This window comes from Microtus pennsylvanicus, chromosome 21 (genome assembly GCF_037038515.1).
Source record: "Microtus pennsylvanicus isolate mMicPen1 chromosome 21, mMicPen1.hap1, whole genome shotgun sequence".
Classification (NCBI taxonomy): Eukaryota; Metazoa; Chordata; class Mammalia; order Rodentia; family Cricetidae; genus Microtus; species Microtus pennsylvanicus.
In genome coordinates this window covers 27,709,652-27,781,444 of record NC_134599.1, presented here as the reverse complement: position 1 = coordinate 27,781,444, position 71,793 = coordinate 27,709,652, and the positions used below count along the sequence as shown (strand labels likewise).

The following is a 71,793-nucleotide window of genomic DNA, read 5'->3' as shown; positions in this document are numbered from 1 at the left end:
TCAAGCAGGTAAAAAATATAAATCAACAGGTAAAGTATACAATAATCAACAAATACAGTATATTAATTATAATTCAGCTATGACAAATGTGTATATTAAATATAAAACTTATTCTACAACAGTTTTATAAAAAAATGCTGTTTATGGCTAAACCTTCACAGTTTTGCTAGTTAAGATATTAAACTCTTAATTTAAAACAGTGGCCTGTCTCATACAAAAGGGCAGGATAAATGCTAGAAAATGGCTTTACAAAATATTGACTATGATCAATGTTTCTTATACTAAATAATAGATTCATTGATAATTTTAAGATTGATTCCTGGACAACTGTCTTTGCTCAATTCAAAGGCAAAAACAATAATCTTTTCCAAGATCATTGCTACAATTCACACAACTGTATTTTGCTAATGTTATAGCAAAAAAAATCCCTTAAAGGATTTTCTGCTAAATTTTACAAATGGCTTTTCCAATGGAAGAGATGCATATATGGCTAAAAAAAAAAAAAAAAAAAAAAAATTCTGGAGCGTAACAAGGCTCCTTGAAAGCAACTCATAAAAAGTTGCAAGCAGATCCTGACGCAAACGGATCTGGCGTGATAACACCAAGCTGACCTTTGCTAAGGCAAGGTGGAAAAGCCCTTACAATGCATTATGAAAAAACCCGACCTATTTATATTTGGGGTCGAGGATATGTTTATGCTTTTTTCACAGAAAGAAAAGAAAAGCTGGATCTGATGCTGTCGAGGCTGAGGACATCCCACAGAGGAGTTCCAGAGGCAACTGGGGAGAAGTCCTTGGTCCAGCCTTTCCTGCCCCCAAGGAGAGGAGTGCCTGATAACACAACCTGCTAACCACTCTGCAGGGTGTCAATTCTGCCCCTAGAGAGTCCAGGGAGACCCGCCTGAGATAAGTGCTAGGATGTGCTTCAAGTTGCTGACTCCAGCTCACCTCACTCAGGAATCCCACCTGCCCTAAAGCACAAATGCTGAGCTGCTTCTGATGCGTACTAAACATCAGACAGTTTTAATCTTTGGGACACAAAACTCATTTTAATTAAAATATTAATGCTTCTTCACTTAAGAAGGGGGAAGATTAGGGTTCCTGTCACTGTTGCTCAGGGACTGGAACTGGTGGTATTTGATGACAACAATGTATGTCATTGTGCTCTTACTACAATTGACCTGATACTTATAACTGCTTATAGATGTTGGGAAAAGGATTGACACACGCTGTAAAATGTTTGGGTTTAATGCATATGTTAAAAAATTTTAGATTTAGATCCCTTTTACACTGCCCTAATTGTTGGCAGGCAGCACTCATAATCTTATTGTGGAGTAGGCATTTAGGAAGGAGGATACCTAAGGCCAGATTAAAAGGTGAATACTGGGTTTGGAAAACGCCCTTTCTTCTTGTCTGGAAGATGGAGTTATTGGTGCCCAAAATTATATCATTATATTTTGTTTGAGGAGCTCCTCACAGTCTTTTCATTAATGATAGACGCAGGGGCCCAATGACGGGAGTTAGTGTGGATCCTCGCCTGAACAGCACACCATACAGAGGTTGTAGAAACCGGCTCAACAATGGCATGGTGCCAGGCACGAGGAATGCCCTCCACATAGCCCAAGACAGGGTGACCTGTGATCTGTTTACTTTAAATCTCGCTAGATACCTTTCATTTGAGGAGCTCCAAGGATGGGTGACTTGTGGCAGGAAATCCCCCAACCTAAGACAGGATACTGGGAATCCTAAGACGGGTAAGGGGGATAAAGACCTGGTCCCCACTCGACCTAAGAATCATAAGGCACCCCTCTGTTCCCAGGAGAGGTAAATTGCTTCACCATTTGAGAGGAGGGTCTCTCCTTGCCCCAGTCCCTTCTCCTTTAGATCTGACACCATGGTTGGACTCTGACCTGATGCCCTTCACTTAATAGCTGCCTGTCTTTATAAAAGAAAGGGGGATCTGTCAGGAGCCAATTTCCTCCTAAAATCATTACAGGAACCATCACCCTGGGGAGTCTGCAGAGAACCCCACACCCCTAATTGTGTTAAGAATGGTTCTATTGACAGAGCCTACCCCACACCCAAATTGGTTGTTAATGAGAGCTATCTGTTAGCGGAACCCACCCCCCATTCCAAACTATCTAGAGAACTAGGTGTGTCATCTCCTAGTTGTGACTTCCAGGCCTACTGTGACTTGACTGAAGATAACCTGCTGCCTACGTGACCAACGAGGACCATGTGACCAACGTGAACCACGCGGCAAGAGCCCAGAACCCTGTGCCCATCCCCCAACTCTTTACTCTATATAAAGCTGTACCCCATCTGTAATAAACGGAGGCTCTGACAAACTTTGCATAGCCTTCTTCCTGTCTCCTAGCCCATATCTTCCAGGTAGTGCCTCTCCGTGACCCTGGAATAACTGACCTGCCAGGCGGGCTACTAACCCTAGACTAAGTGGCCCGCCCAAGGCAATCTACAGTTCTGCTACCAAAGTTCTTCAGAGTTAATTACATTTGGGTTGGAGAGAGGAAGATTTGGCTGTTCTTGCAGTTGTGAAGTATCTTGGTTATAATATATGAATGCAGATCTCTGTCAATGATAAGAGACATAGATCTGTAGTTCCCTGTGAAGTCTGAGTTTCCCACCAACTTCAAAGGCATTCCCTAGGCAGACTGGCTGTGGGAATAGGTTAGGTATGCCAGCAGGGTAGTCTGAAGTAGAGACCTTTCAGTCTCCTGTTCTCATAGGAGTTGAGAGCCCACGACAATGTTCACTTCATGCCTCAAGCACCATATTCTTTGTTATGGTGGCTATTTCCACTCGTTTGTTATTTTTAAAAAAAGTGTTATGGAGTATGATACAGTTCCTAAAAGGTCCTGGCAGCAATATTTTGTATAAAGACCATGATTTAAAAGCCATTCTGGTATGTACTCTTCAGAAATACTCAAGTGTGTCTAATGGATGGATTTGGAGTTTTGATGTTATCTCTACTAAACTTTATACTTAAAGATGTAAAACATTAATTATGTGTTGTGTGTCCCATGGTACACACGTGCAGGTCAGCAACAACTTTTGAGAGTTGGTTCTCTCCTCTCTTTTACCATGGGTTTGGGGGACTGAATCTGAGTATTCAGGTTTGTGTGGCAAGTGCTTTTACCCGCTTGAGCATCCTGCTGGTCTAAATTGCAACACTAGTAACTGCGAGATCCTTTAGGAGTCTACAGAAGTGGATGCTCCCCATTCCACCCAGGAGAGTGCTTCCCATGAATGCCTTCAGTTTGGACTTCATTTGCTCCAGCTGTCTGAAACGGTCTGGTAGGCATCCAGAACCCATGCAGCCAGCTGTCTAGGGCCCTGAATGAATGGCTCTTATGAGTATAGACTTTGTAGTCCGTGTTATTCAGAGGTCATAACATGTTTAAAGACACGGGCAATCCAAACAGACAGAAACAGTTGGCAACTCAGCTCCTCAGCTTACTACTTGAACACGGTGTGCAGCCTTTTAAGCTTCAATGTCCTCCTTCGTCAAAGGCTGAGTATGATGCCCATAGTTCTGTAGGAAAAAATAACCCTGATGGTTCTCATGTAATGACATGTGTCAACCCTGGGCCAAATGCTTTATTTACATTACCTGTGATGACAATAAAAGCTGCTGGGTAGAGGCCTTCAGGGCAGAGGAACTGAAAGAGGTTAATTATCTTTTCAAGTGCATAAGCCAAGGGGCAGAGCTGGAGTTCTTTTCGCTATGTTGAGTGACTAGATTCCCATTTACTTATGTGAAACGTGTGTCTCAGTTTAAGGCATTGCCCCTCAAGAGGAATATGGGTTAGAGGAATCATTGACTGCCTCTTGCATTTATGAAGGACAGTGCTCCCTCGTTCTGGACAAAAATGGACTCCCACGTCTTAGAAGCAGCGGGTGGAAAACACTCTATTCATAGTGTCTGTAAATCCTAGTCTCCGGCCTCCATTTTTGGAGGCCCCGGTCCTGTGCCCCTTGAACCTTGAACTCTCCTCGAGGAGGGTCAAGGTAGCCCACCAAACCTTGACCCCTCCCCAGAAAAGGTCAAGACCACTCCTCCAGGCTATTTAAATTGCTCCCCCCCAAATAAAAACGTATGTCCCCAACCTTCACCATGTCACCTTGGCCGGTTCCCTTGGGGCTACCCGAGAGCGCAGAAGTCCAATTAAACCTGGATATCTTTTAATTTGGTTTGGTTTTATTTGATTTGATTGGGATTGTTTTGCATCAGCAGAGAGCTCATGTTAGAAAATATTCCTAACAGTGTCCTGATACCCACAATTCTTGGCCCGACGAATGCATGTAGAGCTTTCCATCCCTAGAAAGATCCGCCTCAAGAAACCCTTCATGCAGCCCGGCTGTGGTGGTGCACGCCTTTAATCCCAGTACTCGGGAGGCAGAGGCAGGTGGAGCTCTGCGAGTTCGAGGCCAGCCTGATCTACAAGAGCTAGTTCCAGGACAGGCTCCAAAGCTACAGAGAGACCCTGTCCCCCCCCCCCCAAAAAAAAGAAAAAAAAAGAAACCCTTCACGCTCTAGAATGAATCCCCAGGGTGGTGCTACTGAGAGGTGAGAGCCTTTAAGAGATGGGGCTTGGTGTATGTGTGTGTGTGTGTGGGGGAATTAATTAAAGATCCCTAAAGAGGCCACGGGGCTGGGCCCTTAGGGGATGTGGAATTCTGATCCTCTCCTCTCTGTGTTTACTCTTGGATTATGATGAAGAGAGCGGTCTTGCTCACTCACACACTCCTTGAAGTTGCCATTGGCCACAGCACCAGATACCTAGAAACAGTGAGTCAGCCTGATCTTGGGCTAGAATCTCCAAATCCTTGAGCCCAAATGACCCTTTGTCTTTATCCATAGTTTACTTCAGCTATTTGTTATAGTAACAAAATGCTAAGAAACACGAAGGCTTGGTTTTCATCCACATCTACTCCAGCAGGAACTGCAATTTCCCTCTGCACCTATGGAAAATTTCCTGCCTGGCCACTCCACGGAAAGTTCAGTCCCCAAAGAAGCCTTTTGTGAGGCCAATCAGCTTACTAGAAACAGTTATCGTTCGGTTTCTGGGATTAATCAGTAATCATCTGGGCGCTGAGGTCAAGGGAAGTCCCTTGGAGTCCTTTGTGAGAAAGCCAGTGATTAGGCCAAGTGTGTGGTTTCCCATGCTCTGAATGCTACCTGTCCCCAAGGTCGTGCCCTAGCAGCCTGGTTCTGCTTTTCATCTTCTGGGCTGTGAAGTGGCTCTGCTGATGTGCAGAGCTCCACGTGTCCCAGGGAAGCAGCGGCTTCACTTCCTATATGCCATTCTTGCACGCGTCTCCGGGAGCCACAGCTTGCAAACATGGGCGGCTGCAGTTCCTCCAGAAACCCCATCCTAGCAAAGGTCCCCAGGTCTCCTGAGAATCCAGTTGCCCCTAACACAGAGAGAGAGCAAGTCAACTTATTTGAATAATGGCAATATCTAATACTTTTACTATCCTGGCCATTTGTTTATATTTTTCTGCTGATTCTCCTAGCCCAACCCTACCTCATCTATCTGATAGACTCCATATCAAAGGAACATTTTCCACGAACACTATCCAAATTTCTACATCCTACAAGGAGAATCTTTCCCTTTTTCGTTTCCCCACCTTTCCCTTTTCTTCTTCCTTCAGTTCCTCCCTCACCTCCTCTTTCTTTCTGCAAGGTCTTCTGCAACCAAAGCCAGCCTTATGTATGTGGTAATTACCTCGTCTGACCCCCTGCCTCATCACCCTGAGTACTGGGATTGCAGATGTGAGCCACCAGGCTTGGTTTATGTGGTGCTGGGTTTGGAACCTAGGGCTGTGTTCCCTATTCAGGAAGAGTCTTCCTGTCTTACATCATCTTCTGAAGGTCAACAAGATGTTAGGGCAAGACCTAATAGGTCCTTTACTCTCATCTTCCTCAGAAGTGGCAGGAGAAGGTTTTCTTTAGGAATAATGGCCCCTTTTGGTGGACAGTCCATATATAAACAATAATATAGGTTTATTATTTAGAGATTGGGTCTATCATGTGGTCCAGGCTGACCTTGAACTACTGTTCTTCTTCCAAGTGTTAGGATTATATATTACAGACAGGAGTCCCATGCCTAGCTTCTCTCTCTCTCTCTCTCTCTCTCTCTCTCTCTCTCTCTCTCTCTCTCACACACACACACACACACACACACACATATTCAAAAATACTTATTTTTATTTTATGCTTATGTGTGTGTGTGCCTGAGTGTATGTACGAGCACCGTACATGTGTAGGTGCCTGCAGAGGTTAGAAGAGGACACTGGATCCCCTCGAACTGGAGCTACAGGCAGTTGTGATGGGAGAGCAGGGATCTGAACCTGGGTCCTCTGTGAAACAGCAAACACTCTTAATCACCGAGCCATCTCTCTAGTCCCCTATATATGTATATTTTTAAAAATGAAAGTTTGAATTATCTTGATTCAGGTGTAGTGACCACAGAATGTAAAGGGAGTAGGTTTGGGGTTCAAGATAAGTGGGGTAGCAAAAAGAGATTTCTTAAACAGAATAGGGAAAGAGAAAAAACAAACCCAGAGAGATGCAGGGAGTGGTATGGAGGGGTAAAAGGGACAAGGGGAGAGAGAGGGAGGGGAGGAAAACACAAGGTGTCACAGAAGCCAGGATTAACAGAATTGGATTCCTTAGTTAACAGTGAGGAGAAACTCATGCAGGCTCTTATTATACTGGATGTCTGTATCAGTCAAGAAAATTTACCCTGAACGGCAGAGGGTGAGCTGACATGGGTGAGATTCCAGGTTAGAACGTACTCCGATAGCTTAGTGTTGCTAACTGTATCAACTTTAATTTAGCAAAAGCTATGCCTTTATTTTGACATTAAAAATACTTCCTAAAAGTCTGAATTTTTAACTGTCCTGTGAATGAGCACCTTCTTTATTATGAGCGCCTCTCATCTACCCAGTAATTGACAGTAGATAGACCATTTTGGAACCATCCTTTCAAGGCTCCTCTCCCTCTCCCATTTTCTTTGTCTTCTTTTTTGAAGAGCATCATGTTCTTGGGGATAATAACATCCCATTAAAGGGAGCTCTCCAAACTGTACTTCACAAAGACAGAGTAACGCAGCTTCACAAGTCAGTGAAGAGCCTGCCACAAAGGAGAGGGAATGTTAATTGCCCTTTGGATTATGTTGGTTCTGATTTCAGAATATATACCTATTCACAGTTATACTTTTATGTATATTAGAAATCTGGAATCCATATCAACACCTGAAATTAAATCCACTTCATAGGAGTCACCTAGCCTTCCCTGTTTGTAAGGTGTAAAAGGTTGAGAGACATTAAAAGATAATTTGACAATGCAAAATAAAATAGAAAGTGAATTAGGTACAACATTTTGGACTCATCAAGATAGGATATAGAGTATTTTCTCTGAATTTGTCAAATGCAAATGGACTAGACATGGTTAATGTATTTATTGCCTGTGTAAACTGTACATAGTTATTGTACTTATTGTATAGATTTTTTCTTATATTAGTTATAATTTTTTATTTTAGACAAGAAGGAGAAATGTATTGGTATATTGTGTTTTAATAAATAAAGCTTACCTGAAGGTCAGTGCAAAGCAGCCACACTAGTTAGTCACAGAGGCCAGGTGGTGGTGGTGGACACCTTTAATCCCAGCACTAGAGAGGAATATGAAGTGGGAGGAGACACGTCTCACCGTCAGTCTCCATCGGAGAACTCCTGGAGACAGGACTGCCTATTTCTGTCTGAGGTAGAGATAAGAGCCTATGGTCGGCTGCTTTGCTTTTCTGATCTTCAGTTCCAACTCCAGTATCTGTCTCTGAGTTTTAAGTTAATTGTGCTACAGATGTATGTGTATTTTGTTATTTCTGCTCTTCATACTGAGCATACTGAATATGTACGCTTTTCTGTAATCCCCCCCTTTTTCCCATGTAAGAATTTCTCCTGGAAGTCACTCCAGATCAATTCACAGAGATCTTCATTTTTTTTCATCTAAGAGCTTCAAAGTGATCATGATGATTATTTACTATAGTTTCTCTAGCTTGGACATCTAGTGTCCACTCTTGCAGCTGCAGGGCCATGGCAATGGGCCACCTTGGGCATAACATTACATGTTATTGGGCATTCCAATCTTAACAGCTGGTGATCAGAAATGGCATTGGTGCGCTGATGGGGAAGCCATACATTTTTTGTGGCTGCTGCAAATTCTTTTGCATAGGGTACCGCCGCTTTGCATTCATCAGCGATGTGCCGGAAGAGTGTTCTCCACGTGGGTGCCGGCAATGTGTAATCATAAGCTTTTGAAGTTGTGTGTGAAGTAGACTATTTGTCATTTTAATCTATTTCTCATATGAATAAAAGAGGACATTTTTATACATTTAAGGTCCACTTTTAGAAATTTTAAGGGACTTTATGGATGTCTTCTGTCCATTTTTTGTTATATTTGTTTGCTTGTTTGTTTTCCAGAGCTGAAGACCAAACCCAGGGCCCCGCACTTGCTAGGCAAGCTCTCTACCACTGAGCTAGATCCCCAACCTCCTTCTGCCCGTTTTTTTTTTTTTTTTAAATCCTATGGAATTAAAAAGATCCAGTTTGCCTATTTGGCAGTATATCTTTTTGATATGACATGCTAATTGAAGGCAGAACCACAGAATCCTTGTGGACTAGCCACGAGTTGCACCCTGTAGACACCCTCAGTCTGTAAGCAAGGCACTGGGGCAGTGGCAATGATCTTAGGAGGTGCCGGTGTGCTGCTCTTTACCTTCAATACTACACCTGCCTCCAAGGCAGCTCAGCTCACACCTGCTGCACTGCGGGGGCCACCTACCAGAACACAGTGGTGACAGCACTTACCTTTCAGGATTGTTGTCTGGATTCAATGACTTAATGCGTAAAGTACCTTAAACAGTGGCAGGAACGGAACGGCACGCTTCCCATAAATGTTCTGTTTATAGTCAATATCGTATTCTCAGTGTGTTGATTTGATCCCACGAGAGTGCCTTAACCTGGAATCGGTACGGGACTCAGAATTTTAATTCATTCTTTCGTTAATGAACTCATCCAATCACTCCACGAACAGCTATGGAGGATCGGCTACTGGCCACGCACTGGTCTAGACGCTGCAGACACCACAGAAAGACTGGCTTTGAACTCTTGGCGCTTACTCTTTGGTGGTAGAGGGGATGTGCATCTGTTTTATCACTTGCATCTTCAATATCCCAGAGCAAGATTAATGCCTGAAATCAAAGAATGGAGGAGCAGGGACTGATGGGAGAATGAGGCCGAGAAATGGGAAGGAAAATGGCGAGTCCAGACTGTAAGGACAGCCTATCAAGGACAACCTGGACTTCATTCCGAGTTGAGTAACTGTGAGATCTTCTTTGTGTATGAGAACTCTCAAGCCTGTGGCTGGGCGAATCCGCTGGAGGGGAAAAGCTCTGTGCTGGTGAGAGTAGGGGAGGATGAGGAGGGTGTGAGTGAACAACAGGCTGGCTGTGGTGCCGGAGAGGAACTGAGTTAGGGGGAGACTCAGGAGTCGCAACTGACGATAGAAGATGGGTCAGGAGGAAAGGGGAGGATACCCACAGAAGTGGATCCGTGCCACCTTGACTAAAGGTCAGAGTTCAGACCTAGCCTTGCTTCTTCAAGGTTACTGACAGGAGATTTGTGCTGTGGCTACTAACAGGATGTCTTGACCTCTGGTGTGGTTACTTGGTGTTTGGGGCATTAAGATGGTAATCACTTTGTTCTTTGTGTCATGGTAAAAAAAAAAAAAGTCTTGCTTTCTCCCCACCCCCCTTTTTTGAATTGGGGCATTTAAAGATCATAAGAAATAAGCATGGGCGGATTCAGTATTCACTGGGTCGCCCTTCTGACTCTATCCTATGTCTCTGTATTTTGTTAGTTTGTATTCTGCCTAACATTTCTAGTCCACACGCCCCTACCTTGGAATGTACGAACTCCTCGAGGCTGGACCCTGACATATAAGAGCAGGGGTGAAGTCTGGAATGCATCTCTCTTGGGTTTGAAGTTGAAGAGAGATAGCTAAATGGAAGGTGGCTTTTAAAACTTGAATTCCAGGTGACCATTAGGTTTCTCTATGTTTACTGGAGTTAGAAGGTGTGGGTCTATCTAGGGCGCTGCAGATTTCAGTGTCTGATGTTAGGACTCCCTTGCCGACCAATCGGCAAGCAGTGTAGCTTTGGGGCTGCCTAACTTTCCTAGGACATCTGATAGGGCACACTTAGTGCCATGTAATCGTCAGCAGTAAACGGGAGCTTAGTCTTTGAAGGCATAAGTACTCATCTTGGCATCTTCCAAGCCCACACTGTTAAAATAGATATCAGAAAGGGAGAATTATGAAAGCAAATCCAAAGCTGGGTGTGGTGGCAAACGCCTTTAATCCCAGCACTGGTAGGAAGAGGCAGGTGGATTTCTACAAAGCAGGGTCCAGGACTGTTAGGGCTGTTACACAAAGAAACCCTGTCTCAAGAAAGCCAAACACACACACACACACACACACACACACACACACACACACACACACAGAGAGAGAGAGAGAGAGAGAGAGAGAGAGAGAGAGAGAGAGAGAGAGAGAAAGTAAATCTTCTTTAGGCTGCTCCTGGAACATGAACCAGGCCGCAGGGATTTAGTACAGAAAGTTTACAATCTGTTTCCCCAAAGACTGAGAACAGGTGATTTAATAATCTCCGGACAGCCAGGAGATGGTGGTTGCGCATGCCTTTAATCCCAGCACTCGGGAGGCAGGGGCAGGAGGATCTCTGAGTTTGAGGCCAGCCTGGTTTACAGAATGAGCTCCAGGACAGCCAGGGTTACCTTGCGGGAGTGAGGGGTGGGGGTGGGGAGGAATCCCCAGCAGTCTAATAAAAAGTCCTTGCAAATGTTGATGACAATTCGTGCTTTTTTATAGAGATCTCATGGGATTAAAGGTTGGGAAGTCTAGGCTTAAGAGATCCGGACAAGACAGCCATTTGGAAACCTGGGCTTCCTTCTTTACCATAGAAAAGGAATTTCTGATGTCACCGTGGATGTGGTAAAAATCCATGAGACTAGGAGCCATCTTCCACAGACGCCTCCACAGGTTGACATTGCCGTTATAAAGTTAATCGAACTTCCTACATGATGTCACTGGATTCCACAAGAAGGTTTATTTCAGTTAGAAAAGGACCTGTTGGAATCCATTCTCTCATCATCAGAGCGCTTTTTCCCCCCACCAGACATGTATAGTTGAGAGGGCAAAGTAGTCTCTCAGAAGCATATGTGCTAATGCAAACGAATTGTAGAATAGGGGTGGGAAGAGGAACGTTCTCTGTGCAGGGCAAAGAAAATATCAAGAGACGCCAGGCACTAGCGACAGTTGGCACGGGAGAGGGTTGGGGATAAGAAGGAGGGAAGGGAAAGCATGTGGAACGCAACCTCACGTGCAGGGCACGAGTCCACATCAGAGCTGTGAAGAGAACTGGGAAAGGAGGGACTTGGTTCTCCGAAGATGCCTTCTCCGCCCTGCGGCAAGGGGGTGTGGTACCGAGCCCGAGAAGGTGGGGGCGGGAGACAGTGGCGCAGGCCACAGCGGGTCCCCCACTTCTTCCTAAAGCTAGAGAGCAGCGGAGCGGGGGAGGAGGCTGGCCGGGCGGAGGCGGGGCGAGGGCGAGGATGGGCGTGGCGGGGGCGCGCAGGGCGGTGCAGGCCGAGGGCGGCGCTAGGACCCGCAGGCCGCCCCGCCGGCTCCCGGGAGGTTGATAAAGCGGCGGCGGCGTTTGACGTCAGTGGGGAGTTAATTTTAAATCGGTACAAGATGGCGGAGGGGGACGAGGCAGCGCGAAGGCAGCAGCAGCACCAGGGGCTGAGGCGCCGGCGGCAGACTAGCGACCCGAGCGTCGGGGTGAACCACGTCTCGTCCACGACCTCCCTAGGTACGGGCCGGTAGGGCCGAGGCCACGGGGGCCGGGTGTCCGGGAGGCCGCGGCCGCTCAGGCTGGCGAGCACCGCGCGCCCGGCGGGGTCGAAGTCAGCGGCTGGCCGGGCTCCGTTCTCGCCGCCGCGGTCGCTCGCAGGGCCTAGCCTCAGCCGTGCCCCGCGCCCGCCCGCCCGCTCTCGCGCGCGGCCTGAGAGGGCGGCCCACGGGCCTCAGCTCTCCCAGCTGGCGGGTGAACGGGCGGCCCGGCCCCCTGCCCGCCGCGTGGCTGCTGCCGCGTCCGCCCCGACCCAAGGGGGCGGCCTCGAGTCGGGGCCGCGGGGCCGGGACGCCCCGAGGTCGGTCACCCGGCGGGCACTCGCTGCCTTGGGTGCCACGCGCGGGCCGGGGAAGAGAGGGAAGAGCGGGACGCTTGGGCCCCCGCGGTGGTGGTGGCTGTGGTGGTGGCGGTGGCGGCGGAGGACGCGGGAACCGCTGGCACCTGGCTGCCAGGTCGCCGTGCTCGCCACACACACCCTTGCCGGTGGGAGCCGCAGTCCGCAGGCCAGGGCTGTGGCCCGGGCTCAGGTTCTCGAGCTCTTCGATCCTCCCTACCCATGCGCAGGAGTTGCGCTTGGCCGGGCTTCCAAGTGTTGGCTTAGGTTGTCAAACCGGGGTTAGGAACCCTGGGGCTGCTAGTCTTTGGCTTCTGGCTGGAAAGTGGCTGGTGTGAAGTCACCTGATCTGTCGCTCCCGGGTTTTGCTGAATGTGAGCTCCTACTGTACGTGTCCATGGCGCCCCTACCCCCTCGAAGACGCAGTTTCTGCTCTCACTCACAGCGCCCTTATTTTTAGGAGTTTAGCATTTGATCTTTCACCTTGGTGTGACTTGAACGCACGAAGTCCTTATTGAGAATTGTGATGGTGGGTAAAGGCATAAAGTTTTTAAAAGGCGTATCAATTAGTAAAGCTGACGATTAGAGACGTGAGGTCAAGATAAGCGTATAGTAAACACACTGAGTACGAGATTGCGTTCATATTTCCTTTTCCACGATCTGATAGAGGTTTTACTGGGTGAAACTTAAAACATTGTGATTAAATATTAACCACAGGCATTTATAGACAACTTTAGATTACACTTCATATGTGGTAGCTCTTGGACATATGTCAGAGGTGAGGATTGATTAGAATCTGTCTCTGAGGAAAAAAATGTTACCCGTCAACTACAAACACTTGCCAGGACTGTTTACAGGAGTAGCCCTTTGTCCTTAAATACTCCCTGAGAGACTTTTACTTACTTTAGGTGGCTGATGGTTGAATTTAAGTATTTGTCCTGGAATATCGGGGTGTGTGTGTTTGTGTGTGTGTGTAACTGTTTGAGATGTAGTGTCAAAAACACTTTATTAGGAAAAGCATCCATGGTTAAGAGCATGTTTTTATGCTTTGGACACTGAGAAGGGTAAGAAAGATCCTTGGGACGGTTGATAAATAGTGCTTGCCCAACATTTATGAAATGTTCTTGTCTCTTGCTCAGAGATTTCGGCCTTTCTTTTGGAGCCCGTGTGTGTGTGTGTGTGTGTGTGTGTGTGTGTGTGTGTGTGTGTGTAAGACTTTCACTGAGTAGCCTGACTTCCTAAGACAGTCCCCAGCACCTGCTAATTTGTTTCTGAGTCACCTCTTACTGTATTTCAGACCAAATAGACTTGTTAGGATTTGTGTCGAAGGTAGGAGCAAACAGACTGCCAATTCCTAAGGGATTCCTCTATTTTGGTGATGTCGAAACTTCCTCCTCCCTGTGCTTTTTAGAGCAGCAAGCTGAAGAATTGAGTTTAAAGTTAAAGAAGTGAGTTGGGGTGAGCCAGGTGTCCCTTTAGCGGCACAGTCTTGCTCTGTTCCTCTAAGAGAGATGCTTGGGTTTTAAGGAGTTTAGGATCTCTAGAAAACACACTCCTTTGAGAATTGAGGATGTTTCAGAATTTATCCACCATGAAATATAAACTTTAGGGATTTCATAAAGTTAATAGACAATTAAAATAGAATTTTATGTACAAGGAACTTAGTATTTCAAAGCTTCTGGTGTTGATGGCCTCATCTCACTTCGATGAAGACAGGAACCTGTGTTATGTTAAGCACACAGTTAGCAACTGGTGAAGTCACATAGTCACTCCTTGGTTTACCATAGTTGGGAAAATATTAAATGGGAAATTTAATAAATAAGTGACCATACTTTGTGTTTGCGTGAACTCATGAAAAAAAAAAGATCAACCCCAGATCATTCTCCATCTCCAGTGTGTTGAAGATCAAACCGAGGGTTTTCCAAATATTAGGCAAGTGCAGTATGTTACAGCCTACCTCCTGAGTGGGTTTAGGATGCAGCACTCAATGAAAAAGTATTATTGACCCTTAAAGTTGATAGGAGTCTAGGATTGTGTAGGTGAGATCAGTCTGTTAGATAGAGTGCTTTTGAAATTCTGTGGAATTGTTTTTATGGGGAGGGGAAGAAGAAGCTACTCTACAGCAAAGGGGTGTTTATTATAGAGAAAATGAGGTTGTAGCTGTAGTGCTGAGTCCACATAGGTATACAGTTTTTAAGGATTTTTTTTCAAAGATTTATTTTAAAAGGTGTGTGTGTGTGTGTGTGTGTGTGTGTGTGTGTGTGTGTGTGTGTATGTATAGATGCACCTGAATACAGGTTCGAGGTGTCAGATTCCCCTGGAGATGGAGGGGATGATTATGAGCCACTTCATGCTGGTGCTAGAACTGAGTCTGGAAGAGTATGCTGTCTTCAGCACTGAACAATCTCTCCAGCCTTTCTTTTTTTGGTGTGGCTTCATTACAACTTTGGTAGAATTCCTGATTGTTCCCCAAAATGACTGTTTTGAAATTGTTAGACCCTTTCCGAGATCATGCCCTTCTGCAGCTGGTACCAGGTGGCTCCCGGGTGACAGGAAGGCAACCAGTGTGATGATGCTAGAGTTGACACATTTTGAACTGTGACACATATTTGCAAATTCTTGTTTATGAGTGATCTGCTTGACAATCACATGCGAGTAAAGCGTTTTTCAGGCCAGCTCTCAAAGTTAATAGCTGGAAAGGTTGGGCAGAGGTAGATTTTTTTTTAAAATGTTCACTTAATTACTTTATAAGGAGTGCTTTCTCTGGGGAAGATACAGAGAAACAATTTTAGTCTCTTTTTTCCTCATCCTTAAATGCGGTAGTACCCTGATATTGTAGCCATTTGAGGTTTTTAAAGGCCATGTGTGTTACTTCATAGACATTGGCCTTTTTTTTTTTTTTTGGCCTTTTTTTTTTTTTAACCTTAAGATGTGACCATAGAGTAACTGATTTGATCCCACGATGAACTCATTTCTGATGCTTTGTCTTATCTTAGTCTCTTTTGCCACCAAGAAATGGAACAGTTGAAGGCTTTCTCTGTTGTTGTAAAAGTGTTTAATCAGAAAAATCAGCCTGGTGGTGGTGGCGCACGCCTTTAATCCCAGCACTCGGGAGGCAGAGGCAGGTGGATCTCTGTGAGTTCGAGGCCAGCCTGGTCTACAAGAGCTAGTTCCAGGACAGGAACCAAAAGCTACGGAGAAACCCTGTCTCGAAAATCCAAAAAAGAAAGAAAAATCGCCAACCTGAAAATTTGATTACAACCAGGTACTATTTGGTTCTTAACAAAGCACTTTGCCCCCAGCATTTTATTTCTTAAAGCCCCCTTTTTGGGGAGGGAGTTAAGTCACTGTTCGCACTGGAGAGAGAGTGTGCTGTTTCTCCAGTCACAGAAATTTCTCAGGTACTTGATTCATTACTCCCATGTTTAAAGAGGTAGGGTACGGGCTTTTCACTGGGTTGCTACATGTGATTAGAGATGGCTGAATAAATGAAGTTTAAAATGCTAACTGGGAAGGCAGACAGAAGGCAGTATACAAGGGAAAGTGCAGACAATTCGCTGAGTGCTGGACTGTATTTGTTTGCCTTTGGTGTGGAGCTTAGGATTGAACCTAGCTCCTGGCCTAGAGAGGCAAGTGTTTTCATGGAGCTATACTAGCTCTACTACCCTAGCTAGACTTGAAATTAAAAGTAGGTGGGGAAAGGTAGATGTAGAAAGTAGAAAAACCAATGAAGGAAGTAAAGCAGTGCTAGCTAGTGTTAGGGACAGTGAGGGTCAAGGTGCTCAGAAGTACAAACCCCAAATAGCTGTTTAGTTAGGACTTTTCAAGTGGCTGTTACATATATCTATCTGTGTTTGTGTGTGTACACACTAGATTGAATTTTGAAGTAAATTCATGATTTTTCACTACTTTGGGATAAATGCCTATACAGTAGTTGGTGTGATAGCTTCTAGAAATGACTATAAATCATGAAAGACAAATTAATAGTCTGTCACTTTCCCAATGAGATAATACACACTTTTGACTAAGTTGTATATGGTTTTCTGGCCAGTACAAGTAGAATATAGTGGGTTTACTTTCTTTTTTTTTTTTAATTTATTTATTAATTGTGTATACAGCATCTGCCTGCATCCCTGAAGGCTAGAAGAGGGCACCAGATCTCATTACAGATGGTTACAGCCACCATGTAGTTGCTGGGAATTGAACTCAGGACCTCTGGAAGAACAGTCAGTGCTCTTAACCTCTGAGCCATCTCTCAGCCCTTTACTTTCTAATTTTAGTTTAATGAAGATTGTTTCATAGAATTGTATCTCTGTGACTGATACTACTATAAGCAGTTAGTGGCTGCCCAGATAACCTAGCTGCCTGAACACTAGCTGGAAAGATTCACATCTGATGAAAGTTGGTTATCTAGAATCAGTACTTTTCATCTTATTTATTTATTTTTTCATTCTAAATGTCCAGTTTTGTCTATAGACTTTAATCTAGAGAAGAATGGTGATGTAGGGGAAGAAGACTTACTATATAAACTGCCGAAGTTTTGAAGCCAGCATCTGTATATCTATAGTTCTTACCGAGGCTTTTGTGGGAAACAGATGATAGAGTGTGTGTTTGTAACCCTTTAAAACTTATTTGTGAGCCCTGGTGGTGGTGGCGCATGCCTTTAATCCAGCACTTGGGAGGCAGAGACAGGTGTATCTTTGAGTTTGAGGCCAACCTGGACTTAAACAGAGTGAGTTCCAGAACAGGCACTAAAGCTACATAGAGAAACTTTGTCTCGAAAAACAAAACAAAACAAAACCCAAACAAACTTATGTGTGTCTTAGTTTGTTTTTTATTGCTGTGTTAAAGCACAGGTAAAAAGCAGTTAGGGGAAAAAGGGTTTATCTGGCTTACATGTCCTGATCGCAGTCTGTCATTGAGGGATGCCAAGGCAGGAACTCCAGCAGGGACCATGGAGGAACACTGTCTACTGCTTTGCTCTCCATGGGTTGCTCAGGCTGATTTTTATACTGCCCAGGACCACTGTTTAGGAAGGGCACCACCTCCAGTGGGCTGGGCCCTCCCACTTCGATCATTAATCAAGAAAATGCCACACAGACATGCCTATAGACAATATGATGGAGACATTTTCTCAGCTGAAGTTCCCTCTCCCTGATGACTCTAGCTTGTGTCAAGGTGACAGTGTAAGTAGCACTGTACATGTGCACACATGCCTACCGGCCAGAGAACTGTTTGCAGCGAGCCGCTTCTCTCCTACCATGTGAGTCTCAGGATTGGACTTAAGGTCCAGAGTCTTGGTGACAAGCACTTACCCAAGGCATCACCTCCCCACTCCTAGTGTGGGTTCTGTTAGGCTTTGGAGAGTGGGTGGGTCTTAGCTGTGGAAGAGACTTACACCTTGATAGGCAGTGTGTTGTTTTATCCTCTTACAAAATAATTTAAGCACTCTAGAAAATTTATAGCATTCTTGAGATTCTTTATTTCTAAGAATTTTCAATCAAAAAAAGGCTTAAAAGTATTTAAAAGCAACTAGAGGCTGTTGGAAAATCGAGTGGTGTTAAGCATATTTAATAACAAAGGAATATGGGTTATTTTTTCTGTAATTAAATGGAACAAGGAATTGACCTCAAATGACTGAATAACTTTTGGAGAAACTTAGTAGCCAAAAAGTGGCTCAGGAATTCTGGAGCACCCTTTCTTCTCCTTTGTTTTTGAGCAGGTTTATTTATTTACCATGAGAATCCCGACATGGACCCTAAAATTGTCTTAGAAGGAGGGAAAGGAGAGAGCAGAGTGGGAAAACTAGCTTTTTTTTTTTTTTTTTGAGTCAGGGTTTCTCTCTGTAGCCATTGGCTGTCCTCAAACTCTACTCTGTGGACCAGGCTGGCCATGAACTCACAGAGATCCACCTGCCTCTGCCTCTGGAGTGCTGGGATTAAAGGCAGGCAGGCAGGCAGGCAGGCAGGCAGGCAGGCAGGCAGGCAGAGAGAGAGAGAGAGAGAGAGAGAGAGAGAGAGAGAGAGAGAGAGAGAGAGAGAGAGAGATTGATTGATTGATTCTCTTGCTAAATGGTTATCACAGGGTTGTTATACTTTAACTACCACAAAGTTGCTTTTTGGGCCAAACAGGGAACTGTAATTTGTCTAAATAAAGGAAACCTTTTCTGCTTTTTTATTTATTCTCTCCTGTTATAAAACCTTGTAGTCTTTGTACTGGTATTAATTCTAGAAGTAGATGGTGTATGTTGTCATTTAATAAAGGCTTTTATGAAAACATAGTGTCCCTTATAAAAATATGGGATAATTTTAGTGTTAACTCATTGTCTAGGCCAAGGAAGGGCATTGATGAATGAGCTCTTGTATGTGTCTTTGCCCGTTTTTGCTGCCACCTTGGCCTTGGGCTTCTTGCCATAGATGAAGCTCTTCTGATTGCCTTGTGTCTGATCTCTCTGGTTTTAGACTCCTTTACAGTTCTTTCTCACTCATCACGTTCAGTTTGTCACAGCGTAGCTTTGATCTTGTCAGTCCGCTGTCCTTAGGGATAATGCCCTGGATTCTTAGCCTTTGGTTTTAAGGTCAGCTAGCCTTCACTTACACTCTCTGGGGCCAGAGAGATGTCCTATCTCTAGGATGTTTTAATTGACAACCTGACTTTTGGTTTTTTGAGACCGGGTTTCTCTGTGTAGCTTTGGAGCCTGTCCTGGAACTCACTCAGTAGACCAGGCTGGTCTCGAACTCACAGAGATCTGCCTGTCTCTGCCTCCCGAGTGCTGGGCTTAAAGGGGTGAGCCACTACTGCCCAGCATCTGATTTTTAAAAAACTTTCTTTTTATCCAAAATATCTTTCACATCCTGCATTCATTTCCCCATCCCTTTGCACCCACCCTCTGCCCCTGTAATCCCCCCCCCAATAAAACAAAATTTAAGAGAAAAAGAAAAAAGGAAAAAAAATTAAAAATCTTGTCATGGAAGCTGCAGTGTGACACAGTGAGTCACACAGAAAGCCCATTTGTCCATATATCTTTACTTACAAGTGTTTGTTGCAAAGAATCATTGTCTGGTTCGAGGCCTCTGGTTTCTGCTACACTATTAATGCTGGGCCCTCACCGGGACTCCTTGATTATTCTGTTATTGCCCTGTGTTGTGGAGATCCTGCAGTTTTGGGCTCAAGCAGGTCATAGATGGGGTGTATGATAACCTGATTTTAAATAATTCAAAATAGGGCTGCTACTGGGTTCAGCTTCAGTATATTTTTAAATGCATCTGATACTTATCTGTTGTTTAAAGAACTGGTCAGTACTTCATGGCAGTCTTTGGAAAAAAATAATTTGTGTCCACATATAATCTATTTTACATTTTCCTCATCTAGTTCCATAAGTGCGTAAAAGGATTTTATGCCATAGTGTTCTTTAAGTGGGAACAGCAAAAAAATGGTATGGCATCAGTGCTGGTTGCTATGGAAACAGGGTAGATTTCGAATGGAAGATAATATGTGAATCTTACAGGAAAAACAACTCTTTGTTTCTTGGTTTGAGTATAATGAAGGAGATAAACTATAATATATACGCTCCAAAGCATTTTTAAGGCCTTTAGTGTATTTCTGACTAGCAAACAGTACTAATGGGGAAAGTATATGACAACTGGCATGCTAATAAATCCTTTTCTGGAGTCTGAACTCCATCTCCACCCCATTTACATAGTTCAGTTTTCTAGAGAAAAACTTAATTGTTTAAATTCCTTCTTGTGTGTGTGTGTGTATGTATATACATACATATATATGTAAATAAATAAAATATATATAATATATATATTTTGTAGAAGCAAATAATGAGTTAAAATGCTTCCCATTGCCCAGTTGGGTAATAGCTGCTTCTCTCCTTCAGTAAAGCATTTTAGTTGAAGTTCAGGTATGCATGTTTGTCAGCGTTCCTATCCCAGACTGCAGTCTGGGAGGCAGGTCCCAGCACTAGCATAAGCATTGCTAAGTCAGTGACCACTCTGGAGCAGTTGTTTCCAGGCCTGGCTGTAGAACATGGTAACATTCTAAAGTACCCTTTCCATCCTTTTTACTTTTAAAGTAGAGTTTGTTTTAGTTCTTTGTCTCTTGTGCTTATAGACTCAATAGTTTGACTTTGGTTGAATAAGAGTATCAGCAGTCTCCAGAAAAGAATGGAGCTTACATAAAGCACAGCCTGAACCCGCCCCCCAGCCTGTCTCCCCATTTTTGAACATTATTAGAGACTAGCTGAAATAAGATTAAGCGCACAACATTATATCAAATATTGTGACCTTTGTTATCCATATAGGATATGGATATAAGTTTTTAGGATTATGAGTTTTGGCATCTTGAAGTTAATTGCAAACCCAGTTTCTCAACTTCTACCTTAGATTGATTTAAGGAGTCAGAATATGCATTTTAACAAGATCCTTAGTTTGTATTAAAACTTTGAGAATGGGCTCAAGAGGTGATGGCTCAGCTGTTAAAATTTCTGGCTCTTCTTCCAGAAGTCCTGAGTTCAGTTCCCAGCAACCAAACATATGGTGGCTTATAGCCATCTATAATGGGATGTGGTGCCCTTTTCTGGAATGCAGGTCTGTATGCAGATAGAGCACAGTATATATAAAATAAAGAAATCTTAAAATAAAAGAAATAGTATATATAATTTTGAGAATGACTGCTGTAGAAGATACGTCATGATCTAGTCTCCTGCTCACATTAGTCATGCAGCTTTAGAATAGTGGATTGGACTGCAAGTCTGTAAAGTCCTTGGCATGTAAGTGTTGAGGCTAGTTTTAAGCACATGTATTAGTATTTCAGTATATGTATATGACTTATATGCCATGTCTTTTAGGGAGTGTATGTGTAGTTTATTGATGTGTAAGACACTTCTTGCTCTAGGAAAATGCCCTTCTTTCCTGATAAAAGAGGTTCAAAGAATTCTTAAAGAAATTAAGTATGAGTAACTTAGAGTTATTTTTAATTTTTTTTTAATTCTATTTCTTGAGACAGGGTTTCTCTGTGTAGCTTTGGAACTTGTCCTGGAACTTGCTCTGTAGACCAGGCTGGCCTCAGACTCACAGAGATCTGCCTACCTCTGCCTCCCTAGTGCTGGGATTAAAGACATGCACCACAGCCCAGCTTTTAATTTTTTTAAGTGGGCATGAGATTTCTTGTCACCATCAAAACTTCAAAATTATGTTTTCAGGATCCTAGTTCATGAGGAAGTAGTTATTTTAAATTGAGTGTTAGAATTAATGCACAGCTCCAGTTTTAAAATATTTATTTTGTGGGTGCATGTGTGTGTGTCTCTGTGTCTGTGTGTGGGCAGGTCATGCGAGTGCAGGTACCTGGAAAGGCCAGAGGCTTTGTATCCAGTTACTGGTGGGTTGTAAGCTGCTTGCCATGGGTGCTTAGTCAACTCAGGTCCTCTCCAAGAGCAGTTTGTACTTTTAAGCTCTGAGCCATTTCTCCAGCTCCAGGTTTTAATCATCTTGGTGTAATTTTTCTGAAGTTGCCATAGAAGTGGATAGTACTGATGAGAATGTTATTGTTCTGCAGAATGATTTTTAAATTGGTAGAATTGATTTTATTAAGAAATGAAAATGCTAAGAGAAATTAGGCAGGCTCTGATTTTTAAAATATGTCTTGCTGAGATAATTTATATAAAATCTTGATTTGGTAGTATATTTGGATGGGGTTTGCCGGAATTTATAACCTAAAATTGTGATGCAGAATAGTATCTCAAAAAGTTTTTTTAAAAAAAGAAGTCCTTTGTAGTCAATATATGTATTTTCATTATCATTTTATTATTATTATATAATGACATATATAGAAATCATATTATGTAGTCAGTGTGTTTATTCCCAGTTCCTGGTAAGTACTAATCTCTCTGTGGTTGTGGTTTTGCTTAATTCAAGAATTTTATAAAATGAAATTATACAGTACAGTAATATGTGTGGCACCTTTCACTTAGCATACAAGATGCTGTTTAGGCTTTTGTGTTTTTGTGTGTATATTTATATACATATTATATATGAATGTATGTATAAGATCCATTTCTTGCATTGCCAAGTAGCCATTTGTTTTACAGACTTAACATAATTTGTTTACTTTCTAGTATATGAACAAACATTTGGGTCATTTCCAGATTTTGGATATTATAAGTAAATCTGCTGTGAATATTTGTATTTAAGTCTTTTATTGTCATATGTTCTCACTTCTCTAGCTACCTGGGGGTATGATTGCCAACAGGTGTTTCTGTTGGTCTTTAATGATAGCTGCAGCAGCATTTTGCTGTGTTGTTAATTTATATTTTCTTAACACCTAATAGCATTGTGTGTCTTTTCCTGCACCAGTTTACTATTTGTGTATCTTCCTCAAATTGTATGGTAGAAATGTCCTGTGTATTTAAAAATAGTCTTTATTTAAGTAAGAGTTCCTGTTTATTCTGAATATTAGATTCTGATGTCTACTTATGAGGGATATTGATTTACACTTTTGTTTTCTATCGTTGTCTTTGTATGATTTTGATATCAGAAATAATTTTGGCTTCATAAGGTGTATTGGGAAGAATTCCTTTTCCTTCTCTCCTAGAAGAGTCTATAGAATTGGTCTTATTTTTTTTCTTAAATGTTTGGCATAATTAAGTAGTGAAGCTCTCTATATCTAGTTTTTTTTTCTTTGAAGGCATTTGATAGATTTGATTTTAAAGATGATCCTTTTCAGTCTTTCATACTAGTGAGTACCTTCTTTTAGCCAGCCAACTGTTAGTGAATTTCATTTTTCTTTTTTAAATATTTATTTATTCATTAATTGTGTATATAATATTCTGTCTGTGTGCATACCTGCAGGCCAGAAAAGGGCACCAGACCCTATTACAGATGGTTGTGAGCCACCATGTGGTTGCTGGGAATTGAACTCAGGACCTTTGGAAGAGCAGGCAATGCTCTTAACCTCTGAGCCATCTCTCCAGCCCCTGAATTTCATTTTTCTTTCCTTTTTTAAAAATAATATTTTATTTTATGTGTATGGCTGTTTTGTCTGATGTGTGTCTGTGTACCACTTTGGTGCCTGATATTTGTGGAAGCCAGAAGAGGGTGTCGGATCACCTGGAGCTGGAGTTCCAGATGGTTGTGAGCCGCCTGGTTGTGACTCACTTGGCTCCCCTGAAAGAACAGCCCGTGTTCAGACCTGTAGCCATCTTTCTAGCCCCTCAACTAACAATTGTTAGTTCCTGTAAATGTATTGTTTTTAGTTGAGATTCTTTTAGGAAATCTATTTTGTTCTGTGTTACATGTTATTTAATTTGAAAAATGATGGTTGGAAAAATATTGGCAGTCATTTTTTAAAATCAAAGTATATTGAATAATGATTATATTTTTAGTAATAACGAAACTTCTTAAAGGAATTTTCCAACTAGATTGACTAAATTGATCGAGGTGTTTACATTTTTTAAAGCTCTCCTAGAAATAAAATAAAATAAGTTTAGGAGATACCCTTTCCTTGATAGATTTTAGCAACTTGGGAGGACTACCATACCAACCCCAATATTTTAGTACTATTTCTTAATAACTGGTCATTATTTTTCTTGTTAATGTGCTAAAGCTTTATAGTAAATATCAGAGAACAAGCATTTTCCTTTAAATGTTTAATTCCCCCTTTTTGGTTGTTTTTCGAGACAGTGTTTCTCTGTAACAGCTCTGGCCTGGAATTTGCTGTAGACCAGGCTTTTCCCCCACTTTGAAAGTATTTTATTGATAAATTCCTTTTAGTGAGAATCTAGTAATTCAGATAAAATTTCTTTGAAACCATTCATTGTTCTTTTTTTTTTTGGCCTTGTAGCTTAACATAATGCATTCATTTCACAAGAAATTCTTATTTTCTTGTTGATATTCTCAATAGCAATTCCCTTTCAACTTCTAGGTATATCACTGAAAAACTCTGTAGTATATCTTTAATGGCACTTGTTAATCTTTTGTCTCCCTCAGTCTCTCATACTTTGCACTAAAATCTTACTCCTTTGAGAATTTACTTCCCAGCATTTAAGTGTTTTATTGATTACAGATTAAAGTATGTCTAAAAAATTATTACTTGGCTCAATGTTTTTTGGGTTTCTTGTGTATGCTGGTAGGCATCCTACGATGTTTTCCACATTAATCAACCTGTCAGCTTTAGTAGGAACAAGTGGTGATTGCACTGACCTAGAGATCCACTCCTTCAGTAGGGACGTCTTGTTCTGCACAGTTGTGCTTTGCTGATATGATTGGCTGAGGCTGGAAGATAACTTACGTTCTTTCATTTCTTTTCAAAGTTTAAAATAGCTTTGTATATTTCCAGAGTGACTGTTAGTTTACTTTGAAACAGTTTAACATTAGATATGATTTACCTTTTTTTTTTTTAAAAAAACTGAGATAATGAAGTAAAGAAAAATTCAAAATTTGAAGAAAATTTGTACAAAGAAAACAGCAATATATATTTGGGCTAAGCACAGTTTCAGGATTTTAAAACTGGTAGTGAGTTTTAGTTCAGTGTTATACTGAGTTTGTGAGGCTCTATAAACAAATTAAGTGACATTTTCACTTTCACTGTTCTTTTGAAAATTATTTTTTCAGCTCTGTTCTCCTTTGGGACTCTTAGCAACATGTTGGATGTTGTGCCACCCTTCTCTGAGACTTAATGTTTCCTTTTGCTACTTAGATTAGAGTATGTCCTTGGATGTTCTCAAACTCTCTGCCACTTCCCATCTCCCACGTCTACTCAGTGAATATTTTATTATGTTATTCAGTTCTAGATTTTTCTTTTATTTCTGTTGGTGTGGTGTGTTTATGTTTATGTGTGCGTGTATCCGTGTGCTTGCGCATTCACACTCATGCACAAGAGCATATGTGAACACAGAAGCTAGTATTTTCTTAGTTGCTATTTACCTTATTTTTGAGATAGGGTCTCTTACTGAACCTGGAGTTCACCAGCTTATCTAGGCTGGCTGTGATCTAGCTATTGCTTTCCCAGTGCTGGGATTACAGATATGTGCCTAGCGTCCGTCCGTCCATCCATCCATCCATCCATCCATCCATCCATCCATCCATCCATCCACTTATTTTATGAATGCCAGAGATCCAGACTCATTTCCTAATGCTTGTGTGGCAAGCATTTTGTGCTTATTCTAAATATCTTTTTTATGTGTCTGGTTATGTATGTGATATAGTTGGTGTATACGTGTGCAAATATGTGTTTGAAGGCCAGAGGTTGATGTCAGATATTTCTTCTTCATCTTATTTTTTGAGATGACATCGCTCACTGATCATATTATACATTATAGAGTCTGGATTTTTCTCAGTTTTTGTTGTGATAATTAAAATTAGCCTCTCTGATATTTTATGATCATTCAGAATTGATAGATTAGGGTTCACTCTTGGTTATATATTCAAAAAACTGAGAAGGACCCTCTGCATTGTTTGTATTAAATTTCCTTTGCGTGTGTTATGTGTGAGCATACATCATGAACCTGGAACTCACTGATTTGACTGTTCCTGCTAGCCAGAAAGCCCCAGGAATAATCTGATTCCTCCTCAGGCTAAGATTTCCGTTTTGCACCATGTTCTGGACCTCTGAACTCTGGTCCTGTTTCATGAAAAGCACTTTAGTTAGCTGATTCCCCTGCCCCTGCACTGTATTTCAAAATTGCATCCTACAGATCTTTTCAAGTCCTGGTTTTTAGGCTCTGTCTGGACTTGTCTTAGATAGGATCTTGTTTGAGGACAAGGTCCTTAAATCTGATTGGGGCTTTTCCAGTGTTTCAGCCTGAGGTTTGATATGTAAGATCTTTCCAGTCTGTCACAGCCAGAATTCCAAAGGGCCTGCTTTCTGGTGGTGGTTTCCCTTCCAGTCTTGCGTCGCAGGCCTCAGGTGAGCCTTATGCAGTGATGTGTTCCCTGCACCTGAGAGGTTTGTTGTTGCCCTTGCCTAAAGGCTTATGGTTGCTGGCTGCCTTTCCTCTAGTGCTCCACCTCAAGTCCCTACTACTTTAGTATTTGTGGACTCAGATTTGCTTGTGCTCAGTTCTTCCCTCTGTAGTTAGGAAATTGTTCCTAAAGGATTGGAAATGAGCATAGTGCTCACTTTAGGAATGCCTTTCTTAGGGGTTGTTGTTTTGAATAAGTGAGTGGTCCAGAAAGACTACTCGGAGGAGGTAGCTGTTGAGCTGACAGCCTGGAAGGAGGAGATGTGATGCTCTGTAAATTCTAAGGTCATTCTGTACAGATACAGGGGGCCTATGTACAGGATAAGAGTCTAAGGTGGGAACCAGGTCTGTTTGCTGAAGGGACACCAGGAAGGCCAGGTGGCCTGGGCCTTGGGGATGGACAGATCATTGCAGGATGGATGACAGGGGTGAGGGGGTAGAGGCTTGATCGCTTGGCAAGGAAACTAAGAATTTTCTTACTTCTGTATTTTATGTATTCTTTGGTTAAAGTACAGTGAAAGTTTTATCAGTATTTTAGCTGTTTAGCTAAGGGGATACACATAACAAATGTGTACTTACATAAATATTCAAGTGCTATATTAATAGTATAGGAACATTAAATTTATTAAGGGACCTTAGGGGATTTCTTATTCTTGGAAAATGACATTTAAGTTGAAACTTGGGCTATGAATTGACTATGTAGAAGAGTATATTATAATCCAGTAGAGGAGTATCATGAGTCTAGAAATGAAGTATGAAGACTGAAGGAAATCTTGGTTTGGTTTACAGAGGGGAGATTTGTACCAAATGACAGTCAGAGATGGGCAGTGAGTAGAGTTTGTAAGACTGATTTTAATGGGAGTAATGAGCAGATTTAGAGATAGATTTAGTTGTCTCTTGGAGGTTGGATTAGTTTTGGGGAGGGCAGCAAGTGTGTTAATGAAGACCAATATGATTTAAATATGATATAAATGAGATAAAAGATAGTGAGAGGAACAGGTATTAAAGCTGAGGGAAAGGATTTGTGTTAAGGATGGCACCCTATTTGTGTCTTAGCAATAAGTATCTGGTGATGTTAGTATATAGCCACTGGTTGAGTGAAAGTCAAGTGTTTTGTAGAAGTTCCTGTTGGAATGTTTTAAACTATTTTTACCTTAGTAGCAAACACCCATAGTGCTTGCTTATGTGCCACACTACTTAAGTGCATTTAATACTCATGACAACCTTCTGAGGGAGACATGTGGTTGCCATTTACAGATGAGAATAGACTCAGGGAAGATCTGACGTGGATATGGGAATTTTACTTTAACCTCCGATTAAGTTTGGAAACTTAATCACATAATTTACATATCACTCATCTGATCTTTCCTAATGATTTCTTAACTTGGGATTTTTAACTGTCTGTATCTGTCCAGCAAAGCTAACTTTTGTGAATTCAAATATCCTAACGGGCTGCAGCCAAATGTTACTGAAAAAGGAAATGATAATACACTCTTTAATTAAATGTTGATTGCTTTTACTTACAGAAGTTATTCAGATTCACTTGCTCTCTGTAGTGCATTATCACCATTCAAAGCACATTTTGAAATAATGTTGATTTGGCCATACAGTGTTAAAGATGACTTTTGATATGGCGGGGAGGCAAATCAGATATTAATTAATAGTCGGGTGGGGGGGTGGTGGCGGCTCACACCTTTAATCCCAGGTGAGGATTTTGAAGATGATGACCTAGTAAACTCAGATGAGGTTATGAAGAAGCCATGTCCAGCACTCGGGAGGCAGAGGCAGAAAGATCTCTTTGAGTTCAAGGCCAGCCTGGTCTACTGAGTGAATTCTAGGACTGGCTCCATAGCTACTGAGAAATTCTGTCTCAAAACCCCCGCCCCCCCTCCAAAAAGAAAATAAAAATACTTTATATAGATAGAAATGCCGATCTGTGGATGGTGTTTATGTGGACAATGTGTTGTTTCATTGTTGACTAATGTTCTACAAAGTAGATGAACCCTTCTCACGAGAGAATGGAGAGTCATTGCACGGAACACAGTAGATATCCAGGTCTCCCTGGAGTGAAAATTAATACTTAGTGGACAGGCTCAAGGGAGTGTGTGAAATTACCGGGTGTGAGTGAGAATGGATCACGAAACACACAATGAAACCCACTTTAAGAGTTTATTAAGAGAAAGAGACACTTGAGCAGGCCTGAGGAAGTTGGTGCAGGGAGAGGGGGAAGAGAGAGATAAAGATGAGGGGGGGATGTAGTTACCTCTTTAAGGGACTGAAAGAGAGTAGAGCCTTTGAAGGCTGCCTAGTGCATGCTCACAGGGGCTTACATGGCTGTAGCTGCCACGTGTGCAGATCACGGAACCATGCAGCACTTACTTCATTCATTACCAGGGACTTGAGGTCCCACGTGTGCAGATCATGGAACCATGCAGCACTTACTTCATTCATTACCAGGGACTTGAGGTCCCACGTGTGCAGATCACGGAACCATGTAGCACTTACTTCATTCATTACCAGGGACTTGAGGTCCCACGTGTGCAGATCACGGAACCATGTAGCACTTACTTCATTCATTACCAGGGACTTGAGGTCCCAGGGTGAGCTTATTGGCTCACATGTTGCCCTGGAACCTGGAAGAGCCAGAGTTTGGGGTGGCTAGACATTTTGCCAAAGTGCTGGGCAATGGAAATCTAGCAGTGTGGCTTCAAATTTTTGATATAGGAACATTGATAAGGTCCCAATGTTAATTTAATTGCTACATGGGATCAGGAGGATGGTAGAGAAGCTGAGCAAGGAACATATCAGAAGTTATTAGATACTTTTAGGTTTTTTTTCTTTCTTTGTTTGTTTTTTGTTTTTTTGAGGCAGGGTTTCTCTGTAGCTTTGGTTCCTGTCCTGGAGCTAGCTCTTGTAGACCAGGCTGGTCTCGAATTTACAGAGATCCGCTTGCCTCTGCCTCCCGAGTACTGGGATTAAGGCGTGTACCACCACCGCCTGGCCTGATACATTTAGTTTTTTTTTAAACAACAGAAAACTAAACTTTGGGCAGTTGTCTCCATTTACATTTTCTGTAGTTATTTTTCCATCATTATTCAGTAAAACTTTCTGTAAAAGTTACCTTTTCATGGTGTGTGGTAGTGAACACAAGGATGGTCTGGTTGTTTATAGAAGCTGTGTATTCTTAAATTGTGGCTGTGGTGTTTGAGAAAAAGCCCCAGGCCGGGCGGTGGTGACACACGCCTTTAATCCCAGCACTTGGGAGGCAGAGGCAGGCGGATCTCTGTGAGTTCGAGACCAGCCTGGTCTACAAGAGCTAGTTCCAGGACAGGCTCCAAAACCACAGAGAAACCCTGTCTCGAAAAAGCAAAAAAAAAAAAAAAAAAAAGGGCCCCAGTGGACAATAGTACCTGGCTTCTCAGTGATTTTCCCCACTAAAACAGTCCTGTGTACCTTGCATTGGCAAGGGCTCTTATGTAAGTCTTAATTGGAATTTGGGACTTATTAGCTTTATTGGGTCATATTTGTGCACTCTCTAGAGCCCTAGCTTTACTTTTCAAATTTCAGAATAAAAATCACTATTCTGCTTTAATCTTTGTTCTGTGGAGAGTGATTGTCTAGGTGATGAATAAATACAAGAAAGCTGGACTCTGAAGTACCAGGTGAAGTTGACTTTGCCAATGTCTGTGTTTAACTGCAGGATTCCTGAAGTCCTGAAAGGACTTTGCAGAGTGCTGCAGACAGCTGTTGCTGACCTAGCATAGATGCTTCTCCATCTCACTGTATATAAAATTGGAAATCTGACTGATAGTGTTTGCCCTGTTCTAGAAGGATTGAAAAATGCAGAGGAACTTGAATACCTCCCCCCTTTTTATAACTTTTCTCAAATGTTTTACAGGGAGAGAGTATTTCAAAGTGCTTTAGGGAAAAGTTGGTAATATAGGGATTAAAGTAACCTGTCTTTTTCTTTTTAAATTCTAGGTGAGGATTTTGAAGATGATGACCTAGTAAACTCAGATGAGGTTATGAAGAAGCCATGTCCAGTGCAGATTGTTCTTGCTCATGAAGATGACCATAACTTTGAGCTTGATGAAGAGGCCTTGGAGCAGATACTGCTACAGGAGCACATTCGGGATCTTAACATAGTCGTGGTGTCTGTGGCAGGAGCTTTTCGGAAAGGAAAATCATTTCTCCTGGACTTTATGCTTAGATATATGTATAACAAGGTGAATAGCGTCTTTTAAATCGACCTCAACTAATACAATTTAGATTTTTCCAGCCAACTTAAAAAAAGACAGAGGCCAGAATTTTTTTTTTTTAAAGATTTATTTATTTTGTATACAGCGTTCTGTCTGCATTTTTTTTTTTTGCCTGCAGGCCAGAAGAGGGGACCAGATCTTATTACAGATGGTTGTGAGCCACCATGTGGCTGCTGGAAATTGAACTCAGGACCTCTGGAAGAGCAGCCAGTGTTCTTTACCACTGAGCCATCTCTTCAGCCTCCCCCTCCCTAAAATTAGATTTTTAATTTCTAGCTACTTCTCAAATATCCGAGTATACTCTCAAAGATCACTGAGTTATTGTGAAACCCCATCTTTGTTATTTCTTTATACATTTTCCTTTTTGGCCATATACGATGTGTGAAGTAGACAAATAGAGACCTTTGTAAAAGTATCTGTATTCCTCAAATTGTTACTTGTAGTGATACAATTCAGTTCTTTAGAGTGGCTTCCATTGTTGTCTGAGCCTCATCTCTTCCTGTAAGTCAAATATACTATAATACTATAGTTTTGCTTGTTTGTTTCGAAGAGTATGTATGCTGTTCCTTGAATTGCCATATTTGTGGCTGATCTTTTCATAAGAGGCCTTCCTACATCTGGGACTGCTATGTACCCTTCCTTCCTTTAATGGTTTAGGCATTTTTATTAATAATGGTTTTTAGTCGTGTGTAGTTTTTTATTTATTTTATTTTATTTGCTAGTTTACTCTCAGGAGACCCCCCCCCCCCCACGATTGCATATCTCTAGCTTTTACCAAAATAATTTTAGTAGGCATGTTTGGGTAGGTGCATTTCCCTCCTACACATTCTCGCTTTTAGATGGTATGAGACTTTTTAATTTTTGTCTCCCTGCCTTTGACTTTCATCCCTGAAGAAAAGTAGAGGGAGATGATTCACTTTAATCAGAATGCTTTTCTAACAGCTAAACGTTGAACAGAGGGAAGCAGAAGCAAGAAGGTTGTAATGGGACATTTTGGAGTAGGACACTAAGGTGGTTTTGCTTTACAGGTGTCTTTGACATTCAGAAGGTACATAAAGATGCTAGAAATAGTACTTAACTGAATTATATAATTATCTAAACACCTGTCTGACTGCTTACCTTTATAGTGCATCTGTCTTGAAATAAGAAAGGAACTAAATATTCTCATTGGTTTTTCTAGGAAGCATTGCAGTAAAATCTTTTCATTGGAATCTCTTCAGGTGTTCTTAAAGGTGTACCTTTCTATCAGGAATGTAGTTCATATCAGTTAGTGAACAGTATTTTATGGTGTTTAGCCAGTTAAGAAAGCTGTTTATTTAGTTTTCCATTTAAAGTTTTTTTTCTGAATTACTGAACTGTATGAATAGTGACATAGTACTGTTTTGTTTTTTAAATCTGTTCATTTCAAGTCAATAAAGATCTTCTATAGTGTGATGTTCTCTAATTCCTTAAATTAACTTTTTTTGTAGTATACCTCTGTGAACTGTGAACTTCAAATACCTTTGATTCTAGATAGGTCAGAGATAGTAAGTGGAGTATTGGGATGGGAAGGAAACTTAGATTACTTGTCTAGAAATAATAAAAGGTTTCTTCCTAGGTAACATTTCTGCGCCTCTGGGTGATCAGTGATGTTCACAGGGGAGAAACAGCTCTCATTTATGTGTTCAGAATCACAGGGCTAAACTTTCCCTTTACTGCAGGAGGTTCTGTAGTTACAGAATGGCTCGAGTTAGGTTACATACCTACTTAGTGGCTTCTAAGTTGAAGTAGCTTTCTTAACTGTCAGTTGGAAGGTTTCATGTATAATGGAATGCAGGGTAGAAGTCGCCTTCTTTTGTTAACCAGAAATTGCATTAGACAGTCTCTGATTTTTTTTTTTGTTGCTAACATACCGATTTAGTGGTAGGTCATGCTTCTCCTATGAAATGTAGGTAAAGGAGACATGACAGTCACTTTAATGTGTAGTGAGTTATAGAAGGGGAAATTAAATCATGCAACCAAAGTCAAAATTGGTGGTGGTAATAGGAAATGGTTGATTTCCCCCTTCAGAGTATGTATATACTCTGATGTTGTATAGAATTTTAATTTCTGTTTCTACTGATAGTTCAGATAAATACATTTTCCTTAAAATTTAAGTATGATTTACGAACTGAAAGATAAATCTACAGTGTATAGCTTGATGAAACTTTGTATATGTATGTACACCTTCATGACCACTATCCCAAAGTAAAACTATTCTGAGCCTCTTCCCATCTGTTCCTTTCTAGATTTGAATGAAATCGTGCTGTAGGGAACTATTGCCTTATTTCAGTAACTTTGTAAGTGTCGGATGCATCCATACTTCTGCATGCAGCAATATAACTCATTCTCGGTGTTTCACAACATGATTAAAATATACTTTACTTATTACCTGTTGGTGGATATTTGACTTACTTTGACCTTAATAATTTTTAGTCTGCTGCTTGTATGAATCACCTCCTTTGAAAATGAAGTAGGTTATCTTAATGTTAGTGTCTCCTCTCTTCTGCAAATGCAAATGAAGGAGATTAGATGCTGATGTTAAGTGGGCTCTGGGCTATTTTCTTCCCTTCCCTGAGATTTTGATTTTGGAGCTGGAATTAATTTTCAGCCTTCTATATGTTTTTATATAGATAGCCTAAATTAGTGTGAGTGATTTCAGCTCGCAGAATATTGTTACATATTGCTGAAGTTAAAGAAGTTAGGAATGGATGAGATAGAGAAATTTACAGAACATTGATGGCCTTAGTATAGTGTTTTAAGTGGGGCTCCTTTGATTGCAAATCATGAAGTGCTGGAAAACGTTCTTTCATTGTAGCATTTGAGATACCTTTTCACCTTTAAGCTTCAGAATATATGTACTGTCTTTTTGGGTAATATAAAAAAAATGATACCCGTGTCATGTGGTATTTTAATTTTGGATGTCTGAAAACCAGGTGTGAAATTTCAGAGATTTAGGGTTTTGGTGTGAAGTTTTTGTTAATCTAGCTAGAAGGAGGCCTCTAGCTGTGGGACTGTGTGCTTTAATTCTCTTAACTCTCTTCCATTGTCTTGGGTTTCCTTTAAACTCCACTTTTTGTTTGCAGAGTGGCTTTTTTTTTATTTCACTGTCTCCTCTGTGGTTCAGAAGATTTTTAATTTCACACAATCCCAGTTGTCTGTCCTTAGTTTTCTTTCCCATCATTAGAATTTTTATGATAATTATATTGAGTCTGATGGTTATATTGGTTTTTCACTATCTTATGCTAATGACTGAGCAGGATCTTTGTCTCCTAATGTCATCTTAATTTCTTTCTCCAGTGTTTAAAAGTTTTTACTATAGAGGTAATTTTACTTCTTTGATTTTATTTATTTTTAAGTATTTTTTTTTGAAGCTGTTGTCTTCGTGATTGCTTCTCAGCATATTTGTCATTGTATGAAAAGCTGCTTATGTTGATTTTTGCTCCAGGCTACTTTGCTGAAGGTGTTCATCAGTCCTAAGAGCTTTCTGGTAGTCTTCAGGGTCTTCCATGTATAAGAACATGTTATCTACAAATGGAAATAACTTGACTTCTTCCTTTTCATCTTGCCCCTTTCTCTTACTGATTTGGTTAACTGATCAAGGGCTGTATTGAATAAGAATGAAGGTAGGGGGACACACTTGTCCAATTTTGATTTTAGAAGAAATGTTTTGAGTTTTTCCTAATTTAGTATAACATTGTCTGCAGGTTTGTTTTATGTGGGCTTTATTATACTGGAGTTTTTCTATTTCTAGGTTCTTTGAGACCTTACCATGAAGGGATGTAGATCTTTGTCAACTGCCTTTTCTGTACCTTTTGACATGATGAGGACAATGACTGGCCATATCTTTCATTAATTTTTAAAAATTTTATTTATTTTTATTTTTTTGAGATAGGGCCTTGCTATCTACCCTAGCCTAACCTTGAATGTTCATTGATTCTCCTGTTCCAGTCTCCTCAGTGTGGGGTCCTTCACTTCTCATCCCTTACCTACTCCTTACCCTAGACAAGAGGAAAGAGGGGGTTGAAATTGGCTAACTGTGCCTTCCCAGTTCCACATAAATCTCTGTTAGGTTAGTCTGCCCCCAGGGCAGGCCTTTGTCACAAGGACTATTCTGGGTGTGTATAATTGAAAACCATCATTTTCCTCCTTGTGAATTTAAAAATGACTGTTTTCTTCCAACTGTCCCTGAGAACTTTGGAGTTTTCCGAGCAAAGCCTATACAAGATGGTGTCTGCCTCCAGGCTTCCCAATTCAGTCTAGTCTGCTCCTGACAGGGAACTCCGCTATGGGCAGTTCTTGGCCTCTCAGGTTTTGAGGTGGCATTTTGCTTGTGAACTCTTTTTTTTTTGTTTGTTTGTTCAAGGAAAAAAGTCATGATTTTGTGTTTGACATATTTTCTTGTAAGGACTTGTAAAGATTTCAGTTTTTACAAATGAGGCTGAAACTGAAAGTCCATTGCAGGATGGAAGTGAATTGCCGTGTCAAATGTCAGACGACAACTCAGTAACTGGGACTGTCTCCCCTTTCATTCTAGCAGCCCTTGGGGCACTCCCCCCCCCCCCAAATGCGACCCATAGCGTCACTGTGTTAACCCTTTTCAAGTGTACAGTTCAGTGGCATTAAGTTCAGTCACATTGTAGCAATAGCCATCTTCTTTCTGGTTTGAAGGTTAGAGACTTGAAGGTACTAACCTATTTCCCTGCTTGTAGAAACCATACAGTGTTTATATTTGCTTTGTGTCTGGTTTACTTGACTTAGTTGAGTGTCTTCATGGTTTCAGGCACTTTCCAAGATGAGCTTTAAAAACAGACTGGTTTAAATTCCTCTTTAGAATGTAATCAAGCCATTAGAATAATTGTCTTGTGTCCTGAGTTTGTGACCAGAGTCATTCATATACTTTCTATTTGTCCAGCCCCAGAATAGAGGAGTGTTGGACGTCGGACAGTTTGGGTGCACGGGTAACAAGCGTATTAAACTGTTTGGAATGTTCCTAATTTCTCCCGTAGTCCCTGGGAAATACTGCCCTACAGCAGGTGAATAAAATGTGCACATTCCTCCTGTTCTGTCTGCTACTTGGGATTTATAGATTAAGGTTTGATTATTTCTGTGGGAAATGCTTGTAGTGAGGGAACATCTTCCTCCCACCTACTTTGTCTTTTCACTGCTGAGTGTGATGACTTAGGGCTCTTAGGTTCCAGCCTCACCATCATGAAAGGAGTTAGCTTGCTGGCGAAAAGAAACTGGGGTGCTGTGAAGTTCACTTAGCTGCTGCTCTGCTTTGTTACGTTTCATAGGAGAGATATGAATTTCTTACTTTTTAGGTAGAGTTTGTTGTTGATAAATTGTATTATGTAGGTCAGTCTTGGATTAGAACTGTATTGTTTGTTTGAGGACACTTAAAGTCCAGATGGCTGTAGGTTGCCTTTTGTAGCTGAGATTTACTGGAAAGATCTTGTTTCTTCCCATAAGGAACAAGGTTGGGAAATTAGGGTTTTGAAACAGTAGCAAATGGTACCAGATTAGTGGTTTTTGAGTACCTACGTTTGCTTTTAATAAGTTTTGGGATAAAATGGGGTCTGCTAAAAGCACCGCAGCTTCTAAAACCTACTAGAATGCTTTGTGGGCAAGAATGTTTTGTTCATTTAGAGAACTCTAGATTTATAACTGGTAGAAAATTAGTAAATATTTGTTATCCATGTTGGCCAGTGGTGGTGCACACCTTTCATTCCAGTACTTGGGACGGATAGGTAGGTGGATCTCTGAGTTTGAGGCTAGCCTGTTCTACAAAGTGAGTTCCAGGACTGCCAGGGTTGTTACACAGAGAAACCCTGTCTTGGAAAAAAAAAAAAGCCTTCAGTGTTCAGTATATTAGAGTAATAGTAGATTTTATGTGTTTGAGAATTTGATTATCTAGGATTCCTGATGTACTTTTCTTTTTTACTAGAAAATTAATTTAGCATTTAAAAAGTAATTGCCAGCCGGGCGATGGTGGCGCACGCCTTTAATCCCAGCACTCGGGAGGCAGAGGCAGGCGGATCTCTGTGAGTTCGAGACCAGCCTGGTCTACAAGAGCTAGTTCCAGGACAGGCTCCAAAACCACAGAGAAACCCTGTCTCGAAAAACCAAAACAAAACAAAACAAAAAAAAAAAAAAAAGTAATTGCCATAGAGTGAACTAAGAAGAAATTATACATAGTGATAAATTTCTGTGATACACTAATTCATTTTAGTTTCTTTGAAGATGGGGGCTTATAAGCATGTTATAGGTCTATGATTTTTGTCAACTTTTAAAATTTATTTTTTACTGTCTTTTTCCTTATTTCTAGAAATAGAAAATCACATTCCTTTTATACTTGATACCCATATTCCAAAAAAAGCATATTGGATTTTACAAGTAAATTTTTTATTCTTTTAATATTCTTAGTGCTTTCTTATAAGCCACGCTGAATGAAACAAAACTTCAGTTTTCATGAACTTGTGTTCACATATAGGAGACAGAGAAACTAGATAACATATTGAATAAAAACATTCTCTGAGAACAGAGTCTTTTTATCTGTGTAGGTTGGATATTGTGGGAAAGAACCTATCTGATACCAGATCCTTTAACATTGTGGGGTATGAACAGTAATTTCTTACATACGACATTTTATTCCTTCACAATGCCAAAGTTTTTGAGTCTAGGCAGGAGAAGGTATAGATGTGTTAAACAGTGTGTGTGTGTGTGTGTGTGTGTGTGTGTGTGTGTGTGTGTGTGTGTGTAGGGTTTATCTGATTGTTTTGATGTGTTAGAGGCAGGAAGGTATGTGTATTGTTTGTGTTGGGATCTGTGGAATATTGAGAGCATAGATTGGGAAAGTGAAACATGCGCTGTTTGACAGCAGCTCTCTAGATGACCTTATGGGTATGTGAAGCCATAGATAGCATTTCAGGAGACAGAGACATTTCTTGTGAAGATAAATGACATGGAAAAAGTGAATGCACAGGGTCCAGTTGGAATATCTGAACTGTAGAGTGGGGCCAGACTACTCGTGTTGTCTAGGGCATCGCTGATTTTCTAACCCTGTGAAGGGCGCTTTGTGAAACACAAGTCCAGAGAATAGTTGTGTGGTGTAGTGTTCTTGTAACCAGCAGGAATGAGGGACCAAGTTAGAGTATCGAGAAGTGAGGGCAGCGAGTGGGTGCAAGAGAATTTTATAATATTGGGAATGGAGTATTGTGGGATAGCAATAGATGGATTCAAGTTCAAGGCTGTGTTTTCTCAATAGATGCTGTTTAGGTGTTATATTTGTCTACCTTATATGTGCCTTCATAAATTACAACATTCCTCATTGATCTTGTCTTAAATATCTCTCTCTCCCCATTTTGTGTTTTGTAATCCATTTTGGATTAGAGATTCAAGTTTCTTAGAAATAGTTCTGAGCTGGGGAAGTGGTAGCCCACACCACCTACACCTTTAATTCCAGCACCGAGAGGCAGAGGCAGGAGAATCTTTGAGTTTGAGGCCAGCCTCGTTTACAGAACTAGTTCCAGGACAGCCAGGACAATACAGAGAAACCTTATTTTGGTGGAGAAGATTTCTGAAACAAAGAATATTTTTCTTTGAAATAAATAAAGGTCTTAAAAATATGGACATCTTGACATATGGCCGAGTTAGCCATTTACATCACATATTTAACAACTCAGCATGTTACATTGTGGTATACTAACTTTGTATCTATAATGTTTATTTAGGGTGGTGGACATTAAACCTAGGCAAGGCCTTATGTATATAGGCAAGTGCTCTCTCCTTGGACTATACCCCAGTTCCATACTATATGATTGTAGTAGTTGTAGCCCTGTGACTTGAGTTAAAAGATATTACCTGCACACCCCCCTTACCCACCCATCGCACCCCCACCCAGTAAGCTAAATTTCCAACCCCTAGATATTTTATCACAGAAAAGTTCTCAAACACACTTCAAAATAAAGAGAATAGTATTATGAACCTCAAAGTACCCATAGATGCTTGGTGGTATTGCTGTATCTTACTCCTTTGTATGTGTACTAAGCATTTCATCACTACTCTTTAGGCATCTAATAGATAAACACTCAGTTATATTATTCTTGCACACAAAATGTCTTTTTTGGTGCTCTTCCTGTTTTCTTTTTTAAAATTATAATTTGTATTTACCTGTTTGTTTTCTAAAGAGAGAAAGAAGGCATGGAGTGTGATGGGTAAAGAGGTGGAGAGGATCTGGGAGGAGATTGGGGAGGAGAAACCATAGTCAGAATATAGTGTATGAAAAAAAATATTTTAAATAAAAGAAAAATGCTTATGCCCATTTAATGCTATCTCATAGGGAGGAGGATTTGGGTTCAGTATCTGTTTGTTTCATAAAAAGACTCCACCCCCACCCCCCCCCCCCACCCCCCCCACTTAACCAGATTGCTAGAATCAGGTTCCAGACAAGTCTTGGTTATTTTTAAAGGACAGCCCCAGCAGTGTCAAGTGTTTTGTTTATACTATTCTAGGAGAGGGCTACTCTTTTGACAGTCCTGCTGTCTGGAACTTGGTTTTACTGTTCTGTACAAGATATTAAAATAGCTAGTTCCTGTATTTTATGATCTTTAAACATAGAAGAGCTTCCCCAAAGGGGAAGAGTGGGTGTGTGTAGTCCCGTGCACGCAGAAGTCGAGAGTGAGATCTTGGACAGTGTGACAAGGCTGATTGGAGGAGGCCAGTGCTCTGATAGGACCGAACTGTGTGCATGGTGCTGGACACAGCCTCCTCCTCTGTTCAATATGGAATGGGTGGCTTACAAGTTTTACAGTTCCTAATTTTGGTGTGTTTATTTTACATTTATCTTTGGTTTTAACAGGATTCTCAAAGTTGGATTGGTGGAAACAATGAACCGTTGACTGGCTTTACATGGCGAGGTGGTTGTGAAAGAGAAACAACAGGCATACAAGTTTGGAATGAAGTATTTGTGATTGACAGACCTAATGGAACAAAAGTAAATTTCTACTTATACTTTGCTATTTTCTCCTGTATTTTTTCAAGAGCAATTTTCTGGCATTAAAATTTACAACAACACAAAACTATTAATAAGTAGTCTGGTACTTTAATGATTAGTGTGTTAAGATGTATAATATATACTTTTCTTGATTTAATTATTGTTTTGAACTTTTATCATTTAATGTGTGCGTTTTTTTTTTTTTTAGGTGTTTTTGGTGATCATTGTACTAAGTATTTTAAACTTTCAAATTCCTAGGTGGCTGTGCTGCTAATGGATACCCAGGGTGCCTTTGATAGCCAATCAACGATTAAAGACTGTGCGACAGTGTTTGCTCTGAGCACTATGACCAGCTCTGTCCAGGTGAGAGTGTGTGCTGGTATCTGTTCGTTCAGTCCTACCTTTGTGCAACATCTGCAGATGCTTTTGATTGAAGAAAAATGGATTAGAAGTTAAAGAGAGCTGGCTGTCCTTCTTATTCATTATTTACATCTGTGTGTGCTTTTCTTCTGGCTCGGTGTAAAATTAAATACTTCACATAGATATAAAGGGTGAAGTGGGTCATCTTTGCTTTACTTTTTATCATAGAACCAATATTTTATTAGTTCTTTACTAATAGAGAAGTATTTTGATTATACTTACTTCGTTTCCCCAACTCTTCCCAGATCCTCCCCACCTCCCTACCATCTGTGTCTTCATTTCAAAAAAAAATATCAACAACCCATTATGTCCAGTTTATGCTACTGGTTTATTGGGTATGTGTTCATTCACTGCAGTTTCAGATAGCAACGCAGTTTTCTGTTTGGTATCTTTGACTATTCTTAATTATTTGAACTAAAATAAATAAAAATATTAAGAATTAATATTTATTTAGGTTTTTCTAGACAGGGTTTCTCTGTGTAGCCCTAGGTGTCCTGGAACACACTCTGTAGACCAGACTGGCCTTGAACTCATAAGAGCTCTGCCTGCCTCTGCCTTCCCAGTATAGGATTAAAGTTGTGCACCAACACCCAGCAAGAATTAATATTTAATTTAGAAACCCAAGTGATAGTTAGGAATTTATAGCACTGGTTTGGTTTAGAAAGGGATATTGCCGTGTGTGTTGCTCACACTCTAATTGTACTTGTTCTACCAAGTTCTCCTTTCTTCAAGATAGATTATCTCTGTATAATCTAGAGTGTTGACATACATCATTTTGTATTTTTTTGGGGGGGGGGATCATTTGTGGTTGGTAACTTCCTGGCTCAAAAATTAATGATTGGAGTATGGTCTCTCAAATCCTGCTGGCAGTAGTATGTCAGGAAGGGTATTTGAGTACGACAAGATATTGTCCTTAAAATCTCTTAGTTCATAGGCAAGACTGTCAAAACATCTTAAAACTTTTGTGATGATTTCTAGTAATGTCTGAAACATAAGCAGTCTCATGTCATCCCCTTCTCCTTCTTCCATAACTTGAAGCACCTGAGTGGGAAGAAAACTGGATGCAAAGAGAGGTTCTTTTCAGCCTAGTTCTGTTACAGCTATACTTTGTTGCTATTCTTTTGTTTATATAACTTTCTGATGGTAGGAGATTTGGTTTTGGACAACCTATACTACTTAGACATTTTTTTGACTATAGAATGAGGCTTTTACTTAACTTGCCTATCTCATGTATAGTTGTTGTATATTATAAGAGATAATGCATATAATTATATGTATGTGTGTGTATATATATGTGTAACACACACACATACATACTTTTGTGAGGGGTGATGGTAATGGGATTCAATTTGGTGTTGTGTATGCCAACAAACACTCTCGCACTGAGCCACAGTCTCAGCCTTCAGTATATTGCTTTCTACAAACTGTGGAAGGTTGTTTTCTTCTCTAAATAAGTTGTGGCTTCTAGGGATGGTGGTGTGCTTCTGTAACCTCAACACTTGGAGAGCCGAGTTAGGAACTCTTGAGCTACATAACAAGAGTAAGTTAGAGGTCATCCTGGGCTACACAACAAGAGATGAAAACATTGTTTTCTTTTGGACTGGTAGATGGATGGCAAATTGATCTTGTTTACTTTTTCAACAGATTCTTAGGACTTATTGGGTACAAGGCAGTATACTAAGACCCAATGATCTAAGATAACAGGAACCAATCTCTCTTTGTTCTTATCGCTTATAGTAAAGGATCTACACTCGTGTTCTAAAAGTTTAGGCCCACGTGGATAAGAATAAATTGGTTTTGTTAGCTTTTTATATTTTAGACACCTTGTTGGGATTAACCGGTGACTAAGCATTCCCTTTTGGTGTTTACTCATGACTCTCAAGTTTGCCTAGATTATCACTTATCTGTTGTTAGAACAAATTGTTCTCTGTGGAGCAACTGTGTTTACTGATACTGAGTTCTGTCTTAGAGGTTGTGTTTGCGGGTATCACTGCAGTACCAGCCCTGGCTCTTTTCTAACACTCTGACATGAAAGGACTGGGCCTAGCAAACCCTCTCCATTTGTTCTGAGTACACAGGACAGCCACTGTGAGTTCTGCTCCATGTCTTGGAAAGCCTCCAAAAATTCTTAAAAAGGGCAACAGTGCCACCTACTGTTCCTTTTACTTGTTTCCATGGTCTGGTAATGTCAATCAATTCAAGTAAAAGAGACTGTGCTGTGTGAGGATGAATGCCAATAACTGCAGCACTCTGAAATCTTAGCACACGGGAGGCAAAGGCAGGAGAATTATAAAAGTTTGAGGTCAGTCTGGGGTAAGTAGGGAAATCCTTTTTAAAAACCCAAAACAGAACCAATCAAGCAACAAAAAACTCAGAGCCTGCTGAATGAGTATATATTCTGTACCACGAAGAACTGTGTTTTTCTAAAGTTTTGCCCCTTGCATTCACCATCTTAGACAATGAGTAAAGCAGTCTTTACCTTCACATCCCCTCACTGTGTAGTTCAGGGTGGCCTTGGATGCCATCTGATTCTTTTGCCCCTACCTCCCAAATGTCGGAATTTCAGGAGTGCATCATCACACCTGTTTCAGCTTATCTTTTTAAAATGACCATGACAAAAAAAGAGACCAAGAGAGAGGAAAACAAAGTGCATAATACACGTAGGCCATGAATATGTGTGTCTTTATTAGTTTACTGCTTCCTTTGTAATAAATGCTTTCCATGTGGCACTGGTTAAATAGTGGCTAAGTGATTAATTTGTACTGTCTAAAATAACCCTTCTAATTATAAGGGATTTTATATTCATTAAAATATTGATAAAAGCAGAATAAATTTTGTTTTAACAGGTATATAATTTATCCCAGAATATTCAAGAAGATGATCTTCAACACTTACAAGTATGTCTTAGAGAATATATGCCAGAAGTATTAAAACTTGATTCTTTCTTTATTGTAAATTCATGTTTAAAAATCTATAATATTTTTGAATTTCTATGGCTTTAAAGAAATGGTTAATTGCTTAACTAGAGGACATTTCTGATAAACTTGATTCATTGGCCAGTGAAATGCCTGACTTTCAGATAAGGATAAAGACTCTGACAGTCTACTATCTTGATGTGGATAGTTTTATTAACATCTACTACTTTGATATAGACCATGTTATAAATAACTTCTTTCAGGCTCTTCGGCAGCATTATTTTAAATAACTTGGTTTGATAGTTATTTACAGAGTATGGAAGACTTGCAATGGAAGAGATCTACCAGAAGCCATTTCAGGTAAGAAAGTGTTTTAGCACTTTAAAAACATACCGGTGAGAAGTTTCAAGTTCCAAGTGCATTATAGACTCATTTTGTGCCATTGGCATACATCATCAGCCTACTAATAGTTGAAGCCCAACAGGACAGGAAACAATAACTAGATTAGTTTGCAATACTTCTACTTGGCAGAGAGATGCTTCTCTTAGTTGATGTTATTTAATTCCAGAATTTAAGACAGTAGAGAATTTACAGTATGTCAGATTTATTTTACACCTGATAATAAACTATTAGAAAGTGTTATGGTTTCCTTTTTGTGATGTATTATAAGTTGAAGTCAAGTCTCCTTGCTATCCTTCATTTCATATGGAAAAGTTTGGGTGGTTTGTTTATTTATTTTGAGGCAGCTAGTTTGCAAGCTGGTATTCGTATTGTTGACTGCAGTGAGTGGAAGAGAATGATTGCTGTGTTTGCCTGTCTGGAGGAATTTATCCTGTGTGACAGCTTTGATAGTTATTATAATGTTAGTGGACTTGCATTAATTTTGCCTCTTTTTTTTAATCTGGCACTTCTATTTTAGACAATCACTTTTATGAAACTATTGAGCAGATCATGGCTTCTTTTTGTATAGATGGGTGAAATATACTATATTTGGATTATATCAGTTTTTCTAATGTAGAATAATTTATCCACCTAGGAGACATTTGACAGTTTCTGGGAATATTTTTGATTGTCACAGTTTTGAGGGTGGGGAGGTTAATGTTCCTGACATGTAACGTAGAGGCAAGAAACTTTACTATAACTCAAAGGGCAGCCCTGTACAAGTACTTATCTGGGTCAAATTGTTAGTAGTGCCAAGAATTTAAATACTGTATGGATAAAACATTTGTGAAAATGATCTCTTTAGTACCAAATCTACCAGAAATTGTTCTAGTTATATATAGTTATATAGATTGATTTAAAATTATGATGATATACCTATGTTCATTTTTGGCTTTGAGTATCATTGCTTTATGTGTAGTGAGGTTCTCAAGTAGAGATGGTTAGTTTGTGCAAGGGTTGGGAAGTTGCTTTAGTGAGCTATTGATTATAAATATGAAGAGTATACTAATCATTTGGCTACTCTAACCCTTTTTATTTTTAAATTTTTGGTGCTGGGGATTGGACACAGGACCTCAAGAATGACAGTTAATGTGTTCTACTCACTGAGCTACTCATTGTAGAGGTTATTTGTAGAAGGAAGTTTTCAGTAAACTTAGAATTTTGTAAGAAGTGATTTGTATTTTTTTCCTATATGTAGACCTTAATGTTTTTGATTCGAGATTGGAGTTATCCTTATGAACATTCATATGGTTTGGAAGGTGGAAAACAATTCCTTGAAAAGAGATTGCAGGTAAGCTCCATTTTTCTGGAGAAGAAAGTATACGCCATAGGCCAGGCAAAGGGGCGGGTTTCCTGGACTGCCCCGATCCTGCCGGTTACTGTCATGTGAATAAATGAACTGTCCTAGCATAGTCAGATGATGCTGTGTAAGCGGCGAAGGTTTTCCAAAGAAGATACTCTTAAATAAAAACAATTATTCCTCTTGCAGGTGAACTACCACCTACCAGTAAATAGTCAAAGACTGATGTTTTTGAAAAGTGACTATTATTATTATTACAGTTATTATTGTGGTGCCTCATGACATGTGTCTGAGTATGAATATGTCATAGCATATGTGTGGAGGTCAGAAGACAACTTTGAAATTTTAGATTCTCTCCTACCTTTACATAAATTCTTGATATCGTACTGAAGTCATCAGGCTTGCGTGACAACCACTTTACCTGCTAAGCCACCTGGACCTTTTTAAAAGAACCCAGATATCCTCATTCATGTGTACTGTGTTTTGTGAAAGCATTCCTGGAAAATGACCTCATGAAAGGTCATATTTTTTTTCCCTGAAGGCACGTTCATGTGAGACTACTATGTCTCCACATCCAGAAGACAGTGGCGAGAAATCCTTTTATTATGTGCTTATGATAACAAAATAAAAATATTTTATTATGTATGATGAAATGATAATTATTTTATTATTCACAATAAAATGATATATAATAAAATGATAATTATTTTATTATTATGATCCTTTATTATCAGAAGATTTTTGTCTGATTATGACATGACACATTTCATTTCTCAACCGCATCCAAATAGTTGGGGCACAGTATGGTTTTTTTTATTTCTAAAATGAGATTAATTCCTTATTCTTAGATTATTTGGAAGGCTTTTTCAGACCTGTGATGTAATTTATTAGGTTTATTTTTTTCTGGTTATTTGAAGAAAGCAATACATAATGTATTAGTCATGCTAGCTAAACTCTGAAGTATATAATTCAAAGACAGGGTCTTACAGCGATACATCCAATCACAAAATTCTCATATTTTAAGTGTTCAGCTTGATAAGTATATAATGAACCTAAATGTGTAACTGTGCCCAGAAGCATCCAGTTCCATAATGGTTGCCCACCTTAAAACCTGTCTATCACTCTTGACAGATTATATGAAGTACAAAAAGGCTCACAGAGTTCTGGCTGCCTCTGCCTCCCTAGTGCTGGGATTAGAGTGTTTTTTCCCAGTATTTTTGTTCCTGAGAGTAAACTATGTTGTTAGCGATAGTTTAATAGTTCATTCATGTTACTGTACAGTATTATGCTAATAACAGCTGCCTTTCATTCTGTTGATGGAGATTTAGATAGTTTCCAGATTTTAGTCATGACCAGTGCATGTTTTGTTAGAATGGTCTTTCAGAAGAATATTTTGGAGAATGCATGAATCTAAGCATGCAGGCAGGGAGTAGTGGCATACACTTATAATCCAGCACTGAGGAGGCAGAGGCAGGTGGATCTCTGTGAGTTCAAGGCCAGCTTGGTCCATGTAGAAGATTCCAGGCCAGCCAGAGTTACATAGTGAGACTCTGTCTAAAAAAAATTCCAAATGTAGACATTTACTTTCACGGGTTGGTAAGGTGGTTCATCATGTAAAGACACTTGCTACTAAACCCAGTGACCTCAGTTCCATCTCCCAGGACTCATATGGTAGAAGGAGAGAACAGTCCTTGAAGGTGACCTCAGCATGTGTGCCTTAGCATGTTTGTGCTCTCCCCATCCCTATATGCAGGCACACACACACACACACACACACACACACACACACACACACACACACACACAATAAAGAAATAAATATAGCCGGGCAGCAGTGGTGCACGCTTTTAATTCTAGCACTCAGGAGGCAGAGGCAAACAGATCTCTGTGAGTCCGAGGCCAACTTGGTCTACAAGAGCTAGTTCCAGGACCAAAGCTGTACAGAAAAATCCTGTCTCGAGCGATTATATATTATATATTCTAATATATAATAAAAGTGTTTTAAAAAGAATGTTCTTAAGAAAATGCATAGCAGTCTCTTTTCAAAGATCTAGTGACTGATAAATAATAGATAATAATGTAGAGAAAGCACTAAAATTCTTACTATAAGTTTGTTTGGAGCGCTTTAAAAAAATTCTGTATAAGTTTGTATGCCTGTGTTGGTATGTGCCCATGAGTACGGTGCACTCTGAGTCCAGAAGTGTTGGATGCCCCTGGAGTTGAAGTTACAGCAGTTGTGAACTGCCTAATGTGTGTGCTGGGAACCAAACTGGTTCTCTGCAGTAGCAGTGTATGCTTTTGACTGTTGAGAATCATTCCAGCCCCTACACTGGAGCTTTTCGGCTGTACTTTGTATTTTGCTGAGTGGCTAGCTTTTAATTTTAGGCAAATTAATATTTTGCATTTTTTGGCTTTAGTTTAGTGTTATTTTGACAAGCATTTTAAAGGCAAATTCTTTATTAGTTTCTAAGTCATAATCACAACTTGTTACTCAAGTGTTAGATATTGTAATTAATTGTTTATATGTTTTGGAACATCAAACAGTTTTCTCTCAGAAAAATGCCCTTCAAGTTGATAAAAATGACCAGATTACACTTTTAGTATTAGTAAACCACCACTCTAGAATAACCTGAGTGTAGTGTGTATGTGTGTGGGTATGTATGTGTTTCCCTTTTAAAATTAAATAAAAAAAAAAATCTCTCTACTACTTTCCTCTTTATTTCTTCTTCCAGGTAAAGCAGAACCAGCATGAGGAGTTGCAGAATGTCAGGAAGCACATCCATAACTGTTTCTCAAATCTGGGTTGCTTCCTTTTACCACATCCTGGTCTTAAAGTCGCGACGAATCCTAGTTTTGATGGACGACTGAAAGGTGGGAATGCCCATGCATGCTAAAATTTTTTATTACTGGTTAGCAGCTGAAAGTTTGTATTATATTTGTTTTTATTTTTGAGATTATAATGTGATTGCAACATTTCTCCCTTCCCTCTTCTTCTTCAAATCCTACCATATAACCATCCTTGCTCTCTTTCAAATTCATTTCCCTTTTTTATTAATTGTTGTTACATGTATATGTATACATTTCTATTTCTAAATATATCTGCTTAGTCTGTATAATGTTAACTCATATGTATGAGTTATGTATGTATTCAGGGCTGACCATTTGGAATGGGATAAACACTTGGTTTGCTCTTCCTTGGGGAAGACCAGTTTGCCTACTCTCAGCATTCCCTAGTTGCCAGGAAATGTCTCCTTACATTTCCTATTCCAGTGATAGCTGTTGTTGCAGTGCTCTGCCACTCTTTAGCATACTAATTAGCCCGTTTTATAATGTCCTGTGAGGACTTGTGTCCCGAAACTTCTAAAGACAGAGCATGGCACAACTTCCTCTGATTGCAGTCTGCTAAAAAAGTTTCACTGATTGAATTAATGGACTCAGATGTGTGTGTGTGTGTGTGTGTGTTTGTGTGTGTGTGTGTGTGTGTGTGTGTGTGTGAGAGAGAGATTTCCAGATTATTCTAAGTGTGATGGCAAAGGGGTTGAGATTGATACGATTTACACTATAGCTAGAAAAAAAACAGTCCAACGCAGAAATTTAATATAGAATCCTATATGATTTGCTCTTTCAAAAGTTTTTTTAATCATTGTGCAATTTGTGTTGAAAGTCCACCATTTGAGCTGGAAGAATTGTAGGGAAATGGAAGGAATGGGATAGAAGAGTAATAAGCATTTTTTTTTCCTGTAGGAGACTTGGCACGTTTATATGAACTCTTTAGAAAAAAGGAATATGCTTAAGTAATAGATGCTATCTACTTTTCATAAACAAAATTTCATGATTTCGTCAGTGAGGACTTGTTTGTGTTTTTAGACTAATGTGTTGGCTAATTTCGTATCCATCAGATATCGATGAAGACTTTAAACGGGAGCTTCGAAATCTGGTTCCATTGCTGCTTGCTCCTGAAAATCTGGTTGAGAAGGAGATAAGTGGATCTAAAGTTACTTGTAGAGATCTTGTCGAGTATTTTAAGGTAGGTGAACACTCAGCTAAACAGCTCTGTCTGAAAAAGAAATGTAGTTACCTTTTGTCTTTCGAGACAGGGTTTCTGTGTAGCTTGGATCCTGTCCTGGAACTAGCACTTGTAGACCAGGCTGGCCTTTAACTCACAGAGATCCACCTGCCTCTGCCTCCCGAGTTCTGGCATTAAAGGCGTGTGCACCACCGCCCGGCTTGTAGTTAACTTTTAAAATATCTTCATGTATAAGAAATATACTTCCTTTCAAGTAAAAAAATGTTTATTTTTCTGCCTTGCATTCATTATGTCAACATTAAGGATGTAGCAGGGTCTGGAGAGATAGTTCAGTTGTTGAGAGTACTTACATAATCATGAGGACCAGAGTTCTTATCCTAGACACCATGTAGCGAGCACATATGTTTGTGACCAGCCTCGAGAGGGTGGAAGATAGGAGGATGGATCGGGCTTGCTGCCTACCAACTCACTGAGAAAATATGAGCCCCAAGTTTAGAGGAAGACCATGAATCAGGAATGTTGGGGCATGAGAGGAGAACATGTAACTCCTTCTGGTCTCTGCCTGTTAGCATAAATTGTGTATATACACCCAGACTCACATGCACATAAGCACTCCCAGATGGAAGTGTTTGTACGTGGGACACATACAGACATAAGGAAATACATATTTTTTTTTTTTTTCAAGACAGGTTTCTCTGTGGCTTTGGAACTAGCTCTTGTAGACCAGTCTGGTCTCGAACTCACAGAGATCCGCCTGCCTCTGCCTCCCGAGTGCTGGGATTAAAGGTGTGCGCCATCATCGCCCGGCTCATAAATTTTTTTTTAAAGGTTACAGTAAGCTGTGTCTTCTATTTAGTGATACTATTTGTTCTCAGAATTATCCTTCCTTTTTCTGCATCTCTGATCTGCAACACAGCTCTGCCATTTTGAGTGATACCTGGAATTGGCTGCATATTTCTATATCCCAAATTCTCACAAAAATCTTCCCTTAGAGTTCTGAGAATTAATAAGAATAACTAAAAGTATCTATAAAGGTTTTTGAGTCTAAACAAACTATTTGTGGAGATTTTTTTTCCTGTTAGAACAAGTTGATCACACAAAGTTGTACTAGTAATAGTTATAGTTAGATAGGTGGGAAATACAGCTAATGAGGTTAATGTATTTTGCTTACTTGTAGATAACATCACTTTCATGCAATCATTGTTTTGTTATGAAATAAGTCTGAGTTGGTGGAAAGTTGAGGTGAAGACTCCTGTTTGAATGCCATAAACTTGTTCTCCTTACTCTTTTTCCTCCTCTTTTATTGTTTGAGAATTTTATGTTTGTTTATAATGTGTGTTGATAAATCCATGCTCCATTCCCTCACTACAGCTCATCCCCTCTCCCCACCCCACTTTTCCCATGACACCTCATGTACTTTGACTACAAATTACAGTTTATTTTTCCTTTGAGTTAAAATATTTAAAGTAAAATGAAGGGTTAAAGTGTTTTCTAACATATTTATTTGAAACATTGACAGCAGGAGAGATTTCTTATAAAATGAATACCTTTTACATACAAAACTCTTAAATATGAGATACAGCTTTAGACAATTTGTAATTATATTTTGAAATATTTCTGTATTTTATTTGGCAACATTCCTATGTGATAATATGTAGAACAGGATTAACTTTGTTCTACTGAGAATATGAGTTTTAAGGCCTAGAACTTCATTTTGATGGGGGCGAACTATTGTTTAATATTGTTGGGGACAGAGTATCAAATTGTATTTTACATCAATACACTGAATATTCTATCTTTTAGGCATACATTAAAATATATCAAGGAGAGGAACTACCACATCCAAAGTCTATGCTTCAGGTAGGAGTAAGAAAGTGTGTGGGGTGGGGTGGTTTGTATGTTTGAGGGGAATTATAATCATGACTTTATAGGGATACAGAAAATGGAGGGGCATGAGCTTTGTTGCATAGGAATAAATTATATGTACTAAAGATAACCTTCGAACTCTTAAGGTTTGTATAAGGTTTTTGTTTTGTAACTGCAGTTGGCAGGCCCTGAGCATGTATTGACTATTAGAAATGTGAGCCTTGCTACTTTATCTTCAATAAAAGTATACAAAAATTCTCTTGCATAAGATGGTTTAATATAGGCCTCTCTGAGCTAAATGCTTTTGCCCTGAGCCCTTGATGAAGGGATGTTTCTTGATACAGGAATTAGTTTCATTTGCTGGTAATGAGCTGCTGCTTGTGCAAGTAGACTTTTTCTGTGTGTATATGTTCTTCTGGGGCACTGATATTTTTACACACTTTCTATATTTTAAAATTTACCACCTTGGACAATTCTTCAGTTTTATAGTGGATTAACAGTATTTATATTAAAGGTCATGCAAGAAAAAAATAACAACAAAAAAGAAAAAAAACAACCTAGCTTTTTTTGACTCTTGTGTGAATCTGGTTGTTCATACAAGGATTTTTTGACTCCCGGAGACTCAGCACATTTTGGTATTACATCTGTTTATCTCTGTCAGTTTCTTTAGTACCTGTGATATATCATCCACAAAACTGTTTTAGTACAAACCCTCTCAAATTGCAGTGAGACAGGGAGTCCTAGTAAGTCTGTTTCATATCTTTTCTATTGATACACACTTTCAAAGGAAAGTAAAATAGAGGTTGATATTTTTCTGTTCATTTTCAGAATTATTTGTTGTATATAATCTATTATGTTAGTAGGAATTTATAGTCAAGGGGTACTTTTTCCCCACAGTAATGGTATATTTAATTTTATATTTTAGGCAACAGCTGAGGCTAATAACCTTGCTGCAGTAGCAGGAGCAAGAGACCTCTATTGTAAAAGTATGGAGCAGGTTTGTAACTAAAGTTCAGCTTTATGATAGTTAAGAGTAGAAGATGTTTCATATCTAAAGTAATTGAACTAATTTGTACTCCTTACATGTTGTCATGCTATATTATCCTGTAATTGTCTTTTTGTTATCTCTGCTGGAATAAACTGTTAGAAAGAAAGTCACATGACTTGCTAGTGTGCAGGAAACATGAATTCCACTGTTGTGTTTTCTGATTTTTAATTCAGAATGCTACTATTAGCCCAATTAGCCCATGATGGAAGTAACATTAGCTTAAGACCGGTAGCAGTGTCTGCACTAAGCTTGCTTACTCTGAAATACTGTGTCATGTGTTCTTTGTGCTGCTGTGGGGCACTAGTGGGTAAAGAGAAGCCGGGCAGTGTGAACACCGTGTCTTCAGTTGTGGGGCTTCAGTCACACTGGGAAGATTACTTGATTGAGGCAGTTAAACACAGAAGAATAGGATTACTTGTTATTACCTGTGAGTTACTATGCCCAGGTTTAAAACTGAGTCATGTAGGTGGTTTAATTTTATGAGACTAAAATATATGCGCAGGGAATGCCTTTCAAGTGTTATTTCTAGCATGTAATCTCTCATTTTAATTGGGCTTGTCCAGGTATGTGGTGGTGATAAGCCTTACATTGCACCTTCAGATTTGGAGCGAAAACACCTGGATCTCAAGGAAGTGGCCCTCAAACAGTTTCGTTCTGTGAAAAAAATGGGTGGAGATGAATTTTGCCGTCGTTATCAGGACCAGCTTGAAGCTGAAATTGAAGAAACCTATGCAAATTTTATAAAGCACAATGATGGCAAAAATATCTTCTACGCTGCTCGTACCCCTGCCACGCTGTTTGCAGTCATGTTTGCTATGTATCTAATCTCAGGACTGACTGGCTTCATTGGCCTAAGCTCTCTAGCCGTCATATGTAACCTTGTCATGGGGCTAGCACTGACGTCCCTTTGTACATGGGCATATGTTAAGTACTCTGGGGAGTTCAGAGAAATCGGAACAATGATTGATCAGATTGCTGAGACACTCTGGGAACAGGTTGGTATCTATCTTTTGGTTTTGCAGTGACTACTCTCACTTGTATGTGATTTCCAGCTCTCACTGATATTTGTACATCTACTTTTCCCTTACATGAGGGATGATAAGAGGATGGGCTCTGTGTGTGTGTGTGTGTGTGTGTTTGATTTTGTTTTAAATGTAGCATCCAATTTAGTTAAAGACTTGTTTCTAAATTCATAATTATAGTTGACTTTGGTTAGTTTCAATCTGTAATTTTTTGGTTGATTCTTAGTTGTAAGTCTGATTATGCCAGGCAGTGGGCATGACTGGATGGACGAACACTTTTCTTCGAGAAAAGAAAATGCTGTCAATGAGCAATTTTAAAGTCAGGGAAAGAAGTTTGAAGTACAGTCAGTGCTATAGGGAGGGAAAGAAGTTTGAAGTACAGTCAGTGCTATAGGGAGGAAAATTAAATTTAACCAATGTTAACAAGAAACAATATAGGAGAAATATGGGATGTTAGGTCTTCATATCTTCTGTGAAGATGGTGACAGTTTATCGCAGCACTCCAAGGAATAACCACAGAGATGGAGCGCACAGTTGTCGTCTTTCACGTAGGCCAGTGGGAGTTCTTGCTCAGCAATTCTCTTTTAAGGAAAGTTGTTTTATGTATTTCCCCCTGGTTGCTTAAATATAGGTATTTCTCTTGTTGTTAAATGATCCTCACTAAGTACCCAAGGAGCAGAATGAAAGCTGAGGTTATTACAGATGAACAGTAGGAGAGGTGTTCTCTATGTTGTTTAGGGTCAGTGAGGCCCTGGGTTAGGATGTGCAGGTTCCCATTTGTTTTGGCTTTCAGTTAAAGACTGAAGGAGTCCAAACATTTTTTCTGAAGAAGCTACTGACTTTCCTTATAATAATACATTATGACTATATAAACCAATGCTTCTCAACTGCTCTAATGCTGCATGTGGCCCTTTTACACAGTTCCTCATGTTGTGCTGACCCCCACCCATAAACTACTTTCATTACTGCTTCAAACTGTAATTTTGCTCCTGTTACAAATTGTAATGTAAATAGCTTTGGAGATAGAGGTTTGCAAAGGGGGTTCTGACCACTTTATTAACTTGAACTTTCCTTTTTCAGAAATTACTCTAATAGATCTCTTTTGGAGTTTGTGTTTGGACATTTTGTTTAGTTCAAAATTTTGTCTCTTAAAATCAATCTTACCGCTTTGTAATCTCTTGATATTTTCTAATAGAAGATGGATTAAGAATTATCACCACATCACTGCTTTAAAAATAATCTACTTTCAATTTTTGAACCAGTACCATTCTTCTGCCACCTGGACTTCATAATTGTGCAGTATCTTCTCAGACACTCTCTGTTGACACTGATTCTAGGACTTCAGAGGTCCATTTTTTAGAGCAGTGTCACAGGGGACCCTCCGGTGTGTGGGGTCATTTTCAGTGTAGATAGAGAGGGAAGAGGCACCTAGTCAGAGAAGACGTGAGCTGTGTTCAAAAGGCCTTGTTTAAACTTTCTTTGCATTTCTCTTTTCCTTTGCTTCAGAGGAGTCCCAGGAAGGTGAGAAACCTACAAAGTCTGAAATTCTTCTAGTCTTTAACTCTAGCTTCAAGGCACTTTGAGTCACTGTCCTAACACATCACTCCGTGTTTTAGGTGTTTTCCAAACTGTTTGAAGTTACTAGACGTCGAATGGTTCATCGTGCTCTTTCATCAGCACAGCGACAGAGACTGTCATCCAACAATAACAAGAAGAAAAATTAGACAGTATTTTTAACTTTTTTCTCTATCTGAAGTGTTCACACTTATACATGTAGGACAATAAGCAGGACCGTCTGGGCCGGTCTGCATAAATGCTGTATACATACCAGATTTGATGCTGCATATAGGGTATGGATTGCACATCCATCTCGTAGGATTTGTAAGTGGTTTGAGTAAGAGGAAAGAAATTTTGTTGCATTATAAAGTGTCTAACTGCATTGCTTGTAGCACCATAACTTTTTTGTTGTTGTTGTTTTGTTCTGTTTTGGGAGAAGCATCCTTTTATTTCGCACATTCCTGGTTATTTTTGTCATTGATTTGAATTGAAATTTTTATATCTGTTTTCTATGTACTCTTTTTTTACCTCATGTTTTTGTTTGTTTTGCACATTTCTCATACCACAGGTATTGAAGCCCCTGGGTGATAATTTGATGGAGGAAAACATAAGGCAGTCTGTAACAAACTCTATCAAAGCAGGCCTGACTGACCAGGTGTCTCATCATGCCCGATTAAAGACAGACTGACAGTTCATCTCCTCATGGACTCCACTCTTTTTTTCATGCTTGCTGTACAATGAGAACTCAAATAAAAATAAACCAAAGTTTACAATCAACTGTAGAAGTAGTTTAGTATAACTGGCTTCACAGATGGCTGCCACAGAGTGTGAACATTGTTTGTTGGTTTCCAGCGCCTTCTGGTGTCTCCTTAGACCTGGAGACGACTGAGGAGCATTAGTTATCATGCACATTTGTGCCATGTTTTACTCTTTTCTTTTTACTGAATCTAATGTTAGTGAAATTTGTCTTATGTAAAAGGATATTTCAGGGAAATATTTTAAGAAATCTATTTAGAGTCTCTTTAATATAGTGTCCCATTGAAATTTTCATTTTTAGAGAATTTATGAATCACTGTATCAAGAATCAGATCAGAATGACAATGAAGCCTTTATTGAGCCACTACATGAAAAGTGTATATTGCTTTACTGCCTTCAATGCCAGTATTACATAAATGCATGTATCAGAAACGTCACAGAAATCACATGACAACTCTATAGCTGAGAAGGTAATTCTGAGGTGTACATTTGTCTTGCCTTTTAAAATTTGTAAACCTGCCCTGAAAGGAGATGCATATCTGGGAAACTTAACTGTCTTTTCGCAGTTTAGCCTTCATGTACATAAAATATGCCATTAATTTTATTGGGGGAGAAATTCCATCCAAAAATGTTGCCTACAGCTATGAGTTAAGAGTGTCTGTACAGTGTGTAGTTTTTATTTTCTAAAAATCACAGGTAGGGCATGTATATGAATTATAAATATATAAATACAATTTTGTATTAAAAGTTTTTGTAGTTTATGGCAAAATCTGGTTCTGTGGTAGGCTAAGTACAGTCCCTGTGAAAGGAATGTTTGTGGCTCATGTCAGTGTGTGAATGCATAGACAATTTGAAGTTTTGATATATTTGTGATATTTATCTTCCTTGAGCACTGCAATCTCACCCCAAGGGAATTCAATGGGAATGTTTTATTGTGACTTGTCCTCTGTTGCATTTTAAAGTTATTTCCTGTAATTTATTTTCAGTACATAATTAAAAATTTGTTGTATATATAAAATGAAGCTTGCGATTCTTTTTAAAGGAATTCCTCATGCCTATATCTCACCGTATAACTCATATTTGTTCATGCTGAAAAGAGTGTGGGTTAGGGCACAACCCAGTTAGAGCGTAAGGTATTGTACTTCTAAGCTAAGCTTGTGAAAGGTGTTTTTCTGTGTCTGTACATGTAAGGAACATTGGTTGTGAGAGCCTCTATGGGGATTTCTTTTTCTCGCTCATCTCTACCGACTCCCATTTTGTGAGTGTGCGTGTGTGAGAGAGAGGGGGAAGAGAGGGAGAGAGAATGAATGTGTATGTTATGTAAAGCTACCTTTTTTCAATACTTTATAGCCTCCTTTGCAAAGACCTGTTAAAACACCCCTGTTTGGTTTTTAAGTGAGGAGAATTTGAATGGTGAGTTGCATGCATGAAAGGTTTGGTTGGTCTATCTTCCCCCGACTCCATTCCAGTCCTGGTTTTAGATGGTGTGTTTGTTTTCATCTGTAGTAACTGCTGCCCACTCATCCGATCTTACACAGAAGAGTCATCTAACACGGCTCTCCTTATTTCTCTGACCACTTTGTTTTATGAATGCTGTAAATTGTCTTTATGAATAAAAAATAAAAAGTTCGTTATATACTAGCAATTGTTCTGAAATTAAAAACTTATACTCTTTCTTTTCAAGTTAAGTCCAGACCAGTGGAATTTAGTATTTCTTGCTAAAAACAGTGTTTTCCCTCAAAAATTCTCTGCAAGACTCCTAGAAAGCACTTTAGTGTCATCTGGAAGGTTCTGGACATTGTTAAGCAAGAAGTAGTGAAAACGAAAAACAAGATGGATTGAAGACAAAACATTGAAATAACAACTTCAATATTGGTGTATTTTCTGTGGTACATTTTTTCATAGTGTTACAAAATATGGTTTTCTTTTTATTTTAGAGATGGTTTTTCTCAATTATATGATTTATCTTTTTAAGACATCTTTTGTGAAAGGACAACCATTGGGACTCTGCTGTTGAGCATGTCTTATTTTTCATGAATATAGATTGCTAGTCATCCTTGCTTCTATACAACATTTGTAAAATTAAATAGTGCTATTTCGTGTTTGAGTCTTATTTTTCTTCTTTAGAAAAAGTTTTTCTCTTTAATTATTTGTGTATCTGTGTGTGAGTATGTGCTCCAGAGTGCAGATGCCCACGGAGGCCAGAAGATTGGATCCCTTTGAACTGGAGTGGTTGTGCGTTGCTCAGGATGGGTGCTGGGAACGGATCAGATCCTCTGGAAGAGCAACATGTGTTATGTTTTCAAGCACTGAGCATGGCTTTATTTTCCTTTTAGAACTGAGGCAGGCAGGCTACAGACTTCACTTCTGACTGCTTGTTTTTGTTACATTGCATTATTATGTGCTTTCAAAAGTTTGATTTTAGCTTGGTTAAGGATCTTTCAAGACGTGCATTAAAGTGAGGGGCTGTTCAGTTTTGGTTCCTTGGACATATATCTACAATGGGGCTGGACATGGCTATGGGGTTAGTGTTTGCTGTGTAAGCATTAGGGGCAGAGTTTGGATTCCCAGAACCTACCTAAAGCTGAAATTCCAGGGCTCCTATGGCAAGAATGGTGGGCAGAGACCTGAGTTTGCCTGCAAGTTAAGGCCAGATAGCCTGGTGTATAGATGCACTTGAGACCCTACCTCAAGGTAGAAGGCAAGAAGGACTCATGTTGCAGGGAGAGGGGCCTGCTTGTTCGTCCTGGCCGCCTGGCTAGCTTAGTCCCGAAATAACCACACAGAAATTATATTAATTAAATCACTGTTTGGCCCATTAGTTCTAGCCTCTTATTGGCTAACTCGCACATCTTGATTTAACCCATTTTTATTAATCTGTATATTGCCACGTGGCAGTGGCCTACCGGGAAAGATTCGGCACGTCTGTCTCTGGCGGCTCCATGGCTGCTCTCTCACTGTGCTTTCTTCCTCCCAAGATTTCAGTTCTGTCTTCTCCACCCACCTAAGTTATGCTCTATCAAGGGCCCAAAGCAGTTTTCTTTATTAATCAACCAATACAAGCAACACAGAAAGAAGGACCTCCTACACCACTCATACCTGAAATCCTGACTGCCAGCATTCACACACAGAAGCACACATACATTACACATGCCATTCACAATCCCCTCTCCTCCCTCAAATGGCCGTTAAGATACCAATTTTGTGTTTTAGCCAGGTAGTAAATTGGCATTTAATTCACTGCAAGTGTGATGTATATCCATTGCACACTTTCAGGTATTGGCTTGAAATTTCGTGACTGAGTTCTTTCCTGGTGGCCCGACTGAGCTGATGTGTGCATCCTGGTGTTTTTCCATTCCTGGGTTGATTAAAATAATCTTGAAGAGTTGACACCGTGTTCTGCCAGTCATCTTTTTCTCCTTGGCTATACAAGCCAAATGACTGTCTTGCTTGGATTCTGTGTGCAGCCTCTGCCTGTAAGAGATGGCATTGAGAAATTAACTTGTACTACAAGCCAAATTGGAGCATGGAATTGCTGCTTCCCTAGGGACTAATTTGGATATACATACATTTTGTTGGGTTTGGGTAAAGGAGTGAAGGTGTCCTTAACATACTACAACAAAATATAAAATCTATGCTTTCTGCAGTGCGACTTCAGGTGCTCTTCAAAGATCTAGATCAGAAGTCCCTAAAGATACATCTAAAAAAACAAAAGGGAGGAGGGCTAGGGAAGGGTAGCATATTACTAGCTCAATAAAACATCCACAAGGCTTGCGAAGTCCAAGGGAATTCACTCCATCAAAAAAGTCAGCAGGTTGTGGTGGTGCCCACTTGATCTTAGTTCTCTGGGGGCACAAAATCTCGGATCTAGGCCAGCACTCAAAAGACTCAAGGCAGGAAACTTGAAAATTCGGTGCTAGCCTGGGCTACCTAGTGACATCCAGTCTCAAAAACAAGAAATCTGAATCAGGATGAGGCTAACAGTCCTCATGCTGTTTGGACACATGCAAATTACTAATAGTTAGGTTGAAGATTTTGCTAATACAACGTGTGTGTGTATGTGTGTGTGTGTGTGGTCATCTTACATGGATGGGTACCTTGTCAGCATGTATGTGTCTAACATCTACAGTTGGTTTTATTTGACATGAAACCAGGATTAGGCTATACACGATAGATTCTCATATAAAGTGGACTTTTTGTTTTTGAGGTAGGGTCTCACTATGTAGTTCTGGATGACCTGAAATTCACTATGTAGACCAGGCTGACCTCCACTTCCTAGCTACCTGCCTCTGTTTCCTGAATGCTGAGGTTTAAAGTGTGTGCCACCACCATACATGGCCCAAGAGTTGTGTTCTCATGATAGCTCTCCTTATCACAGACTGGGGAGGAGAACAAATTAGTGATTAGTGATCTGTGGGAGGTATAGAAAATTACCCTCTGACCTGCTGATGGCTTGGTCAGCTGAATAATATACTTCTTGAAACTTGTCTATAGCTTTGCTTTTCCTAATTTGTTTGTAATGTTCTCTTCTTCCCTCTTCCACCCACCCTCCCACCAGTGGTGCTGAGGTTGGGACTCGGGACCAAATGCTCTACTATTGAGCTTTGTGAGTTAAGAACAGTTTTCTCTGACATTTTTTTTTTTTTTTTTTTTTTTGGTTTTTCGAGACAGGGTTTCTCTGCGGCTTTGGAGCCTGTCCTGGAACTAGCTCTGTAGACCAGGCTGGTCTCTGACATGTTTTATGTAATTACTAGGCATCATAGACATCCATAAATCTGTAGTCACTAACAGCAAGGGTGACCACCTAAACGGGCTTGGCTTAGTCTCCCAGAGCATGAAGATTGCATGACATCTGTGATCCAGGGTCAGAGTTAGAACTGTTTCTCAGCATGCCGTTCTCAAGCCTTGTGAACCTGCACAAATGCTACTGGACAGTTGAGTCTCAGTTTCCTCAACTTTAAAGTAGGAGCCATATTCACTTTTCAGTTATCTTAGGGTGTGGTAAGAATGTATCAAAACACCAATAAACAGACCTTTAAATTCTTTGTAGAGGTGCATTCTAAGAAGCTACCAAGTTAGGCCTATTTTTAACTAGGTTTTGTAAGGATGTTATCTGGATTTTGGAGCGTGGTGATACCGTTTTTGTCTATGGAAGATACCCTTCTAGATTAAGTTCCTAGATTAAGAGGAAATGAAATGAATCCTCTTTTATTTTTTGTCTTACAGTATCAAATATTTATACATAGTAAATGCTCAGAATATTTCCTGTTAGCCCACTTTATTTTTTATTTTATTTTTTTGAGACAGGGTTTCTCTGTGTACCTTTGGCTGTCCTGGAACTCACTCTGTAGACCCTGTTGGCCGCCTACCTCTGCCTTCCGAGTGCTGGGATTAAAGGTGTGCGCTAACACACCTTGCTCCCACTTATTTTATTACATGATTTCATACATATATGATGTACTTTGACCATAGACCCCCATTATCTTCTCCCGTTCCCACCCATTTTCTTCCCAACAAGTCTCCCTTGTGTTTTAATGTTCAGATCTGCCCCCCTTCCCCCCGACAGGGTTTCTCTGTGTAGCCCTGGCTGTCCTAGAACTCACTCAGTAGACCAGGCTGGCCTCAAACTCAGAGATCCATCTGTCTCTGCCTCCCGAGTGTTGGGATTAAAGGTACATGCCACCACTACCCCACCCAGAAGACTTTTACATGGGCTAAAATAGTTGACCTCATTCTCCTGCCTACCTTATTTTCTCTTTATAACTCTAACAGCCCCTGTGGATGAGCTAGCTGGGTATTTGGTAACTGTTGGCTCCTAGATACCAGAGGTTAGATATTTCTCCCTTGACACCAAAGTACTAAGGGCACTGAGTCATTAACTTAAGCCTGGTAAAGTGCTATGGAAGAGATAGAGGTGAAACTTCTCAAATATTTAGATTATCTTCAGGGTTTTAGTATATCAGTATGATTTAATAAGCTTGCTGAATGTCTGCCTATAACCCGGAATTGGCTCCTAGGCCCATCTGTTGGGATAAAGGCCTAGCTATATTCATCTTGTAGATGATAGACAATGCTTACATTGCTTAGCACAGAGCACTTGGTTCTTGGAAGGAGTGATGGTTAACATTCAGACTATGTCTATGGCAGGTGCCATAGCGCTAGAGTAGGTATGCTCGTCTCTACTGTGTGTGTGTAGGGGTGTGGAGGTGATGTAGGTGATTTCATTGGTTAATAAAGAAGCTGCCTTTGCCCTGATAGGTCAGAAAATTAGGTAGGTGGAGTAGACAGAACAGAATGCTGGGAGGAAGTGAGGCAATCGCCATGCCTCTCCTCTCCAGGGCAGACGCGGTGAAGCTCCGGCCCAAGATGGACGTAGGCTAGAATCCTTCCCGGTAAGCTACTGCCTCGTTGTGCTACACAGATTATTAGAAATGGATTAGTCGAGATGTGAGAGTTAGCCAAGAAGAGGCTAGATATAATGGGCCAGTCAGTGTTTAAAAGAATACAGTTTCCGTGTAATTATTTCTGGTAAAGCTAGCCAGTGGCCTGGAGCTGGGAGGCAGTAGGAATGCAGCTCCTTCAACACAGAGGCAGGAGTGGGCATGCTCATCTTTACTGTGTGTGTTTAGGGGTGCGGAGGCAGGGGTGGGTATGCTTGTCTCTACTGTGTGTGTGTAGGGGTGCGGAGGCAGGGGTGACTTGAGTGTCTTTCTCCATTGCTTTCTATTGTTTTGGAGCCATAACTAAAGGACATTGGGCTTATAATGCATGTTCCTAGAGAAGCTAAGTAAGAAGGTGAACCCAAAGACAAACACATAGGCATCCTCATAAATATTAACCTTCATCAGGCGATGAAAGGAGACAGAGACAGAGGAGCACGGGACAGAAATCTCAAGGTCCAAATCAGGAGCAGAAGGAGACGGAGCACGAGCAAGGAACTCAGGACCGCGAGGGGTGCACCCACACACTGAGACAATGGGGATGTTCTATCGGGAACTCACCAAGGCCAGCTGGCCTGGGTCTGAAAAAGCATGGGATAAATCCGGACTGGCTGAATATAGAGGACAATGAGGAATACTGAGAACTCAAGAACAATCGCAGAGGGTTTTTGATCCTACTGCATGTACTGGCTTTGGGGGAGCCTAGGCAGTTTAGATGCTCACCTTAGGAGACCTGGATAGAGGTGGGCAGTCCTTGGGCTTCCCACAGGTCAGGGAACCCTGATTGCTCTTCGAGCAGATTAGGGAGGGTGACTTGATCGGGGGAGGGGGAGGGAAATGGGAGGCGGTTGCGGGGAGGAGGCAGAAATCCTTAATAAATAAATAAATAAAATAAAAAAAGGAAAAAAAAAAAAAAAAAAAAAAACAGGGTCTTTCACTGAATTTGGAGCTCAGTGATTGGCTTAAATGAATGGCCAGCATTCCCTCCTACCCCCTTACTACCCCCAGGATCTTCCTGTCTCAGGTGTGGACTGCCATGTCCAAATTTTGATATAAGTACTGGGGATCTGAACTTGGAACCTAATGCTTATACAGTAAACATTTATCCCATTGAACTCTCTCTAACGCCTCGCCTTCGTCTATACAGCCTCCTGAGGCTCAAGGAGGTCACCACATTTACCAAGGCAGTTGGGAATTGAAAGGCAGAGCCACAGTGCCACAGAGGAGAGAACTGTGTCAACATGAGGGAGGACCACAGAAAATTCAACGAAACATTGCAGTGTAGGGTGACTGAAGGGCAGAAATGGATATAGGGGTGGAGATGAAGTTGCAGAGACCTGCCTGGGCCAGGTGATGAAGGGCTTTGTGGGTCCTGTGAGGGATGTGACATTTGGATGTTACAGATGCATGCATGAATTTTAAACAGAATAGTTAAGCAACTCCAATACTCTAAGATAGTATTATCTAAAGTATGTGTTCATGTCCAATTTCAGTCTTTTTTTTTTTTTAAAAGCCAGGTGCAGTGAAGCATGCTTTTTTTTTTTCAAGGTTTTATTTATTTATCACGTACACAGTGTTCTGCCTCCATGTATGCCTGCAGTCCAGAAGAGGGCACCAGATCTCATTGTAGATGGTTGTGATCCACCATGTGGTTGCTGGGAATTGAATTCAGGATCTCTGGAAGAGCAGCCAGTGCTCTTAGCCGCTGAGCCATCTCTCCAGCCCTAATTTTAATCTTATTCAACTCCCATGGAGTATTTGTAGATGCGTGTTCTCAGGCTCCACCCATATACATAATGAACACAAACCCTCTCAGCTGTTAGATCTAGTGGTGGGGAAGTGTTTCCTAGTAGCAGGATTAGAGATTTCTGCTGTCTGCTTTCGGGAAACTTTCTTTCTTTTTTTCTTTTTTTTTTTTTTTTTTGTTTTTCGAGACAGGGTTTCTCTGTAGCTTTGGAGCCTGTCCTGGAACTCGCTCTGTAGAGTAGACCAGGCTGGCCTTGAACTCACAGAGATCCGCCTGCCTCTGCCTCCCGAGTGCTGGGATTAAAGGCATGCGCCACCATCGCCCGGCTTTCGGGAAACTTTCTGCGTTGTCATCTGAAATGATCTTGTGTTCTGTTACTTCCCTGTGGGAGGCGTGGAGCCCCTGTGAGGAAGGATGAGTATCGACAGGAGGTTGAAGTGCACTTCTGTTTAAAAGTCAGGATTGCCTCCCAGATTATAGATGTGTTCTCAACTCTAGATGTTATTTCATGGCTGTGCCCACTTCCCCTTTCACAAGCACTGGACTGGATCTCTCCCTTAAATACTTCCCTTAAGGAATGAAGAGCACAGTCAATCATCACAATCTTATTTAGAGATGTGTTCAAAAATGGCATGAGACTTTTTAAAATAATGCTCCGTCTTCTTTCATCACCTTTTGAATGCAAGGAAAAGGGCACTGGCTACATTTTATAAATCAACTGAGGTCCAGGCTGCTGGGGAAACATAGCCTTCAAAATATGACTGTCCTACAAAAACACGTGATCAACATATCAAAACTTAGCCAATCTCTTAATGAGGGATCCAGTAAGGTGGCAAGGCAGGCTCAGAGAGCTGGGGAACAGGAGTGTTGCAGGCCACCATGAAGGGGGTTTGGAGACAAGTGGACTGAGCAACCCAGCCCTTATTAGTCCAACCAGCCGGTCTCAGACTTCTGAGCCGTACAACACATTGTTTTTCTCCTATACACAGGGATTATTACAGCCAACCAAATCAGTGTCTGTTATCTTACATGACTGTTGTTGTGTGTGTGATGGTAAGGCTGCTAAAATGAGCTCAGGGAATTTCCAGCACGTGATATTATTTCTTCATTTATTTCTCTCTGTCTCCTCTCTGTCTCTGTGTGCCCATGCGTGCTTGCGGGAACACGTGATGCAGTGACTACGTGGAGATCAAAGGGCAGCCTGCAGGAGTTAGTTCTCTTCTACCACATGACAATGGGTAACTGAATCTGGTCTTTCTTAGGCTTGTTGGCAAGCACCTATACTCACTAAGCCAGCCATTTTGCCAAACGATAATACAATATTAACTGCAGTCCTTACACTCCACACTTACTATTATATGTCTTTGAGTTTACTTCTCTCTAAAAGGCAGGGCTGTCTTGGTTTGCAGTTGTTTTTCTAGCCCTCAGAACAGTACCTGGGACAAGTGGGAACATAATACACAAATATTAACTTTCTGGGTTTTTCAAATGTATCTCAGTTTTTAAACGTACGTTCCAGCAGTAGAGGCTGTTGGTTACAGCAAACATGTAAATATCTTAATGAACAAAACCTGGAGAGACCCCGAGAAGTGAGTGGATCTGATTAATTGGCATTGAAAAAGAATCGCACGTGCCCCAAAGTGTCTTGTAAATGTTGCTCAAAGGTCCTGTCCATAGATGAACTGAGACTCTTTCATGCCTTTAAAAATTATTTTCAATCTTTGCAGATGTGTTTAGTATGAACACTTGTGTTGTGGCAGGGACTGAGGCCCTTGTCCTCACAGGTAAGCAGTAAGGCACACGGAATAGTTGTCCCTTCAAAAGCAAGGATGTTTCCCACCCAGAGGGTGGCGAGTGGACACGGTTAATAGTATGACTTTTGGTCTTTCTGTGTGGCCAAGATCTTAGCAGATCCTCTCCCATACCCTTATGGTGAGCTTGTTAATTTACAGAGCCCATCTTTATGGAAGGTGCCATATTTACATCATAAAGAGTTTTTAATTAGTCATATCTTAAGCTTTATTATGCACTTGGATTGAGTTAATTATCACCAGGAAGAATTTTCAGCAAATTGTGCTATGCTTAAACATATCTAAAATCGACTACTTGGGGACAGACTCCTAAGTTTGAGCCAACACTGGCTATTTAGTTGTGTTGAACGAAACCGCCTTCTTCTTGCCTCCTGTGGATCTTTATTTACTGACTGGGGTGGTCACGGAGATCCTCACAGTGTGTAGGTGCCCATGAAGGCCAGAAGCATAGGATCCCCTGAAGCTGCAATTTCAGACACTTGTGAACCAAACTGAGTCTTCTGCAAGAGCCGTGTGAGGCATTGAGAGCCATACCATCCTTCCAGCCCTTGCTTTCAAATCTTTCCATGAACATTGTAGACAAGCAGTAGAGAAGAGTGGCAAAGTAGAGGCCTTGAGGACAATGGAAAAAAGGCAGAGTTCCGGTCAGTTTTACCTCAGTTTGCCTCTGGTGGTACTGCCCAGTACGCCGGCCCTTTCTCTGGTGGTACTGCCCAGTAACGCCGGCCCTTCCTCTGGTGGTACTGCCCAGTGACGCCGGCTCTTCCTCTGGTGGTACTGCCCAGTGACGCCGGCTCTTCCTCTGGTGGTACTGCCCAGTAACGCCGGCCCTTCCTCTGGTGGTACCGCCCAGTGACGCCGGCCCTTCCTCTGGTGGTACTGCCCAGTGACGCCGGCCCTTCCTCTGGTGGTACTGCCCAGTAACGCCGGCCCTTCCTCTGGTGGTACTGCCCAGTGACGCCGGCCCTTCCTCTGGTGGTACTGCCCAGTGACGCCGGCCCTTCCTCTGGTGGTACTGCCCAGTAACGCCGGCCCTTCCTCTGGTGGTACTGCCCAGTAACGCTGGCTCTTAGACGGGGCGAGTGGTCATGCGGGATGAATGTCAGGTCTCATGCTGGTTGTGCTGTTGTGTGCGTTGTGTTGTTGTGTGCCTATGGATTATTCTTTTTTCCCTGGTTGGAGAACAGTGGTGCTAAGTATGCGATATCAAATGAGAACTTGGTAAAGACTTTCATAAAGGGATGAAAGACATCTTATGAAAAATCCCAAACACAACAGAGCAGTACAGTGAATTAATTCCCCTTGGTCCATCACTCAGCTGAAACGGCATGCCACACAGCCAAATTGTTTTCACGTGTGCACTTCCGCTCATCTCACAGTAGATTTACTTCGAAGGCAATCTCGGCTATTATATCATTTCAGTCATAAGTGTTTCCACATGCATTGTAAAATAAGACCATAATTTTTAGCAAGCACAATACTCTTGTCATTCCCAAAGGAAAACGATTCTTAATATCTAATATCCACTCCTCATCTAAATTTTCCCTGTTGTCTCATAAATATTTTTTATAAAATCCCTGACCTGCTTGCTGCAAAAGACTAAGTTTAATATTCATAAGCATTGCCCTGTTGTCTGTCACAGGCTCCGCACATCACTCATAGCCTGCAAGATTAAAAGGACTTCATCTTTCTTCTGTCTTATTCAAGAGTTACACATCTAGAATGAACATCTGCCAGGGAAGGCTTTAACGTAGGAATGAATGAAAACCCTCAATACAGTTTTGTTTTTTACACTGTCCTCTTGCCATTTCAAAAATAAAATTGCATTCACGGAATTCTAGCTGGAACCCAAGGAGACATTGTGTTCTTCACGCACTAACTGCCTGCTCTCTGGTTCACTCCTTGCCCAGGCACAATTCTCAGGGTGAAGACAGTAAACCGCCCAGAGCCAGGAAAGAGGCTGCGGCAATACCACACGCTTGTGGGACCAGTGGCACCGGTGGTGATGGTGGTGGCAGTAATAATGTAGCAGTTGTAGAAACAGTATTAATTCACTCGTTCAATTTAGTCATTTCACAAACCTTAATATGTAACATGTCATACAGAAATACCTGTGTGATATGGTGTCATCCAGCCAGGCCAAGGAAGAGGGCTATTAAGGGTGAGTAGAGCAATTGTAGAAATCCCTTTTGGTCAGTTTATTTACTCCACAATCATTTATTGGGTGGTCGTTATAGGCCTGATTGTTATAGGGATGTCAGTGAGCAACAGAGGAAGGGATGCCTCTAGGAAAGTCATACAGCAGCAAATGTACCAGCAAAGTTTATGGTTTGTTAGAATGTGATAGCTCTATAGAAAACACAGAATGAGATGAGTCTGTGTCCCTGGAGAGAGTGTTCTATTAGAAACGGGATGGAGGGTGGGCTTCACCCAGAAAGTGTTAGATGAGCAAAGAGAGAAAGGTGAGGGGTTGCTCACTGATGTTCTGGCTGGTGCTGATGCTGAGGGTGGGTACCATTTTCAAGGCATATCTAGGATGCAGTTATGATTGGGAGTGTTGGTCACTGAGGGTTAGAATAGGAGGAGATGGTTAGGAGCCCAGGCCATGTAGGTCTTTCAGGCTTGGGTCACTCATTGGGGAATTAGGAGACATTAGGGCAAGTGGAGCAGAGAGTGGAGCAGAGAGTGGAGCAGAGCTGCTCATATTTTAACTGGGCCAGTGTGACTATGGTGATGAGAATGGATTCGAGGAGAGGAAAGAATGGAAAGTTCACGTTACCACATGACCAAAACCATCCAGGCCAGCAGCGAAGACCTTGAGCTGGATGGAAAGAGGCAGATTTGGAAACGCGATTGTGAGAGGAGATATGCTGAGTGCCTTTCTGAGGTGTGCAGCACACGGCTTGTGTTTATTTCCAGTCTTACCACTGGGCTTGGAAAAATACCCAAAGATGGGAAAAACTTCACTTCGATCTTTTAAGTCTGAATGTTCTTTTCTTAAAAAATGTTATCTTTATTTTATGTATATTGGTAATTTTCCATGGATGATGGGTACCCTGGAACTGGAATTACAGACAGGTGTGAGCTGCTGTGTGGGTGCTGGGAATTGAACCCAGGTGCTCTACGAGAGCAGCCGGTGCTTTTAACCGCTGAGCCATCTCTTCAGTTCTGCAAGTCCGAATGTTCTATAATTGAACTAGTTTGCAGAGGAATTATTCGAAGATTGTTCTAGATTGGTGTCCAAATGACAATGCATGCGGCACCAAGTTATCTTCAAACATGTATGACTAGAACATTGTGAAATAGTTGCAAGTTTTACTTTTGAGCTCGTGACTCTTGGCATCACCACGCCTGCTCAGGTTTGGAAGCATGGCTTTCCTCCTTGGTGATTCATTCTTCCAGCACATATGTTAAGAGTGTATCAGATGCCATGCTTCACGCTGGAATACTCTCAGGGACTTTGCTTTCCCACTTAGGAGGCCGGTAACCTGCCAAACACCTTCTCTCTTTTTCTGGGCGCCAGGAAGGCCTGTTATTCTCCTGAGGTCCAGCAGGGGGCGGATGAAGCCTATTTATGAAATCATTTACGCTAGTCCAGCATTCCCCATATTAGACTAGAATTGTGTTTGTTTCTTATTTATTTGACTTTAGATGATCTGACATCTGATCAGAAATAAGGTACATTTCATCTTTCTAAGTAAAGATTTTTCTGGCATAGTTGCTGGAGGAGCTCTTTGGGATGCCTTCCTACTAGGATTCTTCAGGCAGGCGGATCTCTGTGAGTTCGAGAAAAGCCTGGTCTACAAGAGCTAGTTCCAGGACAGGCTCCAAAACCACAGAGAAACCTTGCCTCGAAAAACCAAAAAAAAAAAAAAAAAAAAAAAGAAAAAAATTAAAAAAAAATAGAGTGTTAAATGGATTTACTATGAATTTAATTTAAAGTTTTCCGTAAGTGTGATATTTTATCAGGTGTTTATTTATGTGTTTCCTTACATTAAAGTGTGGTCACATTTTATCGTTGCTGGAAGGGCGCCACCAGCTGATCTTGCCTTTATTTCAACAATAATAACTTCTCCTCTAACCTCACTTCAATTTCGGCCTCTCCTACAGTCGCAGGGAACAAAAGGGAATTTTTAGAATGAAAGTGGAAAGGAAGCAAACAGTGTGCGACTTTGCTCAGAGCAATCCCAAGGTCGCTGCCAGCTCTCTGGTGACCGGTCCCTAGGAAGGTGGTGGTGAGTGGGGGAAGGGAAGGGGAGGGTATGCCAGTTTCCAGCAATTCTAGGAGCTAATTACATCTGTGGATTCTGTCCAGTTATTTATCCCACCCACAAGTCAGTAAGCTCTGTGGACAAAGTCGTATGGATCTTGCTCAGCCGTGACTTGCCTGAGCTGACCACCTTTTCATATGTCACTGCTCCAGAAAGCATCAGTGACAGACCTCCCAATAGAACAAAGTACGGAGAGCTGTGGGCGTGACTTATTTGGTGGGTGAGTGAGTGAGTGTGTGTGCATGCACGATTTCCAGGTATAGACACAGTCCATCTGTGGGGATGATGAGATGTGGAGGCTGAAGGAATAGCTTAGGGACCTCAGTGACAGCCTTCAGATCTGATCATTCTATATTGTCTGTAGGTTATAAGCATTAGAACGGTCCCACTTGTCTAAATAAGGAGTTCTGTAATAACCCAGAGAAGGCCACATTTTGCTGGAACACTCAAATCTTGAGGCAATTACTCCATTTCTAGGAGGTCTTCTTTCTTTTTCTTTTGGTTGGGAGCAGAAAGTAATGGAATGACATCATGTGGCTACTGTCGAAGAACGAACAGATTCATTTTGCGACAGCCCATTATTGAGTATCGTTTCCTGATGACTTCTCACCTTCCTGTGTGTGAAGTCCAAGTGCTGTGCTGACTGCCCCTTGTTCTGGACTGCCTTTTCAAGTTTCCTCTTCCAAGTAAAAGGCTCATGTGCTTCTCGCCTTTGGAGATGCGGCGTCTCCCTCAGGACCAAAGAGCAAGTTTTCCCACTCTCAGCCCCATCCGCGAGCTCCAGGTTCAGCGGGAGACCCTGTCTTAAGAATTAAACTGGAGGTAGTCAAGATGGCTGTTGGGAAAGCCTGAGTTTGACCCCTGGAATCTGAGTAAAGGTGGAAAGCGGAGATCAATTCCAGAAAGTTGTCTCTACCCTGCGTACTTCTGCCGTGGCATGTACACGGGCGCATGGTTCTGAATAAACGCTCACTTCCCTCCCCTGTTTCCAGTCTCCAGGATGGAAAAATGTGAATGTTAGATGTGTGGACGCCGCCATGACAGTCATGTCTGCTCTACGCTTAGGGTGCAGCCCAGCCTGGAAACGGCCGGTTCAATTCTTTTGCTTCAAGTGCTGTGCAGAAACCAGAGAGCTTTCAACAATGGCCTACAAAATTGATGACTCTGCCTCCTACAGAAGAAAACCAATAAACACAAGGTCCTCTGAGGCAGACAAATTAGAACCACAAAATTCCAGGGTTTCCCAGTCGTTGTAACAAGCGCCATCTGAACCATTTTTCAGTCCTGGACGGGAATTTTTTCCTTCTAAGTGGCTGCGTCTCAGGTTGGTGGGGTCTCTTTTCTCCTGCTCATGTCCTTTGCTCTTATGATTGGTTTGCATTTCAGCCGGCTGTAAGCTTGGCCACCTCCTGGCTTGGTAGACGACCCAGCCTTCCAGAGCCAGCCAGTCTCCACAGAGGATGGGGAGGCCTCCTGGACTGACCCTCAGCTCCAGCTGTAAGCTGCCAGTCAGCTAAGGCTTTCTTCTTTGGAAATTCTGCCTGCTCTCTCCTCAGCCAGCGCAGGATCTTGGCATGTTTAGCCCTGGGAAGGAGCCTGCCATGGTCAGTTCAGAGTTTGCTGTGGGCCAGAGGAGAGTCTTTGATTCTTCTCTTATATCAGCAAGCGTCTCAGCCCTAGCAGGTGCTCCCCCCACCCCATGCTAAGCTTGTTTGTGCTATGGCCCAGGGTCTCTATGAAAGAGTACGTTTGTGGAAGGAACAGGCACCCAAAGCCCAACCCTACTCCAGATAAAGTGAAGAGTTTGTATACTTGCCCAGCAGCAATTTCTAGATGTCCAAGGACAAGACAAAGACCTGGGAACTGGAAGTGGTTTGGGGACTCTGTTGTCCTCTCAGGTTCTGAGACCCAGATGATCCCCCCTGTGTCTGTCTTTCTTTCCAGCTCCTCTTGCTTTGTTGGATTCTGGTCCTTGAAACGGACCAACATGGCTGTCCCAGCTCTGACCCTACAAAATGTTCCAATTCAATCATTTTCATCTTCTGATTTATTGTCTATATGATAGCTCGGATACTGGGAGAAGCCATTAGCAGCCGGTCAGTCAGGTGACAGCAGATTGGAGTCAGGTGTCTTCGGCTTCGGCTTCAGTCAGCTCTGGATAAAGGGCAGGGTCAGGTTTGGGACACAGGCCAAAGGCCAGAGCATCTGGTCTGGACCAGTTAGATGGCCAGGACTTAGCTAGAATGCGCGCACATGTGCAGCCTGACAGCTTACAAATACGCTCGCCTACAGTGCCTGTTTACCTGCTTGTGTTCCTTCATCACTTCTGGGTATGCCCTGCCTACATCGGGTATCAGAGCAGGAGCAGCTGGCGGGGCTGGGCTCACACAGGAGTGTGCTGTCTTCTGCACACTGCTATTGGGAGAAGAGTGCAGGTTGTAAGCAGCGGGCAAGAACGGATAAGAGCCCGGTGAGCGAGCTTGCTGAGGCTCCAGGGCAGATGGGAAGGACTCGGCAGGAGCTTGTAGGAGAGAAGTGAGACATTGTGCTGTCTCGGTTACATTTACACATCCCAGAGACCAGGAGACAG

At 41.0% G+C, this 71,793-nt stretch overlaps 1 protein-coding gene across 3 annotated transcripts; it reads left to right on the top strand.

Moving 5' to 3' along the window:
- The first annotated feature begins 11,813 nt into the window (after positions 1-11,813).
- On the top strand, positions 11,814-57,036 carry Atl2 (atlastin GTPase 2). 3 transcript variants are annotated; one of them, XM_075955764.1, is made up of 14 exons: positions 11,814-11,971; positions 30,292-30,536; positions 39,448-39,582; positions 39,841-39,945; positions 42,849-42,899; positions 43,221-43,277; positions 44,557-44,649; positions 47,391-47,529; positions 48,558-48,685; positions 50,489-50,545; positions 51,477-51,548; positions 52,163-52,594; positions 54,128-54,142; positions 54,238-54,492. In XM_075955764.1, exons 1-14 carry the CDS (start codon positions 11,854-11,856, stop codon positions 54,343-54,345), a joined length of 1,755 nt encoding a protein of 584 aa, XP_075811879.1. In that variant the 5' UTR covers positions 11,814-11,853; the 3' UTR covers positions 54,346-54,492. The 3 variants fall into 3 exon arrangements, with proteins under 3 accessions (XP_075811879.1, XP_075811881.1, XP_075811880.1); XM_075955766.1 differs by lacking the exon at positions 54,128-54,142 and having other exon boundaries at positions 52,163-52,598; positions 54,238-57,036; XM_075955765.1 differs by lacking the exons at positions 54,128-54,142; positions 54,238-54,492 and adding an exon at positions 54,747-57,036 and having other exon boundaries at positions 11,815-11,971.
- The last annotated feature ends 14,757 nt before the right edge of the window (positions 57,037-71,793 follow it).

What these genes read in the sequence shown, in the direction of transcription:
- Atl2 (XM_075955764.1), top strand. Translation starts at nt 11,854, where the DNA reads ATGGCGGAGGGGGACGAGGCAGCGCGAAGGCAGCAGCAGCACCAGGGG. An exon ending in CTATGACCAGCTCTGTCCAG is followed by an intron (nt 39,946 to 42,848) that starts GTGAGAGTGTGT and finishes TTGTTTTAACAG; the next exon opens with GTATATAATTTATCCCAGAA. An exon ending in TTTTGATGGACGACTGAAAG is followed by an intron (nt 47,530 to 48,557) that starts GTGGGAATGCCC and finishes CGTATCCATCAG; the next exon opens with ATATCGATGAAGACTTTAAA.